Source organism: Salmo salar, chromosome 09, assembly GCF_965601325.2.
Source record: "Salmo salar chromosome 09, fSalSal1, whole genome shotgun sequence".
Classification (NCBI taxonomy): Eukaryota; Metazoa; Chordata; class Actinopteri; order Salmoniformes; family Salmonidae; genus Salmo; species Salmo salar.
Window position 1 is genome coordinate 6477506 of NC_138299.1, and position 66291 is coordinate 6543796.

Genomic DNA, 66291 nt, shown 5'->3' on the forward strand with positions numbered 1-66291 from the left:
GGCATTGCGTACCCCAGTTTGGGAATACCTGCTCCAGACAAAGCGAGTGCAACAATATCCGTTGGCTAGTTATTGGTTTCATAACAATACCTTGGAGGATCACATCTCCTCCAATGTGTTTTGAGAAGGTGAGGAAAGGGGACGTGAGGAATCAAGGAAATACAATCTAGATTCAACCTTGGACTCTAGAAAGTGAATGACTCAAATTTCCAGGTGCTAATACACATAATACCACCGTCCTGCCCTCGGGCCCAGCATTTAAATGGAGCACCAGCAGTGCTAATGATATGTAAACCATGGGCTCTCATTTTGCTTGTCACACCGCCTCCATTATAACCATAAGCGCATCAATTTAGCACCATTAGGATTTGAGGAAAAGGGATATTCAGCTCTTTTAGTTAATATGCATGATATTTCTCTGAGTCGTGTCCTTCCTCTCAGTCTCAAGGTGAAGGATAAGGAGGGGTGGGGGGGAGTGAGTGTGCAATCACATCATTTTAGTGTCACGCCACCAGATGGTCCATTTCAAAATGTCAAGTAGCGCTGCATGGAAAATGTCAGTTATACAGGCCAATTTATCCGGCATGACTACTTTCAAAGAGAAACAGGTGTCATTTTATTTCTTGAGGGGAAAAAGAGAAATTTTACCCTGATATAACAGCACATATCCAGAAAGTTTGCTAAGATTTTGTTGAGTTACAGTTCATAAAAGGAAAATCAGTCAATTGAAATAAATGCATTAGGCCCTAATATATGGATTTCACATGACTGGGCAGGGGCGCAGCTATCGGTGGGCCTGGGAGGGCATAGGCCCACCCACTTGGGAGCCAGGCTGACCCACTGGGGAGCTAGGCCCAGCCAATCAGAATTTGTTTTTTACTCCACAAAAGCGCTTTATTACAGACCGAAATACTCCTCCGCACCCCCACTCCCCCCTCTAACGATCCCGCAGGTGAAGAAGCAGCGCCTCTTCAACCTCAGGAGGCTGAAGAAATTCGGCTTGTCACCAAAAACACTCAAACTTTTACAGATGCACAATCGAGAGCATCCTGTCGGGCTGTATCACCGCCTGGTACGGCAACTGCTCCGCCCATAACCGTAAGGCTCTCCAGAGGGTAGTGAGGTCTGCACAACACATCACCGGGTGCAAACTACCTGCCCTCCAGGACACTTATAGCACCCGATGTCACAGGAAGGCCAAAAAGATCATCAAGGACAACAACCACCCGAGCCACTGCCTGTTCACCCCGCTATCATCCAGAAGGCGAGGTCAGTACAGGTGCATCAAAGCTGGGACTGAGAGACAGCTTCTATCTCAAGGCCATCAGACTGCTCAACAGTCATCACTAACAGAGAGGCTGCTGCCTACAATGGACACCCAATCACTGGACACTAATAAATGGATCACTAGTCACTTTAAACAATGCCACTTTGATAATGTTTACATATCACATCTACTGCACCTTGCCTATGCCGCTCGGCCATCGCTCACCCATATACTACATGTACATATTCTCATCCACCCCTTTAGATTTGTGTGTATTAGGTAGTTGTTGGGGAATTGTTCGATTACTTGTTAGATATTACTGCACTGTTGGAACTAGAAGCACAAGCATTTCGCATTAACATCTGCTAACCATGTGTATGTGACCAATAAAATTTGATTTAATGACAGATTTTTACCTCGTCAGCTCAGGGATTCGATCCAGCAACCTTTCGGTTACTGGCCCAACCTGCCGCGAGTCACTATAATCAAGTGACTCAAAATGTATTCACGTAGATTCTAACCATGGCGGGACCTGGACAATTTCTATATAGCCTACACTATCGTGCTGAATTTCTAAGGTGGGTGGTATATAAGCACTGGTGTGGCTTAGTGACAATGACAAGAGCAGCCGCTCACTGATTTGACAGCTCCAACTTCGTTACACCTCTGAAATCGCCCCCCAAAAAAGACATTCATATGCTATGCAATTGTCGGTTACCGCCGGTTATCACTGATCTGCTTTAATCTTGGCCTTATGCCATGTTCACGTGCTAGTCAGAACTAGGAGACAATGAAATGTCCGACTGGCTGTTTACACGTGCCGCGTTCAACCAGTTAGCGAGTCAGATACTTTTTTGGTTTCTAGTTCCGACTAGTTTGTGCCTGCATTAGTCTTTCATAGATTGTCATTCATTGGACAGGGAAACAAAACCACACCTACCAATGGGAGGGATCCATTGACAGATGCTGGACGGCGGACAATGATCAATAAAAAAAATTAAAATAAAGTCTACCATTTTGGTAAAAAAGCTGTAGGATGGGGCTGAAGAAATGTAACCACTGACCATCCATGATATCAAAATTATAGCGTTAACCATGTTGAGGCTATAGGGCATTCTAATTTGTGACAATTTCACAGTATTATTCCAACCTGTGTGGAAATATATAAAACAAAGGAAAATCACATTTGACTGCACTGGGCCTTTAAAAGGGACAATCAGAAATAGATAAAATAGGCTGCATTGGACCTTTAAAAAAAGTGGTCAAACTCAATCCCGTGTAATTTACTTGAAGTCATGTATAATGCATAGTCGATTCATTTACCCATTAAAGAGTCTAGCTCATTATATATATAAAAACCTTATAGGCCTGGTTCACTTAATTTCACGTTACAAAAGGAATTTGGGTTACCACCACATATATGATGAATGACACACTCGTTAGCAGTTGAAGCACATTCGGATTTGTTCTCTCCGCCCCCAGAGGTTTGCTCAGCTAAAATGGGAAGGTGTTCAGTGGACTAAGGCCTTTCAGGAATACATCAGGGTGCTCTTTAGAAAGCATCAATCTTCAGGTTTCTAGATGGTATAATATGGCGCCGTGGGAGTTGAATCCCCACTTGAGACTCCCAGGTCTAATAGCCAACGTGCTTTTCAGCCTTGTGGTATGAACACTCGAGAAATCGTAGCTAGGTTTCCAACCAACTGGCAGAGATTTCTATGCAAATATAAAAAAAAATCTGCATAAAGAAAATATGCACCTTTTACCACCAAACTGACTTGATGCAGATAAAAATCAGTGTGTGATGTAGTGCACACAAGTTTTCCATGTACTGAATACAAATCTGAAGTTCAATGTGTTTCCAACGACTCTTCAACTCTACCAATTAGTCAAAAACTTGCATTAAATAGCAAATGTGCCAACTCTAGTCTTGGCATGTACGCTCTAAAAAACAGCTCGCAGATACAGTGCGGGTAGGCTAGTCTACATGAGATTGATAAATAAGACAGTAGTCAAGCATCAATCATGACAACAGAATAAGACCCTCAATATTTATTGGAAAGGAGCATCAGATCAGTGCACACTTCCACCACTGTGAAATTCATAATTTATTTAATCTGTAGCCTAATAAACAGCATGGTTTCCCAAGTCATAGTGGGAGGACTACACACCATGTAATAACGTGACTCCAAGTTTACGCCGATATGGTTATCAATATCTGCACATAGGCATTTCCAAACACTTCTCGCATAATTACATTTTACTAACACAAAAAGATCCAACCAAGTCAGACAAATGATCTGTCAGCATTTATAAAATCGTACAAAAACACTTTACATTACAGCTGTCATGATTTTATAAAAAAAAAATAAAAAAAAATGTATACGGTATGGTTTTACTTGCATGGAAACATGGCTACTGACAGTAATGTCCTGCAGGCTCTATCTTGAATCTTTTGTCAGTTCTATTTTCTGTGCCTTTCATCAGATTATCCTACATTGTAATGTGTGAAGAGATTTAAACTTCCGCCTTTTAGTAGATTCAACAGTTGTCGTTTTCCTTCACCTGTCCTAATGGAGTATTATTAAATCTTGCTTTAGTCGTCTACAGAGCAGATAACTTAATGTTAGTCCTTATACCCATGTGCAACCCTGCTCATCTCAGCCCCAAATACTACCCCCGTCAGGTTGTTTCTATTGTACTACTAACCCTTGGTTGCATTTTTTTGAATAACCAACCTGTAAATAGGTCCCAAGAGCATAATTTATATCAATTACATTTTTAGTCTGCCCACAAAGTGCTGAACTACGTCAAGGAACATTCAGTCAGTTGTATTTTCCTCTCAAGAAAAAGTAAAGTAGCAAACAGCTGAGTACAAGAGAGTGATGTTCAATCAAAATTTGTTGACCGATGTATAAATGAACAGAGTGAACTGCAACCATTTTGAAAACCCATTAATTCACCTAATTGACCAAAGTTCATTATTTTCTCTGGTCGCCCCTCAAGCTATGATTTTAGGCAGTGGAATGATCTCCATGCCCTGAAAATCTCATTGCGCAAAAGGAGTGAAGGATAAACAGAAGAGGGTTGGCAGAAACAAAAAAAACAGGGTTCAATTGGAGACTTACCAGAAGACTTTAATTCAAGGATACTGGTGGGTAGCTGGGGACACCTACAACCACTGCAGCTTTCATACAGATTTACATTGCAAGGGGACATTATCTATTAGTCATGATTGCATCCAAAATGGCACTGTATATAGTTCACTAATTTCAACCAGAACACTACGGGCCAGAGCAAGTAGTGAGCTACAGTTGAAGTCAGAAGTTCACATCAACCTTGGCCAAATATATTTCAACTCGGTTTTTCACAATTCCTGACATTTAATCCTAGTAAAAATTCCCTGTCTTAGGTCAGTTAGGATCACCACTTTATTTTAAGAATGTGAAATGTCAGAATAATAGTAGAGAATGATTTATTTCAGCTTTTATGTCTTTCATCACATTCCCAGTGGGTCAGAAGTTTACATATACTCAATTAGTATTTGGTAGCCTTCCACAAAAAGATGAGTGAATTTTGGCCCATTCCTCCTGACAGAGCCAGGTTTGTAGGCCTCCTTGCTCGCACACGCCTTTTCAGTTCTGCCCACAAATTCTCTATAGGGTTGAGGTCAGGGCTTTGTGATGGCCACTCCAATACCTTGACTTTGCTGTCCATAAGCCATTTTGCCACAACTTTGGAAGTATGCTTGGGGTCATTGTCCATTTGGAAGACCCATTTGCGACCAAGCTTTAACTTCTGACTGATGTCTTGATGTTACTTCAATATAGCCACATCATTTTCCTTCCTCACGAAGCCATCTATTTTGTGAAGAGCGCCAGTCCATCCTGCAGCAAAGCACCCCCACAACATGATGTTGCCACCCGTGCATCACGGTTTGGATGGTTTTCCCTTTCCCCCCCCCAAACATAACGATGGTCATTATGGCCAAACAGTTCTATTTTTGTTTCATCAGACCTGAGGTCTTGGCTGATTTCTTTAGATTTTCCCATAGGCCTTGAAATACATCCACAGACACACCTGCAATTGACTCAAATTATGTCAGAAGCTTCTGACATAATTTTCTGGAATTTTCAAGTTGTTTAAAGGCACAGTCAACTTAGTGTATGTAAACTTCTGACCCACTGGAACTGTTAAACAGTGAATTAAATGAAATAATCAGTCTAAACAATTGTTGGAAAAAGGACTTGTGTCATGCACAAAGTAGATGTCCTAACAGACTTGCCAAAACTACAGTTTGTTGACAAGAAATTTGTGGAGTGGTTGATAAACGAGTTTTAATGACTCCAACCTAAGTGTATGTAAAATTTGGATGCATCCCATGCCAGGTAACAAGGCCACCATTTCTCTGGAACAAGCAGTGGGGCGGAGGGGGGGGGGTCACACTTGATTTACACCCAGAACCACAGACAAAGTGGAGAAATCAGGAGATTGGGACAGAAACATGGGGCTTGAATCTCCGGAAAAGATTCAAAATATGGGGCTTTCAGCTTGGTTGTGGGGATATAACGTTCCCACCTTTGTGGCTGTCCCGAGAAAAGACATGGCCTCGTTCAGCCGGTCACATGCCTGTCCATTTGTTTTTGTAAAACCATTTTGTTCTGATACAATAAAAACAAAGCATGAAAATATAATGAAAGTACATAATTCTCAGGTCCGTTTTTGTGTGTTCATTTTGAGATCATTTCCTTTGAAGAGCATCACTCTTCCTCGCTCTCGTTTCCCGGTTCCATGTCGGAATCACCGTTAGCTTTGGATTCCGTCCTCATGCCTTCCGTCTCTTCTTCTCTATCCTCATCTTCCATAGCCTCATCCTCCTCCCAGTTCTGCAGACAAAATTCCCAGGTCAACCCCACAACTTAGTAAAAGACTGCAGTTCACAAGGCAAACTAACAAACGTAATGATCTGTGAGAATGTGTTTGTTCAAGACCAAAAGCGTGCTTTACAACACCGTCGTATAAACTTGAGTAGGCGTTTCACAACCCACCTGCATTCCCTCCCACCCACAGCCCCTTTGTCGCAGTAACACTTACATCAGAATCTTCGTCTGGAAGACCTTCATCGCCTGAAGCCTTGTCTTCATCAGATGACGCTATAGAGTGGAGGGACAAGACAAACCAGTCAGTCACAAAGACACAGTTGAGACACTTTACAGAACCACTTGACAGCTTTATTACATCAGAGAGACATGAGTCATACCACAGAAAAAGGGGAGAGATGGCCAGAGAAATGGAACAGACCGAAGAGAAGTGAGGGGACTAAACTGTATAAAAGCCCCTTGAAGTGCACCAATTTCTCTTAACCTGTTAGGGCTAGGGGGCAGCATTTGCACGTCTGGATAAAAAAAATGTACCCGATTTAATCTGGTTACTAATCCTACCCAGTAACTAGAATATGCATATATACTTATTATATATGGATAGAAAACACCCTAAAGTTTCTAAAACTGTTTGAATGGTGTCTGTGAGTATAACAGAACTCATTTGGCAGGCAAAACCCTGAGACATTTTCTGACAGGAAGTGGATACCTGATGTGTTGTATTGACTTTAAACCTATCCCATTGAAAAACACAGGGGCTTAGGAATATTTTGGCACTTCCTATTGCTTCCACTAGATGTCACCAGCCTTTACAAAGTGTTTTGAGTCTTCTGGAGGGAGATCTGACCGAACAAGAGCCATGGAACGATGATGTCCCATTAGACACCTGGCGCGCGAGTTCATGTTGGGTACCCTCGTTCCAATACGTTATAAAAGAGTATGCATTCGTCCACCTTGAATATTATTCATGTTCTGGTTAAAAAAGGCCCTAATGATTTATGCTATACAACGTTTGACATGTTTGAACGAACAGAAATATATTTTTTCCCCTCGTTCATGACGAGAAGTCCGGCTGGCTTAGATCATGTGCGAACAAGACGGAGATTTTTGGACATAAATGATGAGCTTTTTTGAACAAAACTACATTCGTTATGGACCTGTGATACCTGGAAGTGACATCTGATGAAGAGAATCAAAGGTAATGGATTATTTACATAGTATTTTCGATTTTAGATCTCCCCAACATGACGTCTAGTCTGTATAGCAACGCGTATTTTTCTGGGCGCAGTGCTCAGATTATTGCAAAGTGTGATTTCCCAGTAAGGTTATTTTTAAATCTGGCAAGTTGATTGCGTTCAAGAGATGTAAATCTATAATTCTTTAAATGACAATATAATATTTTACCAATGTTTTCTAATTTTAATTATTTAATTTGTGACGCTGACTTGACTGCCGGTTATTGGAGGGAAACGATTTCCTCAACATCAATGCCATAGTAAAACGCTGTTTTTGGATATAAATATGAACTTGATAGAACTAGAAATGCATGCATTGTCTAACATAATGTCCTAGGAGTGTCATCTGATGGAGATTGTAAAAGGTTAGTGCATCATTTTAGCTGGTTTTATGGTTTTGGTGACCGTGTCTTTGACTTGACAAAACATTACACACAACTCTTGTAAATGTACTGTCCTAACATACTCTAAATTTATGCTTTCGCCGTAAAACCTTTTTGAAATCGTAAAACGTGGTTAGATTAAGGAGATGTTTATCTTTCAAATGGTGTAAAATAGTTGTATTTTTGAAAAATTTGAATTTTGACATTTATTTGGATTCAAATTTGCCGCTCTTGAAATGCACCTGCTGTTGATGGAGTGCACCACGGGTGGCACGCTAGCGTCCCACCTAGCCCATAGAGGTTAACCTGTTAGGGCTAGGGGGCAGTATTGACACGGCCGGATAAAAAAAAACTTGCCCGATTTAATCTGGTTACTACTCCTGCCCAGTAACTAGAATATGCATATAATTATTGGCTTTGGATAGAAAACACTCCAAAGTTTCTAAAACTGTTTGAATGGTGTCTGTGAGTATAACAGAACTCATATGGCAGGTCAAAATCTGAGAAGATTCTGTACAGGAAGTACCCTGTCTGACCATTTCTTCCCCTTCTTGATTATCTCTATCCATTACAAAGGATCTCTGCTATAACGTGACACTTCCTACGGCTCCAATGGGCTCTCAGAAGGCGGCAAAAAGCTGAATCGTGGCTTTGCAGGCTCTGGCTGAAACAAAGTAGCGCATTTGGGTAGTGGCTGGTTACAGTACTGTGAGACTCAGGCTCGTGCCCGCGTCGACCGAAAGCCTTGTTTTCTTTCCTCTGTTTACCTAAAAGGAGATTCCCAGTCGGAATATTATCGCTTTTTTACGAGAAAAATGGCATAAAAATGGATTTTAAACAGCGGTTGAAATGCTTCGAAGTACGGTAATGGAATATTTAGATTTTTGTCACGAATTGCGCCATGCTCGCGACCCTGATTTACCCTTTAGGATAGTGTCTGGAACGCACGAACAAAACGCCGCTATTTGGATATAACGATGGATTATTTTGGACCAAACCAACATTTGTTATTGAAGTAGAAGTCCTGGGAGTGCATTCTGACGAAGACAACAAAAGGTAATCAAACTTTTGTAATAGTAAATCTGATTTCGGTGAAGGCTAAACTTGCTGGGTGTCTAAATAGCTAGCCCGTGATGGCTGGGCTATCTACTGAGAATATTGCAAAATGTGCTTTCACCGAAAAGCTATTTTAAAATCGGACATATCGAGTGCATAGAGGAGTTCTGTATCTATAATTCTTAAAATAATTGTTATGCTTTTTGTGAACGTTTATCGTGAGTAATTTAGTAAATTGTTAGTAAATTCCCCGGAAGTTTGCGGGGGGTATGCTAGTTCTGAACGTCACATGCTAATGTAAAAAGCTGGTTTTTGATATAAATATGAACTTGATTGAACAAAACATGCATGTATTGTATAAGATAATGTTTTAGGGTTGTCATCTGATGAAGATCAAAGGTTAGTGCTGCATTTAGCTGTCTTCTGGGTTTTTGTGACATATGCTAGCTTGAGAAATGGGTGTCTGATTATTTCTGGCTGGGTACTCTGCTGACATAATCTAATGTTCTGCTTTCGTTGTAAAGCCTTTTTGAAATCGGACAGTGTGGTTAGATTAACGAGAGTCTTGTCTTTAAAATGCTGTAAAATAGTAATATGTTTGAGAAATTGAAGTAATAGTATTTCTAAGGTATTTGAAAATCGCGCCACGGGATTCAACTGGCTGTTGCGTAGGTGGGACGAATTCGTCCCGCCTAGCCCAGAGAGGTTAACACACTTGAGCTAAAAACTCAGTGGCTGTGACGGAAGATCTCGACTGGCTGCTTGGTGTGATTTGTCCCTAAAGCAAATAAACAGGTCCGCTAGAGCACATTTACACAGGTAAGTCACTAGGGATGTTAACGCAAAATTGGGATGTTAACCTCTCTAGGCTAGGCGGGACGAATTCGTCCCACCTACGTAACAGCCACTGCTATCCTGTGGCGCGATTTTCAAAATCTTAAAAATCCTATTACTTCAATTTCTTAAACATATGACTATTTTACAGCCATTTAAAGACAAGACTCTCGTTAATCTAACCACACTGTCCGATTTCAAAAAGGCTTTACAACGAAATCAAAACATTAGATTATGTCAGCAGAGTACCAAGCCAGAAATAATCAGACACCCATTTTTCAAGCCAGCATATAATGTCACCAAAACCCAGCTAAATGCAGCACTCACCTTTGACGATCTTCATCAGATGACAACCCTAGGACATTATGTTATACAATACATGCATGTTTTGTTCAATCAAGTTCATATTTATATCAAAAACCAGCTTTTCACATTAGCATGTGACGTTCAGAACTAGCATACCCCCCCGCAAACTTCCGGGGAATTCGCTAACATTTTACTAAATTACTCACGATAAACGTTCACAAAAAGCATAACAATTATTTTAAGAATTATAGATACAGACCTCCTCTACGCACTCGATATGTCCGATTTTAAAATAGCTTTTTGGTGAAAGCACATTTTGCAATATTCTAAGTACATAGCCCAGGCATCACGGGCTCGCTATTTAGACACCCGGCAAGTTTAGCACTCACCATAATCATATTTACTATTATAAAAGTTTCATTACCTTTTGTTGTCTTCGTCAGAATGCACACCCAGGACTGCTACTTCAATAACAAATGTTGGTTTGGTCCAAAATAATCCATCGTTATATCCGAATAGCGGCGTTTTGTTCGTGCGTTCAAGACACTATCCGAAATAGTAAAGAAGTGTCACGCGCATGGCGCAATTCGTGACAATAAAATTCTAAGTATTCCATTACCGTACTTCGAAGCATGTCAACCGCTGTTTAAAATCAATTTTTTTACGACATTTTTCTCGTAGAAAAGCGATAATATTCCGACAGGGAATCTCCTTTTCGGCAAACAGAGGAAAAAATCCCAAAGGCGGGGGCGGTCGGGGTCACGCGCATAAGCCAGTGTCTCTTGATCGGCCACTTGAGAAAGGCGATAATGTGTTTCAGCCTGGGGCTGGAATGACGACATTCTGTTTTTTCCCGGGCTCTGAGCGCCTATGGACGACGTGGGAAGTGTCACGTTAGAGCAGAGATCCTTAGTAAATGATAGAGATGGAAAAGAAGTTCAACAAATGGTCAGACAGGCCACTTCCTGTAAAGGAATCTCTCAGGTTTTGACCTGCCATTTGAGTTCTGTTATACTCACAGACACCATTCAAACAGTTTTAGAAAATTTAGGGTGTTTTCTATCCATATGTAATAAGTATATGCATATTCTAGTTACTGGGTAGGAGTGGTAACCAGATTAAATCGGGTATGTTTTTTATCCAGCCGTGTCAATACTGCCCCCTAGCCCTAACAGGTTAACATTTACAAAACGATCGCTAACCATTATTTTTATTTTTTTTTAATCCACAAAATCAAAGTGCTGGTCCCTACCATTAACAGGTCCTGATTATAAAAGGGATACAAAAATAATAAATACCAGTGTTTTCCATTAGCGCCGGCTCCGTCTGTGAGACACATTTTCAGCCGGCTACGGAAAAGTGGTCCATTTCCCTAATACCCTTGACTACTTTGCTTTCAAATGTCAGCATGTCGACAAAACATAAGACCAAAAACACAGAGAACATGGCCAACAAGAACGATTTTAACACCACCTCCGGAGTCGGAGGGCCAGGGACTAGCACTTTACGGCTTTGCCTGGTGGCGCTGAAATGAACATTCGAGGGCATCAAGCTACTACGCTCAGAGATAATTGAAATGAAAACAAGGGTAGTTGTTACAATTGAGACTCGAATACATACGGTTTCTGATACTTTAAAAGCAGATTTAACTATCCTACAAAATGAGACGGTCACAGCTATCACGTCACTCAAAACAGTTGCGCACCATGACGATTGCAGCACTGAAGACCTCCGCTACCAGTGTCTCCGACCTGACTACCTCAATGGAGGCTGACGTGAAACGCCTGGCTGCGGATCTGGGGGGGAAAAAAGGTACAGTCGAGCTGTGAGGTTAGAGGAATTTTCTCGCCGCAATAACCTGAGACTGGTATCGGTCCCAGAGTCGGCAGAAATGCATTGCGCCACGGATTTAGTCACTGGGCTGCTGAAGGATGTTCCCGCCATGTACTGATTGATCGTGCCCACCAGTCACTGCGCCCAAAGCCCCGGGACGGTGAGAGGCCCCCTGATATTTGAGTGCACTTTTTCCATGAGAAGATGGAGAATCTCAGACGAGGGAGCTGCCTCCCCACTTTAAAGGGCGGGACTGTGGATTTAACACCGCACTCTCAAAATGAGAAGAAAACATGTTCCATTTAGGCTTATACCTATTTTGGGGAGGTATTGTCTGGGGTGAGGGGAGGGAGGTTGAATTGTTCAGTTCTAATGCCATTGTCTTTTAAGTTGGTTTTTTCTATACCTTTTCCAAATACATTATTACTCTGAGACAAGTTAACCTGGGTTTTTGGGTATTCATTGCTTTTCCACTCTATGCTCTAATGACAGGATTGTATAACGGGAGTGCTCAGGGTGGCCGGAATAACACCAAGTACATTTCGTTAAACATCAAAGGGGCTAACAACCCTGTGAAACGTATGCGGGTGATGACACATTTAAAGGGTTTGAAGGCAAATGTAACATTCCTACAAGAGACTCACTTGAGGACTGGTGAGCACTTTTGGATTTGCAGGGACTGGGTTGGTAAACTGCTCAACTTACATAGTAAATCAAGAGGTGCTGCCATTTTGGTTGATAAATCTAAACGCTTTGTATCTTTTGAGGTAATTGCTGATTCTAAGGGACGATACATCATAGTAAATCGGTAAAGTATTTTCTACCCCTTGATTTGGCTAGTTTGAAACAGTCCTTTACTTTTTGGAAGTGTTGATGTCATTAAAATGTGTTGCCCAAAGTAAAATATTTATGTTTACCCATTTTAATTCCAAAATCTTTTTTAAAATTCACTGGATCAAACGTTCATGTATTTTATTTGGGATGGCAAGGTACCACAGATCGGTAGAAAACATTTACAGAAGTCTAAGGCATTGAGTGGTTTAGCGCTACCACATTTGACACAGTCGTGGCCAAAAGTTTTGAATGACACAAATGTTAAATTTTCAAAGTCTGCTGCCTCAGTTTGTATGACGGCAATTTGCATATACTCCAGAATGTTATGAAGACTGATCTTCAGATGAATTGGAATTAATTGACAGCATGCCAGGGCGGATTGCAGAGGTCTTGAAAAAAAAGGGTCAATACTGCAAATATTGACTCTTTGCATCAACTTCATGTAATTGTCAGGAAAAGCCTTTGACACTTATGGAATGCTTGTAATTATACTTCAGTATTCCATGGTAACATCTGCCAAAAATATCTAAAGACACTGAGGCAGCAGACTTTGTGAAAATGTATATTTGTGTCACTCAAACTTTGGACCCTATGGATGACAAATCAGAGGAAGATTTTCAAAAAGTAAGCGAATATTTAAATAGCTATTTGTGAATATATGAGACCTGTGCCGGTGGCAAAATATTTTGATGTTGGGCGCCGTCCTCAAAACAATCGGACAGTGCAGTTAGATTAACAAGAATTTAAGCTTTTAACTTCTCTTGGGATCTGGGGGCAGTATTGAGTAGCTTGGATGAATAAGGTGTCCAGAGTAAACTGCCTGCTACTCAGTCCCAGAAGATATGCATTTTATTAATAGATTTGGATAGAAAACACTGAAGTTTCTGAAACGGTTTGAATGATGTCTATGAGTATAACAGAACTCATATGGCAGGCAAAAACCTGAGAAACAATCCAACCAGTTAGTGTGGAAATTTGAGGTTTGTAGTTTTTCAAGTGATTGCATATCCAATATACAATGTTTGTGGGGTCATTTTGCACTTCCTAAGGCTTCCACTAGATGTCAGTCTTTAGAATGTTGTTTCATGCTTCTACTGTGAATGGGGAGAGAATAAGAGCGGTTTGACCCAGGTGTCTGGAAAAATGCCATGAGCTCAGTCACACGCGCAGCAGTGAGAGCGAGCTGAGTTCCTTTTCATTTCGAAAGACAAAAGGAATCGTCTTTGGAATATTATTGAAGATTTATGATAAAAACATCCTAAAGATTGATTCTATACATCGTTTGACATGTTACTGTAATGCAACCGACTGTGAATGCGCCTTCTGCATTTGGAATAGTGAACTGAACACACGAACAAGGAGGTATTTGGACATAAATATGGACTTTATCGAGAAAAAAAAAAACCATTTATTGTGGAACTGGGATTCCTGGGAGTGCATTCCGATGAAGATCATCAAAAGGTAAGTGAATATTTATAATGCTATTTCTGACTTTTGTTGACTCCACAACATGGCAGGTATCTGTATGGCTTGTTTTGGTGGCTGAGCGCTGTACTCAGATTATCGCATGGTGTGCTTTTGCCGTAAAGCTTTTTTGAAATCTGACACAGCGGTTGCATTAAGGACAAGTGTATCTTTAATTCTATGTAAAACACTTGTATCTTATATCAACATTTATGATGAGTATTTCTGTAAATTGATGTAGCTCCCTGCAAAATCACTGGATGTTTTAGAGGCAAACATTACTGAAAATAACGCTCCAATGTAAACAGATTTTTGGATATATGAACTTTATCGAACATGAAGTCCTATGAGTAACATCTGATGAAGATCAAAGGTTAGTGATTCATTCTCCATTTCTGCTTTTTGTGACTCCTCTCTTTGGCTGGAAAATGGCTGTATGTTTTTTTGTGACTAGGCGCTGACCTAACAATCATATGGTATGCTTTCGCCGTAAAGCCTTTTTGAAATCAGACACTGTGGCTGGATTAACAAGACGTTAAGCTTTAAAATGGTGTATAATACTTGTATGTTTGAGGAATTTTAATTATGAGATTTGTTTTGAATTTGGCACTCTGCAATTTCACTGGCTGTTGTCGAGGTGGGACACTAGCGTCCTACATATCCCAGAGGTTAACAGATATAAGACACTTGTACCATGTACCTAAATGTTTAATATCCATCATTTTTATGATTATTTATTTGAATTGCACGCCCTCCAGTTTCACCGGAAGTTGTCCCGCTAGCGGGAAGCCTAGCCTTGTGGTCAATCCTCAACATGCGGGTTGACAAACAAAAACCCACAAACTCCAAGCATTTATTATGCAAGAGTGGGCTGCCATCTGTCAGGATGTGGCCCAGAAGTTAATTGACAGCACACCAGGGCGGATTGCAGAGGTCTTGAACAAGAAAGGTCAACACTGCAAATATTGACTCTCTGCATTAACTTCATGTAATTGTCAATAAAAGCATTTCACACTTATGAAACACTTCTAAATTATACTTCAGTATTCCATAGTAACATCTGACAAAATATCTAAAGACGCTGAAGCAGCAAACTTTGTGGAAATTAATGTGTGTCATTCTCAACTTTTGGCCACGACTGTACTATTGGGCTGCAAATTTCAGAGCCCTTTTGTATTGGCTACAGACTGACCCTACTCACCACTCTGTGTCCAGACGGAGACTTAATCATGTACACCTGCTGCACTTGGTTGTGCACCTTTCTGCCAGTGTCCCAAGGCAAAAAGTGTTAACCCAATTGCAAAGCAGTCTCTTAAAATTTGGAATCAATTAGAACATTCTATTCCCTCCATCTTTAAAATGGGGCTTTTGGCACCTGGCACTCACTAGCCCTCTATCTTTCTCAATTATTCTTTGATACATTTGCCTTTTTTGCTTATCTACAGGAAAAGTTCAACCTCCCTCAATCCCACTGCTTCCGGAATATGTTAGATGTAACATGAATGACTTGAAGAACTCTGTTGCCTTTAAAGTCGCGATCGGAAAATTATTTGAGGAGGAACTTGGGGATGACACATGGGAATTTGTGTGCATTCTTCCTCTTACAGCACTAGACTGCCTCAATTCAACGTGGTTCACCGGTCCAGGGCCAAACTGAAGAATTTTCTCAGATTTTGATCCTACTTGTGTTCGATGTAAAATGGAACCAGACACACTTTAATATATTTTGTGACAAACTTTGATAGGTACAAGTCAAAAGTTGACACCTACTCATTCAAGGATTTTTATTTTGACTATTTTCTACATTGTAGAATAATAGTGAAGACCTCAAAACTATTAAACACATGGAATCATGTAGTAACCAAAAAAAAAATTCCATAGTAGCCACCCTTTGCCTTGACAGCTTTTCACACTCTCAAACAGCTTCAAGAGGTAGTAACCTGGAATGCCTTGCTACTAACAGGTGTGCCTTGTTAAAAGTGAATGTGGAATTTCTATCCTTCTTAAAGCATTTGAGCCAATCAGTTGTGTTGTGACAAGGTAGGGGTGGTATAGAGAAGATGGTATTTTGCCTAATAGGGCTAAGTCTTTATAATGGCAAGAACAGCTCAAATAAGCAAAGTGAAACGACAGTCCATTATTACTTTAAAACAAGGTCAGTTAATGCGGAACATTAAGTACTTTGAAAGTTTCTTCAAGTGCAGTCGCAAAAAAACCAAGCACAATGATGAAAATGGCTCTCATGAGGACCGCCACAGGAAAGGAAGACCCAGAGTTAACTCTTAGCTTATCCTCTGCAGCAGAGTTAACAGCCACAGAAATTGCAGCCCAAATAAATGCTTCAGAGTTCAAGTAACAGACACATCTCAACATCAACTGTTCAGAGGAGACTGCGTGAATCTGGTCTTCATGATTGAATTGCTACAAAGAAACAACTACTAAAGGACACCAATAATAAGAAGACTTGCTTGGGCCAAGAAACACGAGCAATGGATATTAGACCGGTGGAAATGTGTCCTTGGTCTGATGAGTCCAAATGAGATTTTTGGTTCCAACCGCTGTGTCTTTGTGAGACGCAGAGTAGGTGAATGGATGATCTCCGCATGTGTGGTTCCCACCGTGAAGCTGGTGTGATTGTGCTTTGCTGGTGACACGGTCTGTGATTTACTTAAAATTCAAGGCACACTTAACCTCTGGGCTAGGTGGGACGTGACCGTCCCACACTATTCAATATTCTCTGACCTTTGCTGATCTTCGTCAGAATGCACTCCGAGGACTCCTACTTCCACAAGAAATGTTTGTTTTGTTCAAAATACTCCATATTTATGTCCAAATACCCCCGTTTTGTTCGTGCATTCAGATCACTATCCAAAGGCATAACGTGCGAGCGCAGTACCAGAGACAAAGTCAAAATGTTCCATTACCGGTCGTAGAAACATGTCAAACGTTGTTTACAATCAATCCTTAGGGTATTTTTAACATAAAACGTCGATAATATTCCAACCGGACAATACTGTATTCATTCCAGGAGAAAAAGAAGGAACTTCTTTTAAACAGTTTTAGAATCTTCAGTGTATTCTATCCAAATTTACTAATAATATGCAAATATTTGACTCTGGGCCCAAGTATTAGGCAGTTTACTGTGGGAACGCTTTTCATCCGAAATCGACTCTGACTTGTGTAGCTACCTCTGTGTAGCCAGCCTACTTTTCACCAGTAAAACGCAAGATTAACTTCAAGCAAAACATTAGGAATTGTATATAATCCAGTTTCTATGCATAAACATTAAATATGATGGCCATGCATTTTTTATTTATTTAAAAAAATATATTTTTTACAAAAACAAACTTGCTTTTTCATTGTAAGCTCATTTACTTGTGGCTGCCAACTAAATAGCATTGCACTTCTGTTGTCATTTGATGAAAATGAAGCCATTTTTTGCCGATTGTGTTGCGCTAATGCATTTTCTGTGAAGAAAAACTAAAGTCGCATGTCCCAGATCACTATATTGGAGAAAAGAAAAAAAACTTGACTTTCAATATAAAACACACCCCATGCCAAACAGCTGGACTCAGCTGCTCCCGCTCCCCTCCCCCATTGTTCTATTTACAAACACGTGACTGGCTCAACTGTTCTGGGGAACTACGGTAAGCTTCATAATGTAAAATAATGTGCGCCTAACGTTCCGCCTAACGTTCCGCTCAAGTTGACTGCAGGTATTTACTTACGTTGACACAAACATTGAAAAACGGTCAGCAATAGTTCCAAAGGTATTGAAAGATCGTCCCGTGGCTATTTCCAAATATACAGAATACCACCCAGGCCTACAATTCATAAACCATATATAGAACATGTATTATTCACAAACATAAAAACCTGCTAAATAGCTTCCAAACATTAAAACATTGATATTTTGGCCATATTTCCCAGCCCTAATAGGAAATAGCTACCGGCCCTAATTATTTAATCAAACGCCAATTTCTTATGCAGTTTTATACAGTGCCGTAATGAGTGTAAGTGTGTACCATCGATGTTCGCTGGCTGCCCAGCAAAAGCGGTAGTTGTGATTTGGCATGCCATTCAGGGTATGCAAATCCTACCCCCCCCCCCCCCCCCCCCCCCCCATTGCTCTCCTGCTTATCTTTTTTCAAATCATTGTTAACCAAGCAAAATATATAAAAAGAGGATACAGAGAGTGATAAAAGTATAAAGAGAAAAAAAGAAAAGTGAACAGTGAGCCCTTACCGTCCTCGTAGACAAGCTTGGCCTTATGGTCCACGTCTGTGACACCACTGTCACCCGTCACCACCTGGTGAAAGAGAAAAACGCTTTAGGAGGCAGCAGTTGCCACAGGTGGGGGAAAAGCTGAATGGACAATTTCATTTGTCTAATGAAGGCATTGTCATGTTGAGCACAGGGCTGCAGATAGTCATGGGAAACACTGGCCTTTGCAACAATGCAGCAGCACACAGAAATGGACTTGGTTTGGAACCTCTAACCCTGGCAGTTGACTGGTCATTTCACGGGAACACTCGCAATGGCTGCCTGGTATTGTGATGCAATCTTTTTCAAGACGATATAGAAAGTTCATTCAAATGTTGTTAACTGATGTGGCAATGCAATGCCTTTTTTGTTTTGTCAGTTAAGCTGAATAAATACACAGCATAATTTAAACACAGTGCATTTGGAAAGTAATCAAACCACTTGACTTGATCCACATTTTGTTACATTAGACTTATTTTAAAATTAAAAAGTGTATTCCCCTCAATCTACACACAATAACCCATAATGTCTAGCCTCACATCTTCTTAGGTACAAGCTTGTCACACCTGCTTCTCCCATTCTTCTCTGCAGATCCACTCAAAATCTGTCAGGTTGGATGGGGAGCATAGCTCCACAACTATTTTCAGGTCTCCAGAGATGTTCGTCCGGGCCTCTCAAGGACATTGACACTTGTCCCGAAACCAAACCTGCATTGTCTTTGCTGTGTGCTTAGGGTCATTGTCCTGTTTTAAGGTGAACCATCGCCCCAGTCTGAGGTCCTGAGCAGGTTTTCATCAAAGAACCCTCTGTACTTTGCTCCGTTAATCTAGTCTCCCAGTCCCTGCCGCTGAAAAGCGTCACTGTAGGGATGGTGCCAGGTTTCTTACAGACATGACACTTGGCATGCAGACCATTGAGTTCAATCTTGGTTTCATCAGACCAGAGAATCTTGTTTCTCATGATCAGAGTCCTTTAGGAAAACTCCAAGCGGGCTGTAATGTGCTTTACTTCTGGGAACCACACCATAACGGCCTGATTGGTGGAGCGCTGCAGAGATGGTTGTCTTCTGGAAGGTTCTCCCATCCCCACAGAGAAGCTCTGTCAGCGTGACCATCAGGTTCTTGGTCACCTCCCTGGACCAAGGCCCTTCTCCCGATTGCGCAGTTTGGCCGGGCGGTCAGCTCTAGGAAGAGTCTTGGTGGTTCCAAACTGTTTCCATTTAAGAATGATGTAGGCCACTGTGTTCTTGGGAACCTTCAAAACTGCGTTTTGATACCCTTTCCCAGATCTGTGGCTCGACAAAATCCTGTCTCGGAGCTCTATGGACAATTGCTTCGATCTCATGGCATAGTTTTTGCTCTGACATGCACTGTTTATATTTTTATACATTTGCAAAAATGTCTCAACCTGTTTTCACTTTGTTTCCTAAATCCAAACACAACAACCCATAATGACAAATGTTATCAATTTTAGGATAAGGCTATAACGTAACTAAGATGTGGAAAAAGTGAAGGGGTATGAATACTTACGGAATGCATTGTATTTTACTTCCTGCTCTTATGGGTACACTCGCAATAGCCACCAGCCTACACATTATGCCATCATTGGCTTGAATAGGGACACCTGTTCTATTCATTCTATGGCAGCACATGCAGTCAGGTGCTGCAGTGCCTGTCCAATAAACTAGAAGAATCATTAAATATCCTCTAAAAAGATGTATGAGAGAACCAGGGTTTGGTAGGGACAAAGGGCACATCAAACACAGGAAAGGCTCTCATTTCACTGTTCCTGTACTATCAATGACCTGGCCACCAAAACGGCCACAGTGTAGAAGTGACCTCACTGTCTTATCCATCTTAAAACCTCTTACCTTTTTGGGATAGGGGGCAGCATTCGGAATTTTGGATGAAAAACGTGCCCAAAAGTAAACTGCCTGCTACTCAGGCCCAGAAGCTAGGATATGCACATAATTGGTAGATTTGGATAGAAAACTCAAAAGTTTCCAAAACTGTTCAAATAATGTCTGTGTATAACAGAACTGAAATGGCAGGCGAAAACCTGAGGAAAATCCATCCAGGAAGTGCTATCATTTTGAAATGGGTGTTCTTCCATTGAAAGCCTATCCACCATTTAAAGGGATAGGACCCAGATTCCGTTCCCTATGGCTTCCACTAGCTATGAACAGTCTTTAGACATTGTTTCAGGCCTTGATTCTGAAAAATTAGGGAGAATGAGCCGTTTCAATGAGGCCAGTGGAAATTCCCCAACCCGTTTGGTGCGCAATTCCGAGAGCGCGCCTTTCGTTGTTATTCTTTTATATTGACGACGCTATTGTCCGGTTGAAATATTATTCATTATTTAGGCTAAAAACAACCTGAGGATGGATTATAAACATCGTTTGACATGTTTCTACGAACTTTACGGATACTACTTGGAATTTGTCTGCCCGTTGGGACCGCATTTGAGCCATTGAATTACTGAACAAAACGCGGCAACAAAATGGAGGTTTTTTGATATACAAGAGGGACTTTATCGAACAAAATGAACATTTATTGTGTAACCATACAAAGATCAACGGTAAGTGATTGATTTTATTACTATTTCTGTCTTTCGTGACTAATCTACTTGGCTGCTAACTGTTTGTAATGTTTTGTGTGCTGAGCGCTGTCCTCAGATAATCGCATGGTTTGCTTTCGCCGTAAAGCCTTTTTGAAATCTCACACCGCGGCTGGATTAACAACAACTTAAGCTTTATTTTGATGTATTGAACTTGTGACTTCATGAAAGTCAAATTTAATTTGAATTTGGCGCTCTGCAATTTCACCGGATGTTGTCGAGGTGAGACGCTGCGTCCCACTGACGTTTCCCGAACCTCTCCAAGTATCCTAGCCAGTTCCACTTATTTGAGCTATTGTAGTGCTAACATCTTATTCAACTAGACAACCCATCATCAAATCCTTGACTAGTAGACTAGAGCTGTTGCAATACTCGTACTAACCGCACTATTTGTAAAGTAAAATGAGTACCTAGAGTATGCTTACTGGTATGGATATAGTTAGTATGCCAAAAGTTCCCAGATGTCATATGAAAACAAGCTGTGGACACTGTGTGCTTTTGGAGCCCATAATACAATTCTTCAGAAAATGGGCATGGCTTCAAAATTAAGATTTTTTTTTTAAATGGAGGAAAATATGCAGCTGAAGTCCAACGAGAGTGGTTACAAATTCATTGCTTTAATTAATGACAAATGTTAAAAAAATGTTTAGCATTGTAATAAAGTAATGACTTTTCAATTAACCTCTATGGGCTAGGTGGGACGCTAGCGTGCCACCCGTGGTGCACTCCATCAACAGCAGGTGCATTTCAAGAGCGGCAAATTTGAATCCAAATAAATGTCAAAATTCAAATTTTTCAAACATACAACTATTTTACACCCTTTGAAAGATAAACATCTCCTTAACCTGTTAGGGCTAGGGGGCAGCATTGACACGGCTGGATAAAAAACATACCCGATTTAATCTGGTTACCACTCCTACTCAGTAACTAGAATATGCATATACTTATTACATATGGATAGAAAACACCCTAAATTTTCTAAAACTGTTTGAATGGTGTCTGTGAGTATAACAGAACTCAAATGGCAGGTCAAAACCTGAGAGATTCCTTTACAGGAAGTGGCCTGTCTGACCATTTCTGGAACTTCTTTGCCATCTCTATCATTTACTAAGGATCTCTGCTCTAACGTGACACTTCCCACGTCGTCCATAGGCTCTCATAGCCCGGGAAAAAAGAGAATGTCGTCATTCCAGCCCCAGGCTGAAACACATTATCGCCTTTCTCAAGTGGCCCATCAAGAGACACTAGCTTATGCGCGTGACCCCGACCGCCCCCGCCTTTGGGATTTTTTCCTCTGTTTGCCGAAAAGGAGATTCCCTGTCGGAATTTTATCGCTTTTCTACGAGAAAAATGACGTAAAAATTGATTTTAAACAGCGGTTGACATGCTTCGACGTACGGCAATTGAATACTTTGAATTTTATTGGCAGGAATTGCGCCAAGCGCGCGACACTTCTTTACTATTTCGGATAGTGTCTGGAACGCACGAACAAAACGCCGCTATTCGGATATAACGATGGATTATTTTGGACCAAACCAACATTTGTTATTGAAGTAGACGTCCTGGGTGTGCATTCTGACGAAGACAACAAAAGGTAATGACATTTTTATAATAGTAAATATGATTATGGTGAGTGCTAAACTTGCCGGGTGTCTAAATAGCGAGCCCGTGATGCCTGGGTTATGTACTTAGAATATTGCAAAATGTGCTTTCACCAAAAAGCTATTTTAAAATCGGACATATCGAGTGCATAGAGGAGGTCTGTATCTATAATTCTTAAAATAATTGTTATGCTTTTTGTGAACGTTTATCGTGAGTAATTTAGTAAAATGTTAGCGAATTCCCCGTAAGTTTGCGGGGGGTATGCTAGTTCTGAACGTCACATGCTAATGTAAAAAGCTGGTTTTTGATATAAATATGAACTTGATTGAACAAAACATGCATGTATTGTATAACATAATGTCCTAGGGTTGTCATCTGATGAAGATCATCAAAGGTGAGTGCTGCATTTAGCTGTCTTCTGGGTTTTGGTGACATTATATGCTGGCTTGAAAAATGGGTGTCTGATTATTTCTGGCTTGGTACTCTGCTGACATAATCTAATGTTTTGCTTTCGTTGTAAAGCCTTTTTGAAATCGGACAGTGTGGTTAGATTAACGAGAGTCTTATCTTTAAATGGCTGTAAAATAGTCATATGTTTGAGAAATTGAAGTAATAGGATTTTGAAGATTTTGAAAATCGCGCCACAGGATAGCAGTGGCTGTTACGTAGGTGGGACGAATTCGTCCCGCCTAGCCTAGAGAGGTTAATCTAACCACGTTTTACGATTTCAAAAAGGTTTTACGGCGAATGCATAAATTTAGAGTATGTTAGGACAGTACATTTACAAGAGTTGTGTGTAATGTTTTGTCAATTCAAAGACAGGTTCACCAAAACCATAAAACCAGCTAAAATGATGCACTAACCTTTTACAATCTCCATCAGATGACACTCCTAGGACATTATGTTAGACAATGCATGCATTTTTAGTTCTATCAAGTTCATATTTGTATCCAAAAACAGCGTTTTACTATGGCATTGATGTTGAGGAAATCGTTTCCCTCCAATAACCGGCAGTCAAGTCAGCGTCACAAATTAAATAATTAAAATTAGAAAACATTGGTAAAATATTATATTGTCATTTAAAGAATTATAGATTTACATCTCTTGAACGCAATCAACTTGCCAGATTTAAAAATAACCTTACTGGGAAATCACACTTTGCAATAATCTGAGCACTGCGCCCAGAAAAATACGCGTTGCGATACAGACTAGACGTCATGTTGGGGAGATCTAAAATCGAAAATACTATGTATATAATCCATTACCTTTGATTCTCTTCATCAGATGTCACTTCCAGGTATCACAGGTCCATAACGAATGTAGTTTTGTTCAAAAAAGCTCATCATTTATGTCCAAAAATCTCCGTATTGTTAGCACATGATCTAAGCCAGCCGGACTTCTCGTCATGAACGAGGGGAAAAAATATATTTCCGTTCGTTCAAACATGTCAAACGTTGTATAGCATAAATCATTAGGGCCTTTTTTAACCAGAACATGAATAATATTCAAGGTGGACGAATGCATACTCTTTTATAACGTATTGGAACGAGGGTACCCAACATGAACTCGCGCGCCAGGTGTCTAATGGGACATCATCGTTCCATGGCTCTTGTTCGGTCAGATCTCCCTCCAGAAGACTCAAAACACTTTGTAAAGGCTGGTGACATCTAGTGGAAGCAATAGGAAGTGCCAAAATATTCCTCAGCCCCTGTGTTTTTCAATGGGATAGGTTTAAAGTCAATACAACACATCAGGTATCCACTTCCTGTCAGAAAATGTCTCAGGGTTTTGCCTGCCAAATGAGTTCTGTTATACTCACAGACACCATTCAAACAGTTTTAGAAACTTTAGAGTGTTTTCTATCCATATATAATAAGTATATGCATATTCTAGTTACTGGGTAGGATTAGTAACCAGATTAAATCGGGTAAAAAAAAATTATCCAGACGTGCAAATGCTGCCCCCTAGCCCTAACAGGTTAAGTTACACGTTATGTTGGCTGACAAATTGTTAGCTACTCTAGTCTCATGAACCGCATAGCCCATCATTACAGCAACTGCATGTAAACTGACAAAAAAAGTCCCTTTTTCAGGAACCTGTCTTTCAATGATAATTCTTAAACCAAATAACTTCACAGATCTTCATTGTAAAGGGTTTAAACACCGTTTCCCATGCTTGTTCAATGAACCATAAACAATTAATAAACATGCACCTGTGGAACGGTCGTTAAGACACTAACAGCTTACAGACGGTAGGCAATTAAGGTCACAGTTATGAAAACTTAGTAGAAATGCCTCTAGTGCCCTGACTCTGAAAAACACCAAAAGAAAGATGCCCAGGGTCCCTGCGTATCTGTGTGAACGTGCCTTATGCATGCTGCAAGAAGGCATGAGGACTGAAGATGTGGCCAGGGCAATAAATTGCAATGTCCGTACTGTGAGACGCCTAAGACAGCGCTACAGGGAGACAGGACGGACAGGTGATCGTCCTCGCAGTGGCAGACCACGTAACACCTGCACAGAATCGGTACATCCGAACATCACACCTGTGGGACAGGTACAGGATGGCAACAACTGCCCGAGTTACACCAGGAATGCACAATCCCTCCTTCGGTGCACAAACTGTGATCAATACGTTGAGAGAGGCTGGACTGAGGGCTTGTTGGTTCGGGAAAGAAAGCTTAAGTTTCTCTGGACCTGGTTCACCGTTTAGAGTTTTTGGGAGTAGCACTTGAATTAACTGTGGAGTAAAAACAACTAGTGCCATGACATACCTGTGTCATGAGCAGATAGAGCTTGCCATGCAGCTTGGTCAGTTTGTGGAACATTTTGACTCTGCTCTCAATCACGTGGTACAACACTCCCAGCTGAGACACCAGGTCTGGCAACTGGTACGGGGATAGAACAAAAGCATAGATCATTATTAAAAAAAATAAAATCACTCCTCGTTTGAGGAAGTATAGACATTGGTCCTGGGTCAATAATCTGACTGTGTAAGTGTGTACAACTGTAGAACAAAAACAAAACAACTCTCCAAAAGTTTGTGAGCTAATGAGCTGAACAGTATTTCCGTTATACATTCCCCAGAACTAACCATGTTTTGGGTTTGAAGTTAGCAGCTAGCTGAAGACACCGAAAAAGAGACTCACCGAGGACAGGTAGGAGGTGTGCTGCATGAGAACAGCCTTGAGCCATCGCACCATCAGCACTGCCCTGTAGTACAAATGGGAAAAGGAGAAACTAGTTTAGTTGTGGTGCAGTTAGGTTCCCTTCAGGCAACAATATCAGGGTGAAGGGTTTAGGACCGATGCCTTCTGGATTTAACTAAACACAACCCAAAAGGAATATGGATGCTTTGGTATGGGTATTACAGACAAAAACCTGATTTGCAGGTAGCCTCGTGGTTAACCTCTCTAGGGTAGGGGGCAGTATTTGCATGGCCGGATAAAAAACGTACCCGATTTAATCTGGTTATTACTACTGCCCAGAAACTAGAATATGCATATAATTGTTTGATTTGGATAGAAAACACCCTAAAGTTTCTAGAACTGTTTGAATGGTGTCTGAGTATAACAGAACTCATATGGCAGGCAAAAACCTGAGAAGATTCCTTACAGGAAGTGCCCTCTGACCATTTCTTGGCCTTCTACACACTCTATTGAAAACTGAGGATCTCTGCTGTAACGTGACACTTCCTACGGCTCCCATAGGGCGCCAAAACGTTGAATGATGCCTTTGCAGGCCATGGCTGAAAAACAGTAGCGCATTTGGATAGTGGTCGATCTGAGAACAATGAGACGGGGGCGCGCATGCACGTGAAGAGTCCATTTTAGATTTTGAGTCTTTGAACGGAAAGGACGTTTCCCGGTCGGAATATTATCGCTTTTTTACAAGAAAAATGGCATAAAAATGGATTTTAAACAGCGGTTGACATGCTTCGAAGTACGGTAATGGAATATTTAGAATTTTTTTGTCACGAATTGCGCCATGCTCGTCACCCTTATTTACCCTTTCGGATAGTGTCTTGAACGCACAAACAAAACGCCGCTGTTTGGATATAACGATGGATTATTTTGAACCAAACCAACATTTGTTATTGAAGTAGAAGTCCTGGGAGTGCATTCTGACGAAGACAGCAAAGGTAATAACATTTTTCTTATAGTAAATCTGACTTTGGTGAGTGCTAAACTTGCTGGGTGTCTAAATAGCTAGCCCTGTGATGCCAGGCTATCTATTGAGAATATTGCAAAATGTGCTTTCACCGAAAAGCTATTTTAAAATCGGACATATCGAGTGCATAGAGGAGTTCTGTATCTATAATTCTTAAAATAATTGTTATGCTTTTTGTGAACGTTTATCTTGAGTAATTTAGTAAATTCACCGGCAGTGTTCGGTGGGAATGCTAGTCACATGCTAATGTAAAAAGCTGGTTTTTGATATAAATATGAACTTGATTGAACAAAACATGCATGTATTGTATAACATAATGTCCTAGGGTTGTCATCTGATGAAGATCAAAGGTTAGTGCTGCATTTAGCTGTGGTTTGGGTTTATGTGACATTATATGCTAGCTTGAAAAATGGGTGTCTGATTATTTCTGGCTGGGTACTCTGCTGACATAATCTAATGTTTTGCTTTCGCTGTAAAGCCTTTTTTAAATCGGACAGTGTGGTTAGATTAACGAGAGTCTTGTCTTTAAAATGGTGTAAAATAGTCATATGTTTGAAAAGTTTTTGCATTTCAAAGGTTTTTGAATAACGCGCCACGGGATTACACTGGCTGTTACGTAGGTGGGACGATTTGGTGCGACCTATCCTAGAGAGGTTAACCCTAATTGCTCCTGTAAATCGCTCTGGATAAGAATGTCTGCTAAATGACTCAAGGTAAATATAGATTTAGCGGCACAATTTAGTTGGTCTTTGTCTTGCATCAACGGGAATGTGAATATAATCAACATCTGATCATATACGATTCGGGGGTGTTCACTTACGTGTATGGATGCCCTTGCATTCTCTTGGTGATCTCTTCCACCAATGGCAAGATGGCAGGGATGGGTAACCGGGAAACGGTTTTCTTTATTAAGTTATCCTTCCGGGTCTGAAACACGTTCTGTGGGGCGGAGGAGAGACCAACGTCAAATGAACAGATTTTAGAGAAACCAAAAGTTGTAAGTGCTATCAAGTATGGCAATTGTAAATGTCACTGACAAAAAGCGGAAGGGTCAGGGATCTTACTGACCAATAAACTCCATATTCTATAAGCTAGAAATAAAGCAGAAGATCAAGACTGGATGGCTGAAACGCCACGAAAATGATGCGATAGGGGCGGTAGACATGCTTTATGATTCTTAACGTCAGATACCAATTAGCGATGTGACAAATTTAAAAGTTTCAATGTTTCAAAGTACCATTGTCAATTAAACTTTTTTTTTATAATATTTACATGCATTCACAATTCAGATATGGCCCTGCGTATGACCACTAGGGGGCAATGCAGTTGGATCTACAGCAGTCCTGGCAACCTACCAGTTGGCGCCCACCTTACTGCTGTCCCCCACCCACTCAGCAACAATGGTATATTTTAGGATCTCTGTTGTGTGCCTCTCCTTGAAGTTCTCAGTAAATGGGACTTCATGTCCCACTTCTCAATGTGATGGATCATTGCAGTGATGCATGTCCACATATTCTTCAACGTCCAACAATGTGTTATCGCCACATATGGTATGAGAGCTCGTGCTTTGTACTTGCAAAGCCATCATTATACAATTACTCCACCAGGGCCGTCACGTTTTTCTCAACATGGCAATTGTAGTCATGCTCCAGATATACCATTAGGGTATTGAAGCGGACATCCTCAACCATTCACAATGGCTGAATATCAACTGCACTTCTATAATCAGCGCTGTTATTTTCTCACTCAGTCCCTTATCGGTCAGCAACGGTTTGTACAGCATTACACCTGTACTGCCAATGTAGCTCATTTTGAACTCTCAAAATTTGGCATTTTCTTATTATAGTACAGCCATAAAGGACTTTGCTGCTGTTGCTTTGCTGTCTCACTGCCATTTTTCAACTCAACGATGACGTGCGGAGTGCTTGATCTCCGTTAAGTACATTTGAAGTCGTAAGTTTACATACACCTTAGCCAAATACATTTAATCCTAGAAGAAAAAAAACATCTTAGGTCAGTTAGGATCACCAATTTATTTTAAGAATGTGAAATGTCAATAATAGTAGAGAATGATTTCAGCTTTTATTTCTTTCGCCACATTCCCAGTAGGTCAGAAGGTTACATACACTCAAATAGTATTTGGTAGCATTTCTTTTTAACTTGGGTCAAACGTGTCGGGTAGCCTTCCACAAGCTTCCCACAATAAGTTGGGTGAATTTTGGCCCATTCCTCCTGACAGAGCTGGTGTAACCGAGTCCGGTTTGTAGGCCTCCTTGCTCACACACGCTTTTTCAGTTCTACCCACAAATTTTCTATAGGATTGAGGTCAGGGCTTTGTGGTGGCCACTCCAATACCTTGACTTTGATGTCCTTTAGCCATTTTGCCACAACTTTGGAAGTATGCTTGGGGTCATTGTCCATGTGGAAGACCCACTTGCAACCAAGCTTTAACTTCCTGACTGATTCTTGAGATGTTGCTTCAATATATCCACAATTTTCCCTGCCTCATGATGCCATCTATTTTGTGAGTGCACCTGTCCCTCCTGCAGCAAAGCACCCCCACAACATGATGCTGCCACCCCCGTACTTCACGGTTAGGATGGTGTTCTTCGGCTACAAACCTCCCCCTTTTTCCTCCAAACATGACGATGGTCATTATGGCCAAACAGTTCTATTTTTGTTTCATCAGACCAGAGGACATTTCTCCAAAAAGTACAATCTTTGTCCCCATGTGCAGTTGCAAACTGTAGTCTGGCTTTTTTTATGGCAGTTTTGGAGCAGTGGCTTCTTCCTTGCTGAGCGGCTTTTCAGGTTATGTCGATATAGGACTCGTTCTACTGTGGATATAGATACTTTTGTACCCGTTTCCTCCAGCATCTCACAAGGTCCTTTGCTGTTGTTCTGGGATTGATTTGCACTTTTCGCACCAAAGTACGTTCATCTCTAGGAGACAGAAAGCGTCTCCTTCCTGAGCGGTATGACGGCTGCGTGGCCCCAGGGTGTTTATACCTGCGTACTACTGTTTGCACAGATGAACGTGGTACCTTCAGGCGTTTGGAAATTGCTCCCAAGGATGAACCAGACTTGTGGAGGTGTACACATTTTCTGAGGTCTTGGCTGATTTCTTTAAATTTTCCCATGATGTCAAGCAAAGAGGCACTGAGTTTGAAGGTAGGCCTTGAAATACATCCACAGGTACACCTCCAATTGACTCAAATGATGTCAATTAGCCTAATAAGCTTCTACAGCCATGACATTTTCTGGAATTTCCCAAGCTGTTTAAAGGCACAGTCAACTTAGTGCATGTAAACTTCTGATCCACTGGAATTGTGATAATGAATTATAAGTGAAATAATCTGTCTGTAAACAATTGTTGGAAAAATTACTTGTGTCATGCACAAAGTAGATGTCCTAACCGACTTGCCAAAACTATAGTTTGTTAACAAGAAATTTGTGGAGTGGTTGAAAAACTAGTTTTAATGACTCCAACCTAAGTGCATGTAAACTTCAACTGTATTGGTGAAAATTGTTGTGCCTTTTTATTAGGATGGGGACCTGCTGGTGCAGCTTTCCCAAACACCTACTCATCTGATTCAAACTCATTACCCAGCGTTGATCATTTGAATCAGCTGTGTGTAGTGCTAGAGCAAAACCAAAAACGCCTTGGGGTCCCCAGGACAGTTTGGGAAACGCTATGTTAGTGGTAGTTTGGTGATCACTGCACGGCGGAAAAAAATTAGCCCAACATTAACATTTAAACATCACAACCTCACTAGCAACAATGACAAGAGGCTGCCATGTGTGGAATCGTAGGTTGCTAATTTCAGCAAGTTCTTGTTACCATGTAATGTTGATTGACTTCATGTTAATGCTAAGATGGCAAAAATCCACTAGCTAGCTAACCAACAACTAAAGTATTTTAAAGACAGGTGCTCATTGTGCAAATGTATTTACGTTCGATATGCATTGAGACTAAACAGTGAATTTGGAAAGTATTCAGACCCCTTCACTTTTTCCACTTTGTTATGTTATAGCCTTATTTTAAAATGTATTAAATGAATTGCGTTCCTCAATCTACACACAATACCACAAAATGACAAAGCGAATATTTATAAAACCACAGAAATAACTTATTTAAATAAATATTCAGACCCTTCGCTATGAGACCCCAAATTGAGCTCAGGTGCATCCTGTTTCCATTGATCATCCTTCAGATGTTTCTACAACTTGGAGTCCACCTGTGGTAAATTCAAATTGGACATGATATGTAAAGGCACACCCGTCTACATAAGGTCCCACAGTTGACAGTGCATGTCAGAGCAAAAACCAAGCCATGAGATCGAAGGAATTCTCCATAGAGCTCAGACAGGATTGTGTCGAGCCACAGATCTGGAGAAGGGTACCAAAAAATTGCGGCATTTTAGGTCCCCAAGTGGCGGCCTCCATTTTTAAACGGAAGAAGTTTGGAACCATCAAGACTCTTCCTAGAGCTGGCAGCCCAGCCAAACTGAGCAATCGGGGAAGGGCCTTGGTCAGGGAGAAGACCAAGAACCCAATGGTCACAGAGAGCTCTAGAGTTCCTCTGTGGAGATGAGAGAACCTTCCAGAAGGACAACCATCTCTGCAGCACTCCACCAATCAGGCCTTTATGGTAGCGTGGCCAGACGGAAGCCACTCCTCAGTAAAAGGCAAATGACAGCCCGCTCGGAGTTTGCCAAAAGGTACCTATAGAACTCTGACCATGAGAAACAATATTGTATGGTCTGATGAAATCAAGCATAAACTCTTTTCTCCTGAATGCCAAGCATCACACCTGGAGGAAATCAGGCACCACTTATCACCTGGCCAATACCATCCAACGTTGAAGCATGTTGGTGGCAGCATCATGCTATGGGGATGTTTTTCAACGGCAGGGACTGGGAGACGAGTCAGGATCGAGGCAAAGAGGCAAAATACAAAGAGATCCTTGATGAAAACCTGCTCCAGATCACTCAAGACCTCAGAATGGGGCGAAGGTTCGCCTTCCAACAGGACAACGACCAAAACAAAGCGGGAGTGGCCTCAGGACAAGTCTCAATGTCCTTGAGTGGCTCAGCCAGAGGCCGGACTTGAACATAGCTGTGCTTCGACACTCTCCATTCAATCTGACAGAGCTTGAGACGATCTGCAGAGAAGAATGGGAGAAACTCCCCAAATACAGATGTGCCAAGCTTGTAGCGTCATACCCAAGTAGACTCGAGACTGTAATTGTTACCAAAGTGCTTCAACAAAGTCCTGAGTAAAGGGTCTGAATACTTATGTAAACATGGTATTTCAGTTTCTACATTTGCAAAAAGGTCTAAACCTATTTTTGCTTTGTCATTATGGTGTATATTAATGAGGGGGGAAACTATTAATTTAATCAATTTTAGAACAAGGCTGTAACATAACAAAATGTGGACAAAGTTAAGGGGTCTGAATACTTTCCGAATGCACTATAGTTTAAATGTCAATCTGTTTTGCCCCCTAGTTGCGCACGCGTCTGTTTTGTTGCTCAAAGCATTCACTATAGTGGAAGAAAATTATGTTTTGACATCACATGATCACTGGAGCCTTAGGATATTACAAACCCCTAAATCTGGGAAATAAATATTTCATACATTTTCTGAACACTACAGGGATCTTGTGGTGTGTTGCTAGTGCCTTATCTTGGCATATCGGAGCCCATATATCACAAATAAAAGGGTCCGCTCACATTGAGGATGTTGGCGTCCTTGCTCTCCAGACCCTGCACCAGCAGCACCGCGAAGTGGTCTGTCTGCAGAGAGGGGGTTTCCTTGACTCCGCCCTTCTCAAGTGACAAGTCGATCTCTCCCAGTCGCTCCTCTATGGACATCTGGGGAGGAAAAAGTTGGAGTAGCAGTGGATGGGTTAACAGTGAAGTAAATGAGACAACGCACTAGCAGTTTGCTGCTAACAGATACAACTTGAGAGAAGGGCATATAGTATTTTATTTGCTGTGCTACAATGTGTTCACTCCTCCGTTGACTGGCTAAGACACAGGATAGCACTCGCCCTTAGTAAGAGAGGAGTGAAACGATACTTTTGCATGGTGTCTGACTGCATTTACTACTGACAGAGTAACACAGAATTCGTCCATGCCTAATGGCAGCAACAGGTCCTCTGTAGCTCAGTTAGTAGAGCATACTGCTTGCAACCAATGTTCACTCTAAACAGTGCGCAGGCACGCAGCTCCCCTGGGACTTCCACAGAATAAATATCAGCCCGCACAGAGAAGCACGAGATGTGAGTTTCACCCCTCAGCAAAACACAAGCAACATTTCAAAAGGAAAAACAAACTACGCAATAAATTTGGTTGTAGGCAGAACGCACCGGAGTAGGATTGTATTGCATTGACATGCAGGACTCAGTATTGCATTGACATGCAGGACTCAGTATTGCATTGACATGCAGGACTCAGTATTGCATTGACATGCAGGACTCAGTATTGCATTGACATGCAGGACTCAGTATTGCATTGACATGCAGGACTCAGTATTGCATTGACATGCAGGACTCAGTATTGCATTGACATGCAGGACTCAGTATTGCATTGACATGCAGGACTCAGTATTGCATTGACATGCAGGACTCAGTATTGCATTGACATGCAGGACTCAGTGCGGCAAAGCCAAATCAGAGCTGCAGAAGGCCTACATGCAAACAGACCATTGCCATTCACTTTGAACTGGACTGTGTTCACAGAATGATCAGATGGGCTTCTTTTGAGATCAGTGAGAGCTGTATGTAGCCACGTGTGGGCATTTTTTCATATCCTTTGCAAGTTAGTGAGTTATTAGCCCAGTTATAGATGCTTTATAGTCAGAAATGAGGAGTGATTGCTTACAAGAGCACAAAAAGTCATATTTGTAAAGATCTTTGTCTAAGGGGCAGTGTTGCATTTTGAATAAGCTAAGTAGCCAATAGGCAGAGGATAGAACAATTTGTCTGAATCTCAGTAATAATGTTGAGGGAATAACGCATTTAATTTCTTGCAAACACCACATTTTCAGTCACCTTGTCTGAAGGACAAGTGGATAAACAGGTTAATGTCAAGCACTGCAGCTTTTTCTATATTTGTTTTATGGAATGTCGGCCTACAATGATCACCACACATTGGCTGCTACTGTAGACTCAATGATTTAACATGGAAATAGCTGTTCTGGGATGCATTTTCTCCATGGTTTTGGATGGTAAGCCACTTATATGATCAAATTGCAACAAAAACCTACTTGACCACTGTCTGAAACTAACTTAAAGCGGGTACAGCCTCAGTGTTCATAGTAAACGTGCGCTGGAAGTTACAGAAATTTCACAACATTCAAGTTTGTGCACAGCAGAAGTGAAATTTGCGGGAACATTGCTTGCAACGCCAGGATAGTGGGTTTGATTCCTAGGGACACTTATAAGTTGTATGCACACGTCTAAGTTTTGGTTAAGAGTCTGCTAATCATATATTATTTAAACATTATGCTGAGTGAAAAGCCGTCAGATCATCGCTTAAAATCGAATCTCTCGTGGACAGATGCACCTAATATAACTTATCGTAGCGTCTGTCAGACTCAGGGATGCGAGAACTAACGATAAACTTTGTTCTGGTGCGCAGAATGACACTGATCAAACTACAATTTCGCAGGTGTTTATCTTTCAAATTTCAGAAAGGGACATTTGGCAGATCGACAAGAGTGGAACTAGCGCTCTGCTTAAGCAACATACTTTGCCTATACCTGCTGTTTATTGCATTTTAGTTTGTATTGCCATTTTTTTTTATTTAAATGCGAGTTAGTCACAATTCAGCATGTTGATGACATATGTACAATGTTCAGTAAAAAAAAAAATACAAATAAACATTCTCTCTCCTTATTCTACCATCTTCTCTAACATGTCTGCCCACAGAACTAAGTCAAGCATCTGGGGTGGCAGGTTGCCTAGTGGTTAGAGCGTTGGGCCAGTAACCGAAAGGTTGCTAGATCGAATCCCCGGGCTGACAAGGTAAAAGTCTGTCGTTCTGCCCTTTAACAAGGCAGTTAACCCACTGTTCCTAGGCCGTCATTGTAAATAAGAATTTGTTCTTAAATGACTTGCCTAGTTAAATAACGGTTAAATAAATAAAAATAGAAATCTGACACAACTAGACAATATTCATGTTCTGGGTTTCCAAGACAAATCTTAAAAAAGTAGAGGTTTTATTGCAATCACCAACAGTTGAGAGGGGCAGGTTGACATACCTCTTTGGTGTCTGTGCCCTTTTTCCTCTTCTCGGATCCCAAAGCTGCTTTGACCGGCGCTTGGTGACCGGGAAGACCAGGGAAAAGAGCTTTGCTCTTGGCGTTAACTACTGGGGTTTTCACCTGAAAGACAAGAGCATGTATATTGAACAAAATACACAGGGTAACACTCAACAATTTAAGATTTTACTGACTTACAATTAATTTAAGGAAATCAGTCAATTTGAAATAAATGTATTAAGAACCAATCTATGGATTTCACATGACTGGGAATATTTGTCAGATACCTCCCCCCAAAAATGTTTTTGTTTTTTTTTAGCTAGGTTGATGATTAGAAAATCAGCCCGTATCTATTGTGATCATTTGTCACGGAATCCCTGTGCATTCAAATTGCAATTGGTAAAATGCAATTGTGTTCGTTGTCTGTAGCTTATGCCTTGCCAATTCCATAACCCCACCGCCATAATGGGGCACTCTGCAGACTGCTCGCCCACACAACGCCATACACGTGGTCTGTGGTTGTGAAGCCAGTTCGACGTACTATCAAATTCTCTAATAAGATGTTGGAGGCAGCTTATGGTAGAGAAATTAACAATAAATTCTCTGGAAAGAGGTCTGGTGGATATTCCTGCAGTCAGCATGCCAATTGCACGCTCCCTCAAAACTTCCAACTTCTGTGGCATTGTGAAAAAACTGCACATTTTAAAGAGGCCTGTCCCAAGCACAAGATGCACTTGTGTAATGATCATGCAGTTCAGCTGGATTATCATGAAACAAACACTTCACGTTGCGTTTATACCAGAAACGAGCCATTTAGAACAGAGTAATGGCATCCGCAGGGCATTACCTTGGAAACAGTGGTTTCCATGGCGAGGATGAGGGTGGTGTGGACATCTCGGGTTAGGCAGACGTGTCTGTCTGCTGTGTTCACATCCTATATGGGGGACAAGGGAAGGGACAAAAATGGCAGTAACTGTATAAACATGTTCTCTTTTTATATACAGTGCATTCGGAAGGTATTCAGACACCTACTTTTTCCACATTTAAATTATAGCCTTATTCTAAAAAGGGAATATATTGTTTATTTTACTCAATCTACACAATACCCCATATTGACAGTGAACGGGTTTAGATTATTTTTAAATGTTTTAAACAGAAATATCACATTTACATTTGTATTTAGACCCTTTACTCCAGTACTTTGAAGCACCTTTGGCTATGATTACAGCCTCGAGTCCTCTTGGGTATGATGCTACAAGCTTGGCACATCTGTATTTGGGGAGTTTCTCCCATACTTCTCTGCAGATCCTCTCATGCTCTGTCAGGTTGGATGGGGAGCGCTGCTGCACAGCTATTTTCAGGTCTCTCCAGAAATGTTTGATCGGGTTCAAGTCCTGGCTCTGACTGGGCCACTCAAGGACATTCAGAGACTTGTCCCGAAGCCACCCCTGCGTTGTTTTGACTGTGTGCTTAGGGTTGTTGTCCTGTTGGAAGGTGAACCTTCACCCCAGCCAGAGGGGTAATCTTGGTTTCATCAGACCAGGGAATGTTTCTCATGGTCTGACTGTCTTTAGATACCCTTTGGCAAACTCCAAGTGGGCTGTCATGTGCCTTTTACTGAGGAGTGGCTTCCATCTGGCCACGCTACCATAAAGGGCTGATTGATGGAGTGCTGCAGAGATGGTTGTCCTCTGGAAGGTTCTCCCATCTCCACAGAGGAACTCTGGAGCTCTGTCAGTGACCATCGGGTTCTTGGTCTTCCCCGATTGCTCAGTTTGGCTGGGCGGCCAGCTCCAGGAAGGGTCTTGGTGGTTCCAATCTTCTTCCATTTAAGAATGATGGAGGCCACTGTGTCCTTGGGGACCTTCAATGCTGCAGAAATGTTTTGGTACCCTCACCAAAATCTGTGCATCCACACAATCCCGTCTCGGAGTTCTACGACAATTCCTTCGACATGGCTTGGTGTTTGCTCTAAAATGCACTGTCAACTGTGGGACCTTATATAGACAGCTGTGTGCCTTTCCAAAACATGTTCAATCAATTCAATTTACCACAGGTGGACTCCAATCAAGTTGTGGAAAAATCTCAAGGATGATCAACGGAATCAGGATGCATTCGGAGCACAATTTCGAGTCTCATAGCAGAGGGTATGAATACTCATGTAAATAAGGTATATTTTTTGTATTTAAAATGTGTAGATTGAGATTTATTGTATCCATTATAGAATAAGGCTGAAACGTAAAAAGATTTGTAAGGTGTCAAGGTGTCTGAATACCTTCCGAATGCACTGAACAATAAAAATGTGTAGAATTTTATCTTCTGTGCTATAAATCATTTCTTGACTGGGTGAGGCGCAGGAGAGCATGTGCCCTTAGCAAGGGAGCATGGTGTCGGACTGATTTACTGACAGATTAACACAGGTAACATGTTTGCTGAATATTCCTTCATAGTGGTCGCAATTCATTGATGTCCATATTTTCTTTTGCATTCAATTTTTTTAGTATGTTCACATTTTCTAACTGGGAAGAAAGTAAAGTGCTCTGCTGAAACCAATGCAAAAACCAAAGTGAGACCTGTACATTGACAAGCCACGGCACATACGATATTCAACTCAGGAATATTGCTCGCCTATTATCATCAGCCTAGACTTAATAAAGACTGTCCTTTATTAGCTACCCGCACTGCAACCTTGAGCTGTAAACATCTACTTGACAGGTTACAGTTGCGTGTTGGAGAAGACACTATTCAAATGAACTGCACCACTCACCAATCTCTCCATGACGGGCTGCAGGTAGCTGCCATAGGCAAGCAGGAGGCTGCGTGTGTCTGCGGTGAGGGCCGCGGACAACAGGGGAACGGGCACGGGGATGTCCTCAAGCCCAGACATCTGGACTGTACAGGAGGGGGACAGCGGCTTCTTACAAGGCCTACAGAAAAGTAAAGGTGGAGAAGGGCATTTCAAATAAACAGGGTCTTTTAAGAAGGGCACACCGTAACAAACCAGTGGGCAACAGAAAAACAACATGGTTTCTTATTGGACAGGTTCAGATGAGCCCCTCCCGTTTCCTTCCATTTCATGCCTGCTGAACACAACCTAGGTATCGGAAGTGTACGTGTTTTCCCACTAGCCAGCAATACAGTAGATTACAGAAATCATTTTCAACCGGGTACCTTTTCTACATAAATGAAGCAGGCTACTTTGCAATTCGCTAGTCAGATAAGTCTGCCGAGCCCTCTCTAGCTAGAATGAACAATATGCATATTCTAGCGATCTATCAAGAGGACAGGCGCCTGTCAGTGAAAGTGTGGGTTAACATGGAAACACTGCTGGTTTGACAGTCTCCCGTCTGAACCACCTCTCGGTAAGAGTGTGCGCTGTTGCATTTGAATCTCTTTACACTGGTCCTCCCAAGTGGCAAACCGGTCTAAGGCTCATCGCGCTCTAGCGACTCTTTGGCCGGCCAGGCGCATGCACGCCGTCTTCGGTCACTACTTGTATGGTGTTCCCTCCGACACATTGGTGCGGCTGGCTTCCGGGTTAAGCGGGAAGTGTGTCAAGAAGCAGTGCGGCTTGGCAGGGTTGTGTTTCGGAGGACACCCGGCTCTTGACCGTCGCCTCTCCCGTGTCCATATGAGAGTTGCAGCGATGGGACATGACTAACTACTACCAATTGGATATCAGGAAATAACATTGAAAACATTTTTTTTTTACCCTGGAGAGAGCATGGAGTTGTACGTGAATTTACACGTCACACGTCAAAATCCACTCAACCTATTGTTTCCCGGCACATTAATGTATTTTGTATCGTGTGCAGGGTCCGACATTAACGATGGCCTACAGAAAGTAAAAACACGGTCTGGAACTTCTAAAAAATTATATACTTTTGAAACTAATGAACGCAACTGTAAAGAATAATGACTTGCAAAGCTAGTAGATGTTTACACAGCTTTTTAATATACTGAACAAAATATGCACAATTTCTGAAGATTTTACTGAGTTTTATGGACTAAGGAAATCAGTCAATTGAAATACATTCATTAGGCACTAATATATGGATTTCACATGACTGGGAATACAGAAATGTATCTGATGGTCACAGATAGGGCTGTCACGGTGACCGTATTACAGCCACCGGCAGTCAAAAGTCATGACCGCAGTCAAAATCCACATGACCGTTTAGTAACGGTAACTAGGATTCTCCAAGTTCTTGCTGCTGATTGTCATTAGTAGCATACCAAACTTACTAACTTCCTCATGCCCAGCACTCGATTGTGTTCCTCTAAAACACTGACATCGATGCAAGTCGAAAACCTAATCAAACACTTCATGAGAGCTGCACAACTTTCCTATAGGCTATGCAATTGAGTGAGGAAACAGAGTGATGGCCTCTAAAAAAGCTGAAGGGATCCTCTTTTTAAATATACAGTCGTGGCCAAAAAGTTGAGAATGAGACAAATATTAATTTTCACAAAGTCTGCTGCCTCAGTTTGTATGATGGCAATTTGCATATACTCCAGAATGTTATGAAGAGTGATCAGATGAAGTGCAATTAATTATAAAGTCCCTCTTTGCCATGAAAATGAACTGAATCTCCCAAAAACATTTCCACTGCATTTCAGCCCTGCCACAAAAGGACCAGCTGACATGTCAGTGATTCTCTCGTAAACACAGGTGCGAGTGTTGACGTGGACAAGGCTGGAGATCACTCTGTCATGCTGATTGAGTTCAAATAACAGACTGGAAGCTTCAAAAGGAGGGTGGGTGCTTGGAATCACTGTTCTTCCTCTGTCAATTATGGTTGCCTGCAAGGAAACACATGCCGTCATCATTGATTTGCACAAAAAGGGCTTCACAGGCAAGGATATTGCTGCCAGTAAGATTGCACCTAATTCAACCATTTATCGGATCATCAAGAACTTCAAGGAGAGCGGTTCAAATGTTGTGAAGGCGGCTTCAGGGCGCCCAAGAAAGTCCAGCAATCGCCAGGACCGTCTCCTAAAGTTGATTCAGCTGCGGGATCGGGGCACCACCAGTACAGAGCTTGCTCAGGAATGGCAGGGGGCAAGTGTGAGTGCATCTGCACGCACAGTGAGGCGAAGACTTTTAGGATGGCCTGGTGTCAAGAAGGGCAACAAAGAAGCCACTTCTCTCCAGGAAAAACATCAGGGACAGACTACTATTCTGTAAAAGGTACAGGGATCAGACTGCTGAGGACTGGGGTAAAGTAATTCTTTGATGAATCCTCTTTCCGATTGTTTGGGGCATCCGGAAAAAAGCTTGTCCGGAGAAGACAAGGTAAGCGCTACCATCAGTCCTGTGTCATGCCAACAGTAAAGCATCCTGAGACCATTCATGTGTGGGGTTGCTTCTCAGCCAAGGGAGTGGGCTCACTCACAATTTTACCTAAGAACAGATCCATGAATAAAGAATGGTACCAACACATCCCCCGAGAGCAACTTCTCCCAACCATCCAGGAACAGTTTGACGAACAATGCCTTTTCCAGCCTGATGGAGCACCTTGCCATTAGGCAAAAGTGATAACTAAGTGGCTTGGGGAACAATACATCGATATTTTGGGTCCATGGCCAGGAAACTCCCCAGACCTTAATCCCATTGAGAACTTGTGGTCAATCCTCAAGAGGCGGGTGGACAAACAAAACCCCATAAATTCTGACAAACTCCAAACTGATTATGCAAGAATGGGCTGCCATCCGTCGATGTGGCCCAGAAGTTAATTGACAGCAAGCCAGGGCGGATTGCAGAGGTCTTGAAAAAGAAGGGTCAACACTGCAAATTGACTCTTTGCATCAACTTCATGTAATTGTCAATAAAAGCCTTTGACACTTATGAAACACTTGTAATTATACTTCATAACATCCATAGTAACATCTGACAAAAATATCTAAAGACACTGAAGCAGCAAACTTTGAAAATTAATATTGTGTCATTCTCAAAACTTTTGGCCACAACTGTAGACCCAGCCACATACGTCTAGTGTCTGAGCCGTTGAATTGCGACTCCACTTCTCTGTATAAACATTTTGACTGTTGACTTACAGCGGGAATAGCTACACTGTACAGGAGTTGCAGCGACGAGACAAGACTAACGGCCAATTGGATACCCCGAAATTGGGGGGGGGGGGGGGGGAGTAGTATATTTTTTATAAAAAAATAACTGTCTTCCTCAATCTTCACACACTACCTCAATGCGAACGCGAAAACAGGTTAACATTTTTGCTAATTTATTACAAATGAAAAAAATATAAAGTAAATAAGTTCAGTTATTATTGAGCTCAGGTGCATCCTGTTTCCATTGATCATCCTTGAGATGTTTCTACAACTTGATTGGAGTCCACCTGTGGTAAATTCAATTGATTGGACATGATTTGGAAAGGCACACACCTGTCTATATAAAAGGTCCCACAGTTGACAGTGCAAGTCAGAGCAAAAACTAAGCCATGAGGTGGAAGGAATTGTCCGTAGAGCTCCGAGACAGGATTGTGTTGTGCCACAGATCTGGGGAAGGGTACCAAAACAGTGCATCAGCATTGAAGGTATCCAACAACAGTCGCCATTATTAAAATGGTAGAACTTTGTAACCACCAAGACTTCTTAGAGCTGGCCACTCGGCCAAACTGAGCAATCATGGGAGAAGGGCCTTGGTGAGGGAGGTGACCAAGAACCCAATGGTCACATTGACAGAGTTCCTCTGGAGATGGGAGAACATTCCAGAATGGTGGAGTTGTGCAGAGATGGTTGTCAATCAGGCCTTTATGGTAGTGGCCAGACAGAGGCTACTCTTCAGTAAAAGGCACTAGAGGACTGATCGATAAACAAGATCCTCTGGTCTGATGAAACCAAGATTGAACTCTTTGGCCTGAATATCAAGCGTCATGTCGGAGGAAACCTGGCACCACCCCTACTGTGAAGCATGGTGGTTGCAGCATCATGTTGTGGGGATGTTTCTCAGTAGCAGGGACTGGATAGACTAGTCAGGATCGACTGAAAGTGGGCCCAGCCAGAGCCCCGACATAAACCCGAATCGACAACCTCTGGAGAGACCTGAAAATAGCTGTGCAGCAACGCTCCCCATCCAACCTGACAGAGCATGAGGATCTGCAGAGAAGAATGGGAGAAACTCCCTAAAATACAGGTGTGCCTAGCTTGTAGCGTCCTACCAAATGAATACTTGAGGCTATAGTCGCTGCCAAAATGTGCCGAGTAAAAGAGTGAATACTTCACATTTCAGTTTATTTAATACATTTACAACATTTGCTTTGTCATTATGGGGTGTGGCATAGTCAAAAAGAGTGCAAAAAGGGTCACTGCAGTCCTCGTAGCCATTTAGCAGTCTTATGGCTTGGGGGTAGAAGCTGTTCAGGAGCCTTTTGGTCCCGGACTTAGTGCTCGGGTAGCATTTGCCATATGGGTGGCTGGACTCTTCCTGACACCGCCTGGTATAGAGATCCTGGATGGCAGGGGGCTTGGCCCCAGTGATGTACTGAGCCGTACACTACTCTGTAGAGCCTTGTGGTCGAATGCCAAGCAGTTGCTATGCCAAACGGGGATGCAGCCAGCCAAGATGCTCTCAATGGTGCAGCTGTAGAACTAAGATCCGAGCGCCCGTGACAAAATGTTCAGCCTGAGGGGTAAGAGGTTATTCCAACCATGTTGGTGTGTTTGGACCATGATAGGGCCTTAGACGTGGACGCCGAGGAGCTTGAAGCTCTCGACCTGCTACACTACAGCCCTGTCGATGTGAATGGGGGGGGGGGGGGGGGGGAAGTTGGACCCTCAGTTTCCTGTATTCCACTATAACCATATTTTGTCTTGCCCACATTGAGGGAGAGGTTGTAGTCCTGTCACAACACTGCCAGGTCTCTAACCTCCTCCCTATAAGCAGTCTCATCGTCGCTCAGGCCCACCACCACCGTGTTATCGGCAAACATGGTGTTGGGAGTCGTGCACAGCCACACAGTCGTAGGTGAGCAGAGTACAGGAGGGGACTAGGCATGCACCCGAGGGGCCTCATCCCTCCCTCTACAATTGGATCCTGTACTTACCGTTGGGCTGCCGCCAGGTGTTGAGGATGTGCAACACCTCCGCCACACTGACCCTCAACACCTGGCGGCAGCCCATCAGGAAGTACAGGATCCAATTGTAGAGGGAGGGATTCAGTCCCATGCACCTTAGTGATGAGCTTGGAGGGTACATTGGAGTTGAATGCTGAGCTGTAGTCAATGACAAGCATTCAGTTTTCCTTTTGTCCAGGTGGGAAAGGGCAGTGTGTAGTGCAATAGAGATTGCATCTGTAGATCTGTTTGAGCGGTATGCTAATTGAAGCGGGTCCAGGGTTTCTGGGATGATGCTGTGAGCCATGACAAACCTTGAGGCATTTCACGGCTACAGATGTGAGTGCACGGTACAATTGGTTACCTTGGCAAAAGTACTGTCTTTCTTGGGCACAGGATAGTACCTATGCCAAGGTAACCTGTCTTTCTTGGGCACAGACTACTATGGTGGTCAGCTTAAAACATGCTGGTATTACTGACTCGGACAGGGAGAGCTTGAAAATGTCAGTGAAGCCACTTGCCAGCGCATTATCAGAGTACGTGTCCTGGTTATCCGTCTGGCCCTGCGGCCTTGTGAATGTTAACCTGTCTTACACACGTCGGCTACGGAGAGCATGATCTCAGTCATCCGGAACAGCTGGTGCTCTCACGTATGGTTCAGTGTTGCTTGCTTCAAAGCTAGCATAGAAGGCATTTATCTAATATTTTAGGCTTGAGTTACCGGGCAGCTCTCACCTGGATTTCCCTTTGTAATCACTGATCGTTTGTAAGCCCTGCCACATCCGACAAGCGTCGGAGCCGGTGTAGTTGGATTCGATCTTATACTGCATTGACGCTTTGCCTGTTTGATGGTTCATCGGAGGGCGTAGTGGGATTTCTTTTATGTGCACGGATTAGGGACCCGCTCCTTGAAAGCGGCAGCTCCAGCCTTTAGATCAGTGCGGATGTTGCCTGTAATTCATGGCTTCAGGTTGGGATATGAACGTCTATCAGTTGGGACAACATTGTCAATACACTTAATGTGCCATTGGATGATCCCCGAAAAACATTATTTTTTTTCTTTCAATTTCGTGGTATCCAATTGGTAGTAGTTAGTCTTGTCTCATCGCTGCAACTCCCGTATGGACTCGGGAAAGGCGAAGGTCGAGAGCCATGCGTCCTCCGAAACACAACCCAACCAAGACACAATGCTTCTTGACACAATGCCCATCCAACCCGGAAGCCAGCTGCAACAATGTGTCGGAGGAAACATCGTACACCTGGTCAGCGTGCACTGCCCCCGGCCCGCCACAGGAGTCACTAGTGCACGATGAGACAAGGATATCCCTGCCGGCCACACCCTCTCTAACCCGGACAGCGCTGTGCCAATTGCGCGCCGCCCCAGAGCATGGCCACGAACCCAGAATCTCTGGTGGCACAGCTTGCACTGCCTTAGACCAATGCGCCACCCGGGAGGCCAAATCCCGGAACACATCCTCATCTGTGATCGCAAACAATCCTGTAGTTTAGCATCCGCTTCATCAGGCCAATTTCATATTGCGCCCGTCACTGGTACTTCCAGCTTTAGCATGTAAGCAGGAATCAGGAGAATGGCATTATTGTCAGATTTGATAAATGGAGGGCAAGAGAAAGCTTTGTGTGGAGTAAAGGTGATCTTGAGTTGTTTTGCCTCTTGTTGAACATGTGACATGCTGGTAGAAATGAGCCAAAACTGAGTTTAGTATACCTGCATAAAATCACTGGCCACTAGGAGGGCTGCCTCTAGTTGAGCATTTTGTTTGCTTACTAGAGGAAAATATGATCAGCGGGACCTTTAACCTGTTGGGGATAGGGAGCAGTATTTGCACGGCCGGATAAAAAACGTACCCGATTTAATCTGGTTACTACTCCTGCCCAGTAACTAGAATATGCATATAATTATTGGCTTTGGATAGAAAACACCCTAAAGTTTCTAAAACTGTTTGAATGGTGTCGTGAGTATAACAGAACTCATATGGCAGGCAAAAACCTGAGAAGATTCTTTACAGGAAGTGGCCTGTCTGACAAGTTCTTGTTCATCTTGGCTCTGTTTATTGAAGACTGAGGATCTTTGCTGTAACGTGACACTTCCTACGGCTCCCATAGGCTCTCAGAACCCGGGAAAAAGCTGAATGATATCGAGGCAGCCCCAGGCTGAAACACATTAGCGCGTTTGGATAGTGGCCGGTCAGAGGACCATCAGACTGGGGCTCGTGCACGAGATGTTTTTATTTTCTCTTTGAACGTAAACACGCTTTCCCGGTCGGAATATTATCGCTTTTTTACGAGAAAAATGGCATAAAAATTGATTTTAACCTGTTGGGGATAGGGGGCAGTATTGACACGGCTGGATAAAAAAACGTACCCGATTTAATCTGGTTACTACTCCTGCCCAGTAACTAGAATATGCATATAATTATTGGCTTTGGATAGAAAACACCCTAAAGTTTCTAAAACTGTTTGAATGGTGTCTGTGAGTATAACAGAACTCCGATGGCAGGCCAAAACCTGAGAAGATTTCGAGCAGGAAGTGGCCCGTCTGAGAAGTAGTGTTTCATCTTGGCTCTTTTTATTGAAGACTCAGGATCTGTGCAATAACGTGACACTTCCTACGTCGTCCATAGGGTCTCAGAGCCCGGGAAAACGTTGAACGATATCGAGGCAGGCTCTGGCTGAAACCCTTTATCGCTTTTGGCAAGTGGCCACTCAGAGTACTATGGGCTTAGGCGCGTGCCCGCTTCGACCGAATGTTTTTTTTTCCTTCTTCTGTTTATCTAAACGCAGATTCCCGGTCGGAATATTATCGCTTTTTCATGAGAAAAATGGCATAAAAATTTATTTTAAACAGCGGTTGACATGCTTCGAAGTACGGTAATGGAATATTTAGAATTCTTTTGTCAGGAATTGCGCCATGCTCGTCACCCTTATTTAGCCTTTAGGATAGTGTCTAGAACGCACGAACAAAACGCCGCTGTTTGGATATAACGATGGATTATTTTGGACCAAACCAACATTTGTTATTGAAGTAGAAGTCCTGGGAGTGCATTCTGACGAAGACAACAAAGGTAAGAACATTTTTCTTATAGTAAATCTGACTGATGAGTGCTAAACCTGCTGGGTGTCAAAATAGCTAGCCCTGTGATGCCGGGCTATCTACTGAGAATATTGCAAAATGTGCTTTCACCGAAAAGCTATTTTAAAAATCGGACATATCGAGTGCATAGAGGAGTTCTGTATCTATAATTCTTAAAATAATTGTTATGCTTTTTGTGAACGTTTATCGTGAGTAATTTAGTAAATTCACCGGCAGTGTTCGGTGGGAATGCTAGTCACATGCTAGTCACATGCTAATGTAAAAAGCTGGTTTTTGATATAAATATGAACTTGATTGAACAAAACATGCATGTATTGTATAACATAATGTCCTAGGGTTGTCATCTGATGAAGATCATCAAAGGTTAGTGCTGCATTTAGCTGTGGTTTGGGTTTATGTGACATTATATGCTAGCTTGAAAAATGGGTGTCTGATTATTTCTGGCTGGGTACTCTGCTGACATAATCTAATGTTTTGCTTTCGTTGTAAAGCCTTTTTGAAATCGGACAGTGTGGTTAGATTAACGAGAGTCTTGTCTTTAAAATGGTGTAAAATAGTCATGTTTGAGAAATTGAAGTAATAGCATTTCTAAGGTATTTGAATATCGCGCCACGGGATTACACTGGCTGTTGAGTAGGTGGGACCTGCCCATAGAGGTTAAGGGACGGACCGTTACCGTCCTAACATGGGCACACGCTTGTCTGATATAAAAAAAATCTCAGAGTGCGATGTCTTTTCAGCAGCAAACAGTTGCAAACTCAAACATTGAAAAACAACCTAGCATGTGAACAGAAAGATGTAACTGGCCAGGAAACAAGATAATGTCACACTAATAGCCTTCGTCAATTAACCAACTTAACCATGTGAGATTTGGACATTTGCTCTGTGTAACCACCCCCCCAACGTGGCTGGTGAAATATACATTCTTAGCCACCAATGACAAAATCTACCCACATTTGCAGGGTGTTAATTTCCAACCCTGGTTGCTAGTTGAAAATACCAATCTAGCAATAGAATGTGCTAGAGGCCACCAAAATAAAGCTTCTTCGGCAAACATTTTGGGAATCTGGCTGGCTACTTCTTCTATTTGGCTGGCTACTCCGTGTGTTTGTGGAAAACACTGGTTTACCATGTAATAATGTGTACCAGCACTATAAGTAGAGTTAATAAAATGTCAGTACTATATAACAATCTAACTACCACTAATTACGCTGTCTAACTACCATGTAACAGTTTTATGGCCTCTTTATCCCAAAGGATTTTCTTTACCCTCCTATTAACATCACTTCATCCCTGAAATTGGCAATTGTCATACTACTATACATCTGTGCCCATAGCAGAAACCAGCCTTTTCCCTCATTGAACATTCTCTTTCCCTGCCAGATACTGTATAAGACTCAGTGCCATTTAAGTACTCCGCCTTGCCCAGTGACAGGGGAAAGGTGTGTTGTAAATTAATGTGTGGCTGTAAATTAATATGATCCTTGTTGTGCTGAGTTGAGTTGTGTTGAGGAATAAGAAGAGTCCGCCTTGCACAGTGACAGGAAGGGACAAGGTTTTAGAGACTAACCCGTTCAGAAAGTGCTCAAAGAGATGAAGCTGCCCATCCTTACACACAACCGCCAGCCTCACCGCCTAGGAGATGGAGAAATAACATTAGGCATGTGTCAGAGGTCCAGTCCCAAATCACCCACCACAACCTTGCCTAAGACCCGAAATGCACACCCAGAGTTTCTAAGGAATGTCTTGAACCAAGGTAGGCACTAATCAGTGAATCAAGTTCCGTCAACACCCCCTATATTATTTACAGAGGATACGCTACATCCCCTCAGATCTCAATCTCACGGCCATTAGGTCAGGGCATAGTGAGGTAAGAAGGGAATAGAAGATGAAGATTGAGAGAGCAGGGTGGAGAGTGAGCGAGAGATGAAGATAACCTTCCACAGACAGTGCCCCTGGATCCTTCACTGGGGGATGTTTGGTGAACTGAAACTTGTTAAGTAAAACGGACCCCTACTCTACCTCCAGTGAGGCAAGGTCGACTCACCTCTTCCTTGCTGTTGGAAGTAAAGAGGTCAATGTGCTGGGGGTCGTCCGTCAGGGTGAAGGACACCACCGAGTTCTTGTCATTGCTGTCCTCTTGGACTTGCCTGAGGGGTGGATAGACAGACATGAAGATGAAGAGCGCACACACACCAGCCCAAAGACGAGCCATTTGGCAGTGACCAATACAAATCAATTGAAGATAAAAAAAATTACAAAAAAATGTTAATTTGGGATGTCAAAGTTAACGACAGGGAAGAAAATAATCACCTTTTTAATGTTACCTTTATGGGGTGCACTCAAATTCCCAACTGTTTAATAAAAATATCAAATGTCATTACCTATCCTTGCAGGGGTCGCGTTGCTCACACAGAAAAGGAAAGAAACGCAGATCTAAAAGGCTTTTTAGTGTAAATTCTGCTTGGCTTCACTCGGTTTGCTCCAAATGAAAAAATATTTGCTCTCGTTATTGGATCATGGGATTCCGCTCCGATTGATGCGTAGGCAACTTTTCTCCGGTACTTTCCAAAATGCAAGATTAACTTCAAGCAAAACATAAGGAATGTAGCTGGCCCAGTCTTCCTACGATAAAATGTAGAAATATGGCCATGTATCATTTTGGCAAAAAATCCCTCGCCTTTTCATTGTACGCCTATTTATGTGTGGCTGCTAGCCAAACAGTGTTGCACTTCGGTTGTGACCTGATGAACTACCTTCTGCCAAATGTGTAGCACTAATGTATTTTGTGTGAATAAAAACCAGTTACATGCCCCTAAACACTATTGAAGAAAAAAAGAAAACATGTGACATTGTTTTTTTATGTCTGCTTTTTGAAAATGCAGATTTCTGAAAGCTAAATGTGACCGCTGACTTATGTAGCAATTTCAGATTTACATTTTAGACAAAGCCTCATTAAAAGTGGGCTTATTTCTCCAATTAATACTCTCGCAACTAATCGAATACTAACGTGCGTTCGGATAACCATGCCCATCCCTAGGCTGTAGTAGCATTGTGGCTAGGCTATAGATGTCTAAAGCATGGGGTTGGCCATACGCATGTGTTAAGGCTACCCTAAGGGGCTAATCAAAAACACATTTCAGAATTTGGGTTTCAATATCAATACTAGCTTAGTATGACGACACAATAAGACAAAGATAACACTGAAAAATGCCATAGTAATATATACCGCACTTAATGTACAGAACATTATGAAAACCTGCTCTTTCAATGACAGACTGACCAGGTGAATCCAGATGCAAGACACGATACTTATTGATGTCACTTGTTAAATCCACTTCAAAATCAGTGTAGATTAAGGGGAGCCAGGTTAAATAAGGATTTTAAAGCCTTCAGACAATTTAGATATGGATTGTGAATGTGTGCCATTCAGAGGGTGAACGGGCAAGACAAAAGTTAAGCACCTATGAGCGGTGTATGGTTGTAGGTGCCAGGCACACCGGGTTGATTTAAGATCTGCAACACTGCTGGGTTTGTCACACAACCATTTCCCGTGTGTATCATGAATAGTCCACCACCCAAAAGACATCCTGCCAACTTGACAACTGTGGGAAGCATTGGATTCAACATGGGCCAACGTCCATGTGGAACACTTGACACCTTGTAGAGTCCTTGCCCCAACAAATTGAGGCTGTTCTGAGGGCAAAGGTGGGGTGCAACTCAATATTAGGAAGGTGTTCTTAATGTTTTGTACACTCAGTGTATCAAATCTATGGGCAACTCGCCATCTGGAGCTAGGCCACTGTCTAAGAGTCTATGGCACTGCATCTCAGTGATAGAGGCGTCACTACAGACACCCTGGTTTGAATCCAGGCTGTATCACAACCTGCCGTGATTGGGCGTCCCATAGCTATTTGATATCTGATTCACTGAATGAAAGGATATATATATATCATACACTATCGTATCTACGTATATCTATATCTACACACGTATATCGTATACATACACATACGTATACGTACACACACGTATACATACACGTACGTATACGCACACACACGTATACGCACACACGTATACGCACACACACGCACACGCACACGCGTGTATACGCACACGCACACGTATACGCACACGCGTACACGCACACACGCGTATACGCACGAGCGTACACGCACGCACACGCGTATACACGCACGCGCGTACACGCACACGCGTACACGCACGCGCGTACACACGCACACGCGCGTACACGCACACACACGTGTACACACGTATACACACACACGTACACACGCACACGCGTACGCGCACACGCGTACGCGCACACGCGTACGCGCACGTATACACACACGCGTACACACACGCACGCGTATACACACACGCGCGTATACACACACACACACGTACACACACGCGCGTACACACACGCGCGACACACACACGCGTACACACACGCGTACACACACGCGTACACACACGCGTACACACACGCGTACACACACGCGTACACACACACGACACGTATACACACACACGACACGTATACACACACGCGTACACGTATACACACGCGACACACACGTATATATACATACGTATATATACACACGCACACGTATATACATACGTATATATACACACGCACACGTATACACACACGTACACACACACACGTGTATACACACACACACGTGTATACACACACACACACGTATACACACACACGTATACACACACACGTATACACACACACGTATACACACACACGTATACACACACACACGTATACACACACACACACGTATACACACACACACACGTATACACACACACACACGTATACACACACACACACGTATACACACACACACACACACACGTATACACACACACACACACACACGTATACACACACACACACACACACGTATACACACACACACACACGTATACACACACACACACGTATACACACACACACACACGTATACACACACACGTATACACACACACACACGTATACACACACACACACACGTATACACACACACACACGTATACACACACGTATACACACACACACACACGTATACACACACACACACACGTATACACACACACACACACGTATACACACACGTATACACACACATACACACACACACACACGTATACACACACATACACACACACACACACACGCATACACACACACACGTATACACACACATACACACACACATACACACGTATACACACACATACACACGTATACACACACATACACACGTATACACACACACACACACACACACACACGCACACGTATACGTACACGCACACGCACACGTATATGTACACGCACACGTTGAATAATGTCTGTGTATAACAGAACTGATTTGGCAGGCAAAACCCCAAGCACAATCCATCCAGGGAAAACATTTGAGGTCAGTGTTTTCCAATGGTTTTCTATGGGAGACCTGATTTATTAGGGCCCAGATTGCAGTTCCTATGGCTTCCACTAGATGTCACAGTCTTTAGAAATAGTTTGTTTTTCTTTTGAGAAATGAAGTAGGGCTGTTCTTTGTTGGTGTCACTATGAAGGGCTTTAGTCTTTTGTTGCGAGTGAACTGGAGCGCGCTTTACATTGTTTTTATCCGGTATTAGAAACAGTTTACTCAGTCTTAAATTTGATCATTTATTTACATTTTAGGATTCCTGAGGTTGGATTAGGAACGTTGTTTGAAATGTTTGGACCAAGTTTACAGGTAACTTATTAGATACTTTGTAGTCATGTTGGGCGAGTTGGAACCGGTGTATTTCTGAATCAAAACGCACCAAATAAATCAACATTTTGTTCGATAAGGAATTTATGGAACAAAATGACTATTCATTGTGTCACAGACATTTGAGATTGAAGATCTTTTTGCAAAGGTAAGGCATTTATTATATCGCCATTTCTGACTCTTGTCGCACCTGCCTGGTTGAAATATGTTTTTCATGTGTTTGTATGCGGGGCGCTGTCCTCAGATAATCGCATGGTTTGGTTTCGCTGCAAAGCCTTATTGAAATATGACACAGCGGCTAGATTAACAAGAAGTTAAGCTTAATTTTGATGTATTACACTTATATTTTCGTGAATGTTGAATATTGATATTTCTGTAGTTTGAATTTAGCGCGCTACAATTTCACTGGATGATGTCAAATCAATCCCGCTAATGGAATTTGAGCAGGATTCGCACTTCCATAAGAGGATAAGTATTCACACCCTTTGCTATGAGACTTGAAATTGAGCTCATCCTTTTCATTGATCATCCTTGAGATGTTTCAACAACTTCATTGTTACCACATGTGGTAAATTCAATTGATTGGACAGGATTGTGTCAAGACACAGAACTGGGGACAGGATTGTGTCAAGACAGAACTGGGGAAGGGTACCAAAACATCTCTGTAGCATCGATGGTCCCCAAGAACACATTGGCCTCAATCATTCTTCAAATGGAAGAAGTTTGACTCTTCCTAGAGGTAGGCCGTCCAGCCAAACTAAGCAATAGGGGGAGAAGGGTCTTGGTCAGGAGGGTGACAAAGAACCCGATGGTCACCGACAACGCGCCAGAATTCCTCTGTGGCAATGGGAGAACCTTGCAGAAGGACAACCATCTCTGCAGCCTTTATGGTAGAGTGGCCAGACGCAAGCCTCTGCTCAGTAAAAGGCACATGACCGCCCGCTTGGAGTTTGCCGAAAGGCGCCTAAAGGAATCTGACCATGAGAAACAAGATTCTCTGGTCTGATGAAACCAAGATTGAGCTCTTTGGCCTGAATGCCAAGCATCACGAAACCTGTCACCATCCCTACGGTGAAGACTGGTGGTGGCAGCGTCATGCTGTAGGGATGTTTTTCAGAAGCAGGGACCTGGAGACTTGTCAGGACCGAGGGAAAGATGAGTCAAGTAGAGAGATCCTGATGAAAACCTGCTCCAGAGCACTCAGGACCTCAGACTGGGGGTCAAGGTTCACCTACAAACAGGACAACAACCCTAAGGACACAGCCAGGACAACGCAGCAGGCTTCGTGACAAGTCTCTGAATGTCCTTGAGTGGCCCAGCCAGAGACCAGACACAAACCCGATCGACCATCTCTGGAGAGACCTGAAAACAGCTGCGCAGTGAAGCTCTTCATCCAACCTGAAAGAGCTTGCAAGAATCTGCAGAGAAGAATGGGAGAAACTCCCCAAATACAGTTGTGCCAAGCTTGTAGCGTCATACCCAAGAAGGCACGAGGCTGTAATCGCTGCCAAAGGTGCTTTAACAAAGTACTGAGTAAAGTGTCTGAATACTTATGTAGATCTGATATTACATTTTTTATACATTTGAAAACATTTCTAAAAACCTGTTTTGCTTTGTCATTATGAGGTAACTGTGTGTAAATTGATGAGGGGGGGAAACTATTTAATTGTTTTTAGAATAAGGCTGTAACATAACAAAATGTGTAAAAAGTCGAAGGGTCTGAATACTTCCGAATGCACTGTATAGGCTACTAGATTCACCGTAAATGCTGTGCACGGCTCAGTTCCACTAGTGCTTCATCTCAATGACATACTCTAAAGTGGTATCATTGCCTCTATACTCAAAGCTGACATTAACAGTACTTATTTTAAAAACTCTTCCCAACAGTTATACTGAACAAAAATATAAATACAACACTTAGTAAAATTGTTGTGATTTACAGTACAATCAGTCAATTGAAGTAAATTCATTAGGCCCCAATCCATAGATTTCACATGACTGGGCAGGGGTGCAGTCATGGATGGAAAGGGTAGCAAGTAGAGGTCGACCAATTAATCGGAATGGCCGATTAATTAGGGCCGATTTCAAGTTTTCATAACAATCATTATTTTTGGCCACCGATTTGCCGATTAAAAAAAATATTTATCTAAAACTTTTTTTTTAACTAGGCAAGTCAGTTAAGAACACATTCTTATTTCAATGACGGCCTAGGAACGGTGGGTTAACTGCCTTGTTCAGGGGCAGAACGACAGATTTTTACCTTGTCAGCTTGGGGATGCAACCTTACGGTTAACAAGTCCAATGCTCTAACCACCTACTTTACATTGCACTCCACGAGGAGCCTGCCTGTTACACGAATGCAGTAAGAAGCCAAGGTAAGTTGCTAGCTAGCATTAAACTTCTTATAAAACAACAATCAGAATCACTAGTTAACTACACATGGTTGATGTAATCTAGTTTATCTAGCCTGTCCTGCGTTGCATATAATCGATGCGGTGCGCATTCGCTAAAAAAGGTCTGCCGTTGCGCCAACCTGTACCTAACCATAAACATCAATGTCTTTCTTAAAATCAATACACAAGTATATTTAGTTAATATTGCCTGCTAACATGAATTACTTATAACTAGGGAAAATGTGTCACCTCTGCAACAGAGTCAGGGTATATGCAGCAGTTTGGGCCCCCAGCTCGCTACGAACTAATTTGCCAGAATTTTACGTAATTATGACATAACATTGAAGGTTGTGCAATGTAACAGGAATATTTAGACTTATGGATGCCACCCGTTAGATAAAATACGTAACGGTTCCATATTTCACTGAAAGAATAAAACGTGATAGGTCATTAATATAGTTGAATCCGGAAACTAAGGTTCGTGTTTGTGTTATGTTATAATTAAGTCTATGATTTGATAGAGCAGTCTGAGCAATGGTAGGCACCAGCAGGCTCATGAGCATTCATTCAAAATAGCACTTTTGTGCGTTTTGCCAGCAGCTCTTCGCAATGCATTGCGCTGTTTATGACTTCAAGCCTGTCAACTCCCAAGATGAGGCTGGTGTAAGCGATGTGAAATGGCTAGCTAGTTGGCCGGGTGCGCACTAATAGCGTATCAAACGTCACTCGCTCTGAGACTTGGAGTAGTTGTTCCCCTTACTCTGCATGGGTAACGCTGCTTCGAGGGTGGCCGTTGTCGATGTGTTCCTGGTTCGAGCCCAGGTAGGAGCGAGGAGAGGGACGGAAGCTATACTGTTACACTGGCAATACTAAAGTGCCTATAAGAACATCCAATAGTCAAAGGTATATGAAATACAAATCACATAGAGAGAAATAGTCCTATAATTCCTACAACCTAAAACTTGTTACCTGGGAATATTGAAGACTCATGTAAAATGGAACCACCAGCTTTCATATGTTCTCATGTTCTGAGCAAGGAACTTAAATGTTTGCTTTCTTACATGGCACATATTGCACTTTTACTCTCTTCTCCAACACCTTGTTTTTGCATTATTTAAACCAAATTGAACATGTTTCATTATTTATTTGAGGCTGTATGTATTATATTAAGTTAAAATAAGTGTTCATTCAGTATTGTTGTAATTGTCATTATTACAAAGAATTAAAAATAATAAAATAAACAATTCGACCGATTAATCGGTATCGGCTTTTTTTGGTCCTCCAATAATCGGTATCGGCGTTGAAAAATCATAAATCGGTCGACCTCTAGTAGCAAGACAGAACCAGCAGCGCAACAGGGACAGGGCAGATTGTCATTGCAGGAAGCAGGTTAACGCACATTAATGTAGACCAAAAAATGGTTTTAAAAGCCGAAAATCTGCAGGAACGTTGTGAAGCCTAATCACTGACATAAGGAAAATTGCTTCCGAAAGAGGGCAATGTCTTTGTAGGTCATTTTCAATTCATCAACCCAGCTGTAGTTGGTGTTGTCTATCAAACTGTATAGGCCACCTTGTTCTCGCCTCGGGCAACAGCCTGACACACATTGGCACACGCACTTGACGTAAACAGAGGCGCAAATGTCGATAGCGCTAACATCTTGAAAGTGCGCCTCAAGTATCTCAAAATCAATTTCATATGGTTAATCAAATCTAAAATTATACTTTTATATTTGTAACTATTGCCATTGCCAATATGTTAAATTTAGCCGATTTTTTTGCTGCAGGAGCAACAATTAAGATGAGGCACAATATAATGGAAGCACTAATCATCTCCTTCGCATGTTTAAAGACCTTTGAAAATAAATAACTTAAGTCCTCTAAATCAGAGTGTAACAAAGACTTTAAGGACCTGCAGACTTAAACATTGGGAGCACTTTGATACAGATTATTGTTTCCATGCCCCTTACAAAGCATGCCTGTAACCCAATGCACTGCTTTCCAAATGTTTTGGGCAAAATTCGAGCATATTCAAAAATAGCGATTGATCTCGATTAAATACAGAAAGTCAAGCAATTATTTGTGACTAATTATTTTTAGATAATTTGACAGCCCTATTCTTTATAGAATCAGGCTGTCGAGAAATGACAGGTCTCTTTTACAAAGGAGCTCCTTCAAACAAGTCACTTCAAATCACACGCAACACAATTCCTGTGTATAACGGATCAACTGAGAGAAGCATTATGGCGGTCCGTTCTCACCACACGCTGATGAGTCTGTCGTGGGCCGCCCCGGACACGAAGTAGAGGCCATTGCTGTCCGGGGGACGAGTGGTGGCGAAGCGCAGGTTCGTCACAGCTGTGGAGTGACCTGTGAACTTCTGATGAAAACAAGTGGGAGTTAGACATCTTAAAGACGGGGGGGGAGGGGGGCATATGAATAATTTTCTCCTCCGTGAGGTAATCACTAATCTGGATCATGTTCAATAGGACACAACAGAAGAGGCTTTCTTATTGGCCAAGTCCAGGTACTACCTCTGCGTTTCTGTTTTGTTACCTACTGAACACGACCCAAATCTGACACTGCTGGAACAGTACTAGGGTGGTAACACATACTAAAATATTCTGCAGACTTGTGGCTGTAATCGCTGCCAAAGTACTGAGTAAAGGGTCTGAAAACATCAACAGTTGAATCTTTATTTTTTTTACATTTGCAAAAATGCCTTAACCCATTTTTCCTTTGTCATTATGGGATATTGTATGTAGACTGATGGGGAAAAAATAATTATCCATTTTTGAAGGATGTAACAAAATGTGGATAAAGTCTAGGTGTTTGAATACTGTCCAAATGCGCTGTAAATTAACTAAAAGGTGAGGATAGGACCCTTGTTGTGTCAGTTCCCCTGGATATTGGCAGGATGAATTCATGTGAATGTAGGCCATGTCACTGCTGGACAGGTCCCACTAACTTACCCGGTACACCTCCTTGGTCTTGAGGTCCCACATCTTGATGGTCTGTCCCGCTGAGAGCAGCAGTTTGCCATCAGGACTCACACACAGACTGGTCACTGACGCACGGTCCGCCTTCCACTTACTGTTGAGAAAAGCGACAATTAATGGGTCTTCCATAAAATAAAGAAACCATTCATACCCCCATATTGTTTATTGAAGAGAGTGGGAGAGAGAAAAAGATAGGATTGGAGTGTCAATGGGCAGCGGGACAGGTTTTAACCAACATGCGTATATGTGTGCTGGGGGGGGCGGCGGCAATTACAGCTACACCACCCAACACAAAGGTTTACTACATTCTAAGTCACCAAGTGCATTGACACAGATGCACAATGTAACTATTCTTCCTGATGCTTTGATTCCTCGGGGACATTTGCCTTTGTGAGCAGTCTGTTGGTTGACACACCATAACAGATTTCAAATGCACTTTGATTGTGAATGTAGTCTGGCATTAACTAACTGATTGATTTCAACAAACACAGAAAGGGAAGGTACCCACCAGCGGGTCTTGCTTGTCTGCAGGTCCCACTCTACGATGTATGAGTCGTCTGAGCCGCTGTAGAGCAGGCCATCCTCAGGGTGCCACTCAACACAGTTCACTCCACCATTGTGACCTCCATCCTGGGAAGGAGCAGATGTCAAATATGAGCTTTAATAATGTGAGAGAACATTTCACTCCAAGGAAATTATTCATACGGTTCATAGTTTGGATAGACATAGTATCAGACATTTCAATAATAATTCTATATTACCTGAGATGCAAGGTTGATAACCAAAAAGTAATTGTGAAATTACCCAAAAAAATCCCATGACTGGAAATGAACGCATCATACAGGGATGATTTCTGTATTTTCAAAGTTAAAATCTCTTGAAAAGTTAAGGGCTGACAAGCAAAACAATTTGGGACTGTGTCAACAATGGACAAATGAAACAAATACTAAAAGAGTTTTTGGCGATCTCTCGATCTCAGCTCGATTGCCTGGGGCCAAGTTAACCTCCCCATTCATGTAAGAGTCATGACCATCATGCTTTTAGGGAAAAGGATGATTTTGTACATGTATTAAACTGCGAGTGTGACCAATTCCAGTCCCCTTGCTTAGAAGATGCAGGGTCCTCCGCAGGATAATTGATATGTTGAAGGAGTGAGAAGCTAAGTTCTGGTGACTTATAACTTGAGTAGAATGTCTAACAAATAAAAGGATACGGACACCATCTAAAATATAACTTTCACCTCCAGAAATGTTGCCCAATAAACTAACTATTAAACTGCTTCACTTATTTTAAACATATTGGACCACGCATGGGCTATTTCAGGGGTATTCAACTCTTAACCTACAAGGTCAGGAGCCTGCTGGTTCTGTCCTACCAAATAATTAATTGCACATAGCTTGTGTCCCAGGTCTAAATCAGTCCCTGATTTTAAGGGAACAATGAAATTGTTGCCGATCTACACTGACCTAAAAAAAAATAACCTCTCCAAAATGCATTTCATGGAAATCCATCGCGGTGACAGAACTTGAACCCGTGACTTGTCACTGCAGTCTTCAATAATACATATTTTTTTTAAGTACCATGTTCAACCACAAAGTCAACCATTTAGGTGCATTGAGCAAGCAACATTCATCTGAAAATTATTTTTGGTACTTCCCAAATTGTCAATGAAAGTCAAGCTACATCCCAGTCATTACCAGTGTGCAGTGCAGTGCCCCCTTCACTGCACTGTAAATGATAATGCTGCCCGCCACTGTTCCCAGAGCCAACAGATCCGCCAACTCCTCCACATGCCCTGCCTCTGATTTCCTCTTCTTCCTCCGAGGTCCCTCCTGAAGTAAAAGAATACAGTTTAAGTCAATCACGTTTTTTATTGACTTTGACACAGGACTTCAGTTTTCCTTTTCTGTTTAGACGGCCTCATCTATGGGTGGTCTGAACTTCCATAGTGTTGAAGTTTAAACCTTGCATTGACAAGAACCCAAAATAATGAGACTAACATCAAAAGTACATGCTAAATCACAAAAGTATACTGTTGTCAAAGACTTACGGTCACAAATCACACAATTTCACATGTAAACAATTGGCTAGCATCTAGCTACACTTCTAGATTTTAAAATGTATCCTACCTAGAACTACAATGGGTTCCAGGAACCCTTTTCACCAAACAATTAGTTGGGTTATAGGTTAAACAACGAACCAAAAAGGGTTTTCCTACAGGTTGTTCTTAGAGTTTGTGACAATTTAAGACTAGGAACATTGGCCGTGGAATGCTGATTGGGGGTACAATGCACTTTGTCATACTTACCTAGTTAGGTAAATTGTCAGTGCGTAAGTCACAACGTTAGTTGGCTAGGAAATTGTCAATCAAATGTATTTATAAAGCCCTTTTTACACGTGGAGGACTCAAAAACGTATTTAGTAAAACTCAATGCTATTAAAATAATTAAGTCAGTCGTGTATTGTTCTGTGTTACGGTTAACTTCTACAAAGTAAACCATTGAGGTAGTAAAAATAAGGCTTTGGAAATCTGAATCTGCGTCATTTACGGTGAATAGCTAACTAGAGGAGCTAACCTAGCTAGGTAGTTACCCTTTACGGTTCGCTAAGGAGATTGCTAGCTACATTTAACGTGTTCGTATTTGAAATAAACTCATTATTACTGGTGGTCACTATACGCATTTGTTTTACTGAAAAGTCCCTTTTTGGTAATAATCAAGACACCTTCAAAAGGAGACCTATGGCAAATTTTTGGGGCGACCACCATGTGCGAAAAACATGTGCGTCCTGCAGGACAGTTTCTGTAACTAACTTTAGCTCGTTGCTAACGAAACTAACACGGTAATTACTTTGCTACGCAGTCCACATAACGGTAAACGACTAAAGATAATACTTCACAAGCATACAGCTAATAAAGTAAATATTCTCATAAATACATTTGATCAACTTATTAGAAAGTTATTTCCTAGCAGGCTCACCCGGGCCTATGCCTCCCCCACACATACCTTTGCGATTCGGCATGGTCCCCAAACTATACAGGTACAAGTGGCACTCAAGTGGGCTGAAGGCACGTATTCTTGATGTAGTACTTTACTATCTGTGTTCCATATACGGAGTCTGCCATCTTGAGCAAATGAAGCTAGGTATTGGCGTGATTTTGGCGAGAAAACGCAGGGTAGACGTAACGAAGAATTGTATCCATCATCCGCCATTATTGAAGCAATGCGTCCGTCTGCGTTACTTGCCAAGAACCACGTGTTATCATCCACCGAGCAGGCGCGTTGGCGCATCAGTTTCATTGGTTACTGTGAGATAATTGGGGCGTGGTTAAAATTATAGAAATATAATGAAACCAACGGTTATGGAACCGCTAACCACGGCAATTTGACCGGTAAGCTCATGGATACGTTCTCAATGGCTGCCTGGTAATGTAGAATGTCAATTCAATTGATGCTAACTGACGTGGCTCATGCAATGGAATGTATTTTTTGTAACGGCAATTGAGTTCATTCAACAAATCACATTACAGGTTGATGGGTATACTTCCTGCTTCTAGTTCTATGGTTCTACGATTTTACTTCGTGCGTTGCTTCTATGGGTACACTCGCAAATAGCCGCAAGTCCACCCACGTCTCCCCTTTTCCCAACACAGTTCAGCCAAAATCACGCCCCGTTATTCAGAGAGGCGTTGTACAACGATTTCATCGCTCTCTAAGTCCGGAAGTAAATACCACGTAGCGCGAAATGTCAGTCAATTATTAATAACATTTGCCCTTGTATTTAAAAATATAATAACAATGTCGTGGACAGAGCTAGACATTAACGTCCCTTAACGATTAAAGACAGATTCAATGGCTGTTGCATAGCGTATTCGACTGAATGATTAGCTTATACATATTAGATAAATTATGAATATTAAAGAACATGTTTTTACCTGATAGACTACTAATGATAACTTAAAATACCAAGCTGGTAACGTTAAGTAGCCTGTGTTAACTGACCTTCAATTGAGGGAATTCAGCAGAGTTCTGAAACATTTTTAAAAGTTATTTTAACTCAAATAAATCCAATGGCAAATGTTACCAAACATGATAACAATAGACCTGCTAATTGTTAAATTACACTTTCCATCCTTACCTTGGAAAGCCACTGGCTCTGCGCTGATGCAGAGACAACGCTAGACGGGGCGTGGTTTTGGCTAAACTGCTTTGGAAGAAAAAAAAAGACGCAGTCCACCGATTATGCCATTATTGACTTGGGACATCCTTTCTATTAATTATATTTCTTTGGTTAGAAACTAAATTATGAAAAATAGGCTGAGATATCCCCCTCCCTCCCTCTCTGCGGATGACTTCGTCAACCATTTTGAAAAGAAGGTTGACGACATTCGATCCTCGTTTGTTAAGTCAAACGACACCGCTGGTCCTGCTCACGCTGCCCTACCCTATGCTTTGACCTCTGAGACCGCTCTTCTCTGTGTCACGGAGGCTCTCCGCACTGCTAAAGCTAACTTTCTCTCCTCTGCTCTCATCCTTCTAGATCTATCTGCTGCCTTTGATACTGTGAACCATCAGATCCTCCTCTCCACCCTCTCCGATTTGGGCATCTCCGGCGCGGCTCACTCTTGGATTGCGTCCTACCTGACAGGTCGCTCCAACCAGGTGGCGTGGCGAGAATCTGTCTCCGCACCACGTGCTCTCACCACTGGTGTCCCCCAGGGCTCAGTTCTAGGCCCTCTCCTATTCTCGCTATACACCAAGTCACTTGGCTCTGTCATATCCTCACATGGTCTCTCCTATCATTGCTACGCAGACAACACACAATTAATCTTCTCCTTTCCCCCTTCTGATAACCAAAAAAAAATAATACTTTATGAAATGTACTGTAAGTCGCTCTGGATAAGAGCGTCTGCTAAATGACTAAAATGTAAATGTAAAATGTGGCGAATCGCATCTCTGCATGTCTGGCAGACATATCAGTGTGGATGACGGATCACCACCTCAAGCTGAACCTCAGCAAGACAGAGCTGCTCTTCCTCCCGGGGAAGGTCTGCCCGTTCCATGATCTCGCCATCACGGTTGACAACTCCATTGTGTCCTCCTCCCAGAGTGCTAAGAGCCTTGGAGTGACCCTGGACAACACCCTGTCGTTCTCAGCTAACATCAAGGCGGTGACCCGATCCTGTAGGTTCATGCTCTACAACATTCGCGGAGTACGACCCTGTCTCACACAGGAAGCGGCGCAGGTCCTAATCCAGGCACTTGTCATCTCCCGTCTGGATTACTGCAACTCGCTGCTGGCGGGGCTCCCTGCCTGTGCCATTAAACCCTTACAACTCATCCAGAACGCCGCAGCCCGTCTGGTGTTCAACCTTCCCAAGTTCTCGCACGTCACCCCGCTCCTCTGCACACTCCACTGGCTCCCAGTTGAAGCTCGCATCTGCTACAAGACCATGGTGCTTACCTACGGAGCTGTGAGGGGAACGGCACCTCCGTACCTTCAGGCTCTGATCAGTCCCTACACCCAAAGAAGGGCACTGCGTTCATCCACCTCTGGCCTGCTCGCCTCCCTACCTCTTGCGGAAGCACAGTTCCCGCTCAGCCCAGTCAACTGTTCACTGCTCTGGCATCCCAATGTTGGAACAAGCTCCCTCACGATGACAGCGGAGTCAATCACCACCTTCCGGAGACACCTGAAACCCCACCTCTAAGGAATACCTGGGATAGGATAAAGTAATCCTTCTACCCCCCCCCCCCCCACAAAAAAAAGATATAGATGTACTAAAGTGGTTGTCCACTGGATATCATAAGGTGAATGCACCAATTTGTAAGTCGCTCTGGATAAGAGCGTCTGCTAAATGACATAAATGTATATGTGTTCAATGCGGAAGAACAGTGTTTCAAAACTTTTAATTTTTTATTTTACATTTTTTAAATTAACAACAAATCAATACAGGAAGTACATGTGGGAACACAAGTATAGTTGAAGTCAGAAGTTTACATTCACCTTAGCCAAATACATTTAAACTCAATTTTTCACAATTTCTGACATTTTATCATAGTAAAAATAGCCTTAGGTCAGTTAGGATCACCACTTTATTGTAAGAATGTGAAGTCTTAGAATAAGAGAATAATTTATTTCAACTTTTTTTTCTTTCATCACATTCCCAGTGGTTCAGAAGTTTACATACACTCAATTAGTATTTGGTAGCATTGCCTTTAACTTGTTTAACTTGGGTCAAACGTTTCAGATAGCCTTCCACAAGCTTCCCACAATAAGTTGGGTGAATTTTGGCCCATTCCTCCTGACAGAGCTGGTGTAACTGAGTCAGGTTTGTAGGCTTCCTTGCTCGTACATGCTTTTTCAGTTCTGCCCACACATTTTCTATAGGATTGAGGTCAGGGCTTTGTGATGGCAACTCTAATACCTTGACTTTGCTGTCCTTAAGCCATTTTGCCACAACTTTGGAAGTATGCTTGAGGTCATTGTCCATTTGGAAGACCCATTTGCGACCAAGCTTTAACTTCCTGACTGATGTCTTGATGTTACTTCAATATATCCACAAAATTGTCCTACCACATGATGCCATCTATTTTGTGAAGTGCACCAGTCCCTCCTGCAGCAAAGCACCCCCACAACATGATGGTGTTCTTCAGCTTGCAAGCCTCCACCCTTTTTCTTCTAAAGATAACAATGGTCAGTATAGCCAAACACTTCTATTTTTGTTTCATCAGACCAGAGGACATTTCTCCAAAAAGTACGATCTTTGTCCCCATGTGCAGTTGCAAACCGTTGTCTGGCTTTTTTATGGCGGTTTTGGAGCAGTGGCTTCTTCCTTGCTGAGCAGCCTTTCAGGTTATGTCGATATCGGACTTGTTTTACTGTGGGTATAGATACTTTTGTACCTGTTTCCTCCAGCATCTTCACAAGGTCCTTTGCAAGGTAAAAACAGCCGTACCATTAGTTTGAACGCCAATTACATGGTTTTGTTCAAAAACCCTAGAGACAAACTACAAATTAACACTCTAGCTCAGCAGATGTACCCGGGAAGGAAATCCTACTTTATGGATAGCAATGAGGACGCTACCAAAGCGCCATTTTCTTATTTAATCGTGGATTTAAAAGCAAATACTCCAGAACACCTGAGGCTCCAAACAGGCCTGTTCCCGTGGGAGTGGCCGGCTGTGTACATTCCTAAAAAGTAACCGCTATGTCTCTGCGTTTAAAAAGAAACCTGCCCCTCTTGAGAAGCCTAGTTGTGGCTACAGCTAAAGAACGGAAGGCCATCTTGGATCACTGTTCTTCAGATCTCATATTATCCCTATGTGAGATTGCTTTGAATCTTCTCAAAGGGTGCATTCCACTCACCCTGACCCAATAAAAAAAATTAAAGAGACAAAAGACCGCGATCAAACTCTTTGCCAATAAAAGAGCCAGTCTTCGAAAGAAAAGACATAACCCCCAGACTGTTGTAGGCTTTCTTCTGCTGTTGCTAACTATAGCAGTTTACTTCATCACCAGCCTTATTGCTGCCAGGCGTGGGGTTTGAACACAGAGTGTGATGGCAAATAAAATGTTCTTGGTGCCTCAACAGGAGTTGGATAGACTTAAAAAACAAATGCAGGGTCCTGAAAATATTAGACAAACAGCGGGAAATGATTTGGATATGGCCATGAAGGATATTTTGAACCGAAAAGGATTGAACCCCTATGATAAGGTTAAAAAATACACAAACCTCTTGCAAAGGTATTTGACCTTGGTAAAACAAGGTGAGAGAGATACCAACCATTTAACGCTTTCCCTACCTGAACCTTTAAAAGATGACGCGCTTAGAGAGAGCCATGCCCCTGTAATGCCTGTACCTGCGATCTTACCGGCTGAAGATCATATGCCTGTTGAAGATAATGTTATGCATGACATGTTGACACATGTTCCGGCACGTAACAGGAAAAATGCTAGATACATTATGAACAAGCTAAAAGACTCAAAGGGGACCGCTACTTGGAATGACAAAGGAGAGTTTATCCTTCAGGGCGCTGTTGTCAAGGGTTCACATATGTTTGACTTGCTTAAAAGTACCACGACAGCCCACAAGGTTGCTGATGACAGAAGACCACCAGGGTGGCCTCAGTTTCTTAAGGCCCTGGCAATCCTCAACATTCCCCTCTCGGGGGTACCTAACCATAAGCTTCGTCAACAGATTCAAGCTTTAAAACAAAACCCTTCACAGAGCTACAGCACCCCTAAAGATGTCCCAACAACCCCTCCCCTCTATGAAGGGGATGATGATGACTCATTTAGCCCCATGAACGCCTCTGGACCTTTTCCTAATCCCGATCTCTCGGGGTGGTTAGACTTTTGAATGAATTTTGAATGACTTTTGAACGACTATGATTAAATTCAATAAAGTTTATTAGAAAAATTAAGCAATTTAACATTTGTGGCATTCTTGAAACATTTGACGTGAGCATACGCCTTGATTACACGGTCTTAAAGGACACATATTTGAACACTTTTGATATTTTCTAACAAAACAATCTACGACGCTATCATTACTTCTTAAATCATCATTATAAAGAGACATAACATCTTCAAAAGAAACTCCACGGGCTCTTTGGCACAGGTAGAATACACAGTGTTGACCACATGTAGTGGAAAGGTTATCTTGCACTTGTTTGATGCTGTAGTAGATCTTTGATCCGTTTTTGGTCAAAAAATCTTTAATAGATTTGGGAAAATTTGAAAAACCAGGGGGAAAGCCGTAGGAATAAAAAAAAGTTGAGATTTTTCTTCCTCCTTCATCTTCTAGTGTCACAGCTAGCCAGTGTTCACCTGGCATGTGTTTAGGATGGGTATTGACAATAAACATGACTGACCGCTCAGGCCATTTCTCCATAGGTAATTCATCACAAGCC

At 42.2% G+C, this 66291-nt stretch overlaps 1 protein-coding gene and 1 non-coding gene across 2 annotated transcripts; both read right to left on the reverse strand.

Moving 5' to 3' along the window:
* Positions 1-3304: 3304 nt before the first annotated feature.
* Positions 3305-60640, reverse strand: LOC106610597 (WD repeat-containing protein 43). Its single transcript, XM_014209993.3, has 17 exons — positions 60382-60640; positions 59074-59208; positions 57885-58006; positions 57350-57470; positions 56639-56757; positions 48241-48343; positions 47764-47828; positions 37777-37936; positions 35857-35943; positions 35010-35132; positions 32477-32617; positions 27563-27681; positions 25722-25785; positions 25347-25460; positions 18338-18401; positions 6362-6420; positions 3305-6153 (listed from the first exon to the last, which is right to left on the reverse strand). The coding sequence occupies exons 1-17, from the start codon at positions 60586-60588 to the stop codon at positions 6028-6030; spliced, it is 1929 nt and encodes a 642-aa protein (XP_014065468.1). The 5' UTR covers positions 60589-60640; the 3' UTR covers positions 3305-6027.
* Positions 32747-32883, reverse strand: LOC123724179 (small nucleolar RNA SNORA15). The gene has a single exon (XR_006756857.1). It is a non-coding gene; the product is annotated as a small nucleolar RNA SNORA15 (small nucleolar RNA).
* Positions 60641-66291: the final 5651 nt, after the last annotated feature.

Excerpts from the sequence above, each read along its gene's own strand:
- LOC106610597 (XM_014209993.3), bottom strand. The coding sequence starts at position 60,588 with ATGGCGGATGATGGATACAATTCTTCGTTACGTCTACCCTGCGTTTTC. Across the intron at positions 25,461-25,721 it reads ACACCTCCTACCTGTCCTCG|TTGCCAGACCTGGTGTCTCA; the intron begins GTGAGTCTCTTT and ends TCCCCGTACCAG. Across the intron at positions 18,402-25,346 it reads TCTATCTGCTCATGACACAG|GTGGTGACGGGTGACAGTGG; the intron begins GTATGTCATGGC and ends CTCTTTCACCAG.